The sequence below is a fragment of the Seriola dumerili genome, unplaced genomic scaffold (assembly GCF_002260705.1).
Source record: "Seriola dumerili isolate Sdu_G_001 unplaced genomic scaffold, Sdu_1.0 BDQW01005691.1, whole genome shotgun sequence".
NCBI lineage: Eukaryota > Metazoa > Chordata > Actinopteri > Carangiformes > Carangidae > Seriola > Seriola dumerili.
The window spans coordinates 361,767-422,185 of NW_019179946.1; the positions used below are offsets into that span (position 1 = coordinate 361,767).

Below are 60,419 nucleotides of genomic sequence, written 5' to 3' on the forward strand. Positions count from 1 at the left end.
TTTGCAAATGTCCTTATATGTGCATATAAAGTGTGTTATAAACTATTATATGTTTACATAGTGCTTATAAATGCTAAATGGGGAGGGGGATTAAACTAAAATGCCTTGAAAATCACAAGACATAACATACAGCACGTAAAAATATAATATGAAAGTACACACTAAGTTAGTACACATGCCCCAGTTGATATGATCAAAAGCGGATAAGCAAAATCAAAATGTATTGATCAGTTGATTAGTATTCAGTGACAACGTGACATAACTGAGTGATGTTAATGAATAAGAAACAAAAGGGGCGTTCTCATGTTTATTCTCCCTGCAGCAGACACACTGAGGTGTCCCTCACAGGACAGCCAGGCCCCTCAATAACACATGAGATACATCCATTGAAGAAGACGCCCTTGATGGATGGACCCAGCAACTGTCCCACCAGTCTGTCCTCACCTATGGACGGCCTGCACAGTGGAGCCCCTCACAGCTAGCATTGCAATACACCAAGGTACGTCATACAGTATACCATGTAGCTTTCTGTATGTGAACTTATTCTTGAGCGTCAGCTAAGAAAAATAACACCATAAAAAATTTTATATACATAGAAAATAATATACTGTCCTGAGAACAGTTAAATAGCTTGTGCCACGTTTGTCCTTGTGTGTGTGTTTGTGTGTGAGGTTCTTTCGGGCAGCTGTCCTTGTCACTCCTCAGTAGTTATTGTTAGAAACAAATGGTGTCTGTGGGATACCTTCCATGACACATGTTGTGCTGCTGGTTCTTTTTAAAGTAACCCAGCACCAAAAGCAACAGTGAAGCACAGTTTAAATGTCAATCACACTTCAGGAGATAATCTGTTGTAAATGTGCATTAGTATTATCAGCTGAATGTACTTGAAAAACCTGCAGAAAAATGGCCCCTTTGACTGATGCATTATTGTATATGAAATCATTAGCATCGATACTTAGTGGGTCAAGGTAGTTTTAACTGCCTTATACAGTTGGTGTTATTTTAGCCCAGTGGTTCCCAACCAGTCACAAACAGTCACAAGATAAAGTTCAGCTTCACAAATTTGTACTTATTCTTCTCCAATCTTTTCTGAAACATTAGATAATTTTACCTGTTCAAACAGTAAAGAAGAAACATTGTTTACAGTGTGTTTTATAGTCTTAATATGTTTTTAATATAAAATCTTAATCTGCAAAGTAACTAGGAGTGGGTGATACCAGGTAATACCATTACAGTATTACAGATACCAATACTGATAGCAATTTTTTCATCAATACAAGTGATTTGTATTATTATGTAGGGGAGAGCCTTGGGTCATGATTATTATGATTCATGTTAAAACAGAACAGGTTTTGCTGCCGCATTTGCCCCTCCACCTCATCCCTTCTTTTTTGTTGCAGCTCATGTTTTTTTTGTAATATACTTTTACATGTTGATACTTGAGGGATTGATCTGCCCACCTCTACTAGTAACTGAAGCTGTCAGATAAATATAGTAGAGGAAAAAGTGCAATATTTCCCTGTGAAATGAGGTGAAGTAAAAGTCAAAAGTAGGATAAAATGTAAATATTCAACCAACTCTCAGCAACAAGGCGAATAAGCAAATTTCCCAAAATGTCAAACGATCCCTTTAAGTCGTGTACATCCACAGTTGCTTCAAATTGCACTTCTAAACTTTGCGAATGGAGACGTAAAGAATCCTGAGGGCAGAAGACGTATTGTAAGACATACCACCTTTATTAAATGCACAGTATCACAAGGAACATTTCCATTAATTGTGGATAAGCTACTCACATGATGCACAAAGCATTGAATTGATTGATAGAACTGGCTGATTAAAGCAGGATTAAATCTGCCAGAAGAGCGACCACACACACGCGCTCACACACACACACACACACACACGCTCACAAACACACACACTCTTGCATACGGATGCACGTGCAAATGCACACACATCACCTCAGAGACATCAGTCACACACATAAACACTCTCTTTGTATTCACATAGTAAGTAAAATTTGTTATCTGCACAGGAATGAAAACTGTAATCTTTTTTTCTTTTACCATATATTTACAAAAAAAAATCATTAATCCTCCCCCGCCCCCCCAGGATAGATTACATTCAAAAAAGGTCCCGACCCTTCTAGATTACATTCAAAATAATATACTATTCATGATGCAAAGTCACAGTTATTCATCTGAAAGAGGATCAAAATAGGCTACAGTCAGTCAGAGGTTGAGTGGTGGGGTTGGCCAGGAGGCGACCTTTGACCTCCTCACCATCGGCCACACGTCTGCTTGGACGCCTGTCAGCTAGGAGAGATCCTGATGTTGAATCAGATCCAGAGTCTATGGTCCTCCTACAGACAGACACAATCTCAAACAGCCTCTGTGTAAGCTCCCCATCACAGTGGAGAGGAAAGAGGAGATCATTTTTCTTTTTCTTCTATTTTTTTTTTTCTTTTTTGTTCTTCTTCTTCAGAGAAAAACACATTGTTCAAAGAAAGTCCTCTGCAGATCAAAAGTTGCCAAAAAAGGATTGTATTCTCACTGGTATTATGAACGAGCACAAAGAAATTATACAATGTAGCACAAATAAAATTGTATTTACATATAGTATGTATTGCCAGTGGCCCATAACACGTTGTCTTCAATAGATGTCACACAGTTTTTGACATGATACCTGCTTAAAACAGATTATACTATTAAACATAGCCTACTATTCATATAGACAAATATCAGAACTGTACAGAATGGACAGCAATTTATGTACAGCAGACACGTGACTATTATACAGAACTGACAAACGCTGTAATAAAAACATAGAGGGACAGGAAAATCTTGTTTTCATTGAGGACAATATGTCAGAGTTACTTGCTTCAGTCATGGCCAGCACAGCAAGGGTGAAATGTTCTTCTTTTCTTTTTGTTAGTAAGAGCAGCTGAGGTCGAGGTGGAGAGTGGTCAGTGCTGAGCACAGCTGCTCAGGTTGTGCATTTAGGGGTTAAGTAACGCTACAAAGTGCACTTAACAAAACGTATTGTCTCAGCAAAGAGCCTTACTGCTTCATGCCTCCGTATGGAAATACATGACGGTCGTTATGAGGGAGTGAATGCTGCTGTTGTTGCAAAGATTAATGCAGGAGTTAGACACTTTGAACCACCACACTTGTTTTAATATTTTAGCCTTTTTTAATATAATATCTCAGGAAAACAGAACTATTGAAGATAATTTGAAAAAATGATGCATTTTCAAACTAGTTTCAAGCGTTAAGGTCCTCTGCCTACAAGTGTGCTTCACAGCTGCACGGGGTGAGGAGCTGTATCAGTCACCACCCGGCTGACTGGGGCCGCTCAGAGAGATGAAAGCACCCCTGGGACACTTTAAGGGCAATCAGACTCTTAATTAATCCTTTTACTGCTGTCTCTTAGCCCACTATGTGGAATTAAAGATTAGATCTTCAAAGTACTCTCTGTAATGGAAATAAATAACAAATAAACTGGTAGCGACTTCAATACATACAGAACCAAAGTGGTGAAAACAAAGAAATCCTCAGCGTAGTTAACCTACATCAATGCACACAGTAAACTGCATCGAAATGCGTCGTCAATCCCTCTTAGAAATTACACACACAAAAAAAAACAACAAACGAAGATGACACTCCATAAGCTCATCTTCTCTCGCCAAACCGTAAACACAATCTCATCAGCAACACCCACAACATTTGAAAACCCGCCTTTGAGGATGCATACAAAACCACATCACTTACAGATATGGGCCACCGAACAACAACGGTTTGCTAAATGGCATTGCTGGTGAATGAAAAACAAAAACAAAAGCAACCTGTGCTCCTCTTTTTTCTTTTTTTCTCCTGGATAGGCACAGCTCAACACCGCCGCCAAGTCCTCACTCTGTGCTTTAGATACATCAAACGAAAAGGCTGCGAACTGAGCGGAGCACAACGTTTAAAACACCACTTTGTAAATATAGATGACCTTGTGTAATTAGTGTGAAATATGAACAGATATATACAGAAAATATGACAAATGATTATGGCATTATTAAAAAAGAAAAAAAAAGAATGTAAACTGCTGTATGCCCTTGTGTTTTACAACCTCAACACTGGTTTTACATTGTGAAGTCCTTCAGTGGACTCGGTCACATATACCAGGCATCTATGAGAATCTATATGGGTTTCACACAAACTTTAAACATATGTTTAAAATTTTCCGAACGTGACTCAAAAAGCACAGATTTAAATCAAACAGCTCGATATGAGTCAACATTTATAAATTCTACAAATATGAAAATAGGTTTTGGACATATTAAAGAAAAAGCTTCAGCTGTAACTTAATGAATAATTTCATCTTCTGGCAGAATATGTTGCTCTGTGTGACATTGTGGAAAGAAGAGAAAGCTCTATCTACAATGAAGTTGAGTCCGAACACGGTCCGTTACGGAGAGACACGTTATTTTCCCTTTGTTCATTCGCAGCACATACTGTATGGATGTAGCAGAATCACCCAGTAATCAGTGGGTCTGATTATCGGGTTTCATTTATTTTGATGCCTTTTACATTTATGATTTGGATAAAGTGACATAATCCTGTATGCATTTTGGTTTCCACTTGTGAAACATGCCTCAGTAACGTCTGCGAATGGATAAGAACAGAAAAAGCAAAAAAAGAAAATCACTCGAAATTTAAGGCTTTTTCTCGATGTAATGAGGACGCGGACGATAGCATTTACAGTAACATTTACAGCCAGGTACTGTACACAGACACACTCACACACACACCCTTCATTTCCTCCTCCTCTCTGTCACATCACGTCAGACAGACAAACACACAAACACTTATGAAGCCCCACCTCTCACACACACACACACACACACACACACACACACACGCACACAAAGTACATACACAAACACCGGTGCATCAGCCCAGTATGTCCAGGTACACAGGTGAGGCCTTGGCGAGGCTCTGGAGCATGCTGTGGATCTCCTTGATGTTCAGCCTCATGTAGGGCTCCCTCTGCCAGCACCCCAGCATCAGATCATACACCTCTTTAGGGCAGGTGCGGGGTCGCTGCAGCACACGGCCCTGGGTGATGCACTCAATCACCTGCAGGATACAGGATGACAATACACTGTCACTGTTTGACTGAAGTGAATGTGTCCCACAAATATTACCAATGAAATGTGACATCTGATGGGGTGAGGGATATCAACCAAAAACAAAGACAACATTTTTGTTTGTTTTAATTCCAGTGGTTGCTTTTAGCATTTATCATCTGGGATGACGGGACCCTTCTGCAAAGTTGGCTGCACTTTTGTTCACTTTTATTCAGACGAAAGCTCATTTTTGTCGAAGTAAATCAAAACAAGTGGTGCCCTGGTGGTCTTGGGGTTTAAGCACCAACCATAAACAACATTATCCCTGTTTCACATCTAGCCAGAGACCTGTGTTGCACTTCATTCTCCGTCTCCCTCTTCTCTCATTTCCTGTCATTTCTTTCCTGTCACTATCTAATAAAGGGAAGAAAATGCCTCCCAAAATTATTTAAAAAAAAGAAATAAACAGAAGAAAATAGAGATCAAATTAAGGAAACTATTTCTTAAATAGTAATTATCAGGTAAACATATCTAAAAGAAGAATAAGAAAAAAGTCTATTTTAAAAATGTTGTGATATTTGAATCAATTCTCAATTACCTTTTAATTTCTATTATAAAAAACACAATTTAAAAAATGTACAGAAATATTAAAGTCATTTAGTATTGCTTTTTTATTAAAGTTTGGGGATTTGATAAGAATCTCAGCACCAGAGATCACGATGTCCCGACTTTTAGTCCCTAGTATTGGTCAGGATCCAAACACACTTGATACTACATTTCCCATAATGCAACTGGACATTATTGTTTTCTCAGACCTGACACAGCTTTTCCACAGCTCAGTAGGACCAAACATGACAAGTGAGTTTCAAACCAAATAGAAAAGTTACTTTTAAAAGGCCCCTTACAGAAGTTAAAAGTTTGCTGAATCTGCTTTTAGCAGTTACTGTTAGCAGCATCGCCGTGGTTGCACAGACAGCTATCAGCGGATTACTTTGATACTCAAGAAAACTTTAAAACCTGATGATTCTCAGGCAAGTTCTGGTGTTACAAGGAGAAACATTTTAATGTTTAATTATATCCTAGTGGATTTATGGGCACAATGGACATTTGAGACAATGATATGATGATGTCTTCTGGAAGTGTAAGTCACACATCGAAAAATAGGTGTAGCATGTGCGTGTGATTTTTAAGTGTTTAAGTGCCTTAACTTCCTTTTGTTTTTACAACACCGGCATTCACCTGTCCCGCCTCACACATCATCTTTACCTCCACAACCCCAACTCTCCCATTTTAAGTTTCTATTAGTCAGATTGTTGGAGTCTATCTATTCACTCTCCATCACCTATTGAGTCTGTTTTCATCTGTCATGTCCCGCAATTTTTAAAGAATTTTCCAGCTTGAAACTTTTGCTAATAGTAAGTAATGTTTAATTCAAAGTGTCTCTGAGCTCTGTAATCACTGTTTGACCAGGTGCCAGTGTTGACTCATGCAACTCAGAGTAGTGCAGACATCTCATGGAGTGAAGCCCTCGTGTGACTCTGACCTCATTGTTGGAGAGCTGGTACCAGGGCTGCTTGCCGTAGGTGAAGATCTCCCACAGCACCACTCCCAGGCTCCACACATCACTCTCTGTGGTGAATCGCCGGTACATAATGCTCTCTGGGGGCATCCAGCGGATCGGCAGCATCGTATGACCGCCCACACGCAGAGAGAGAGAGAGAGAGAGAGAGAGAGAGAGCAGTCCCCTTCAGAAACCAACACCACAAGGCCTGCTGAAGAGTGAGTGTTAAGCTTCTGTACTTTATTTGGATATTTTTAGACACGATAATGGCCGGACGTTAGACGGAGAGGTTTTTCTCATATTTCATCTACCGTCAATGGTATAAATGCGCTGGACAAAATATGAGAAACACCTGTTCATATAATGCAGCACAATTCAACAGCACCTCAAACTGCGGCCTCCAAAATGACCATACAGCTGAATCAACATCTCTCCAAAAGAGTTTCAACAAAAACTGAGCATTATAACCTTCATGAAGGTCGGGGTTTATGTACCAAATATGGAATTGTGCCATTTGAACGTGAATATGATCAGAAAAACAATCTCTCCAAATCAGTTTCTTTCTCCAGCTGGATTGTTTCTTTGTTAGAAAGCTTTATTAAACTGCTGTACAGGGAGAAGCTGCTCAAACAAATACACTGACTGTTTTATAGCCTAACAGCATAATTGTAGTCTGATCCGTAATTGTTACCTTTCCAAAAGAACAATACTTATCAAGAATCTGCTCACGTGAATGAAGAGCATCATTCTGTAAGCTGTGTTCATGCCTTTGCTTTCTATTTGATAAAAATGTGTGATATCAGGAGTTGGTGACCTCTTTATGTTGATCTTATCTGATGCAGGGAAATGTATCTTGGAGATGTGTTTTTTGTGTGTGTGCTTAGACTTCACTTTGGGCAGCAGAGGGCACTGTGGGATTCAAACTGGAATCTGAGACACAAAGGATGAGGGAATAAAATCCATCTCTTCCTCAACATGACAATCTTTTTTGATTATAGCCCTTTATTGTATCAACAGGTGTTTATAAGCAAGCGTAATCTTCTCACATGCATCAGTGGATCTCATATACCAACACCTCAGTGTCGTAATATGATTCTGTTCATGTAGAGGGGAGGAAGGCATTAACTCTTTGCCCAAGAAAAAAGAAAAAACTGCCCATGCATTTTTGCACTGTTGCCCTCATTACCATGGAAACAGTAATTTTATGCAGATTATAGAATTTGCATTTAAATGGTATTAAAAATAGATAAAATACCTCTGGTTAAAATTGTCATTTCTGCAGCTACACAGCTTTTTCAGACCAAAACTGGAATAAAATTCTAATTACATATTTGAGACTGTGCGTATGTGGGTATATTTCCATATTTCTGTGTATATATCTGAAATGTGAGCGTGTGTGCATGCGTGAGTAGGAGACTGGGGGCAGGGCGAGGACAGAAAAGGGTAAATTATCAAAAATACTCACTCTGTAGTAGTCTGTGCTGTAAACGTCTCTGGACATGCCAAAGTCTCCTATCTTGACCAGCAGGTTTTCTCCTACCAGGCAGTTCCTGGTTGCCAAGTCTCTGTGGACAAAGTGCTGGGAGGCCAGGTAGACCATGCCAGCAGCAATCTGTTGGGCAATGTGCAGCATCTGGGACTGGGTTAGCTCCACCAGGATGCTGTGTTGACCGTCTGCCATTAGCACTGCATCAGGACCGTGGGACCTGCACCCAGAAGCACTTAATCAGCGCTTCAATCATCGTACCACTGGATACTGAATTTTAAACTACCAAAAGTACGCTTCCACAGTCAACAGGAAAACAATCTGCCACTATTCCAACTGTGGATTAATCATTTTTGTAATTTTTAAGCACAAACGCCACATTCACTGGTTCCAGCTTCTCAGTTTCATGAGAATTTAACACTTTCCTTTGTCATGTATGATAGGAAACTGAATATCCTGGGGTTTTGGACTATTGGTCAAATAAAACAGGTAATTTGAGGATGTCACCTTGGAGTTCTGGGAAATTATAATGTGCATTTTTACTATTTTCTGATCATACATTGATCATACAGATATGAAAGAGGTATCAATCATCTCATCTAACTCATGACAAAAAAGCGAATAAGTCAAACTGTTCCTTTAAGACATGTCAGTAGAAGCCTCCTACCTGAGAAACTTGTTTAGGTCACCATGTTTCATATATTCAAACACCATGATGAGTGGGTCACTCTCTACACACACTCCATAGAAGGTGACAATGTGTTCATGTTGCAGGTTGGTGAGGAGCTCGGCCTCTCTGTAGAAGTCTGCTCGGCCGCTCTCGCTGGCCTCTTTCAGAGTCTGACCAAAGGCAGAGACACAAAGACACGGTGAGAAGCATTATCTACATGGAGTCAGTATAATTCACTAACTGAATGATAAGTGCATTGATTTTTTTTTTTTTTTTTTTTTTGAGTGAGCAGCTTCCTGATTCGTACCTTGACTGCCACATGGATCTTCTCGTGATCTGGTGTCAGGTTGTAGCACTCAGCGAGAAAGACCTTCCCAAAGGCTCCCTCTCCCAGCTCCCGCTTCAGTACGATGTTGTGTCTCTTAATGTGCTGGACAACTTCAATGCAGAATAAGACAAATCACTCTTAAGCTCATATGTGCATCTTACTATTTTAAATCCCACTCTTTAGTATTTATAAGCAGTTTTAAGTATAACTCCTCATGTGGACACACACAGTGGAGTAAAACTGATGAGATATGGTAAAAATATTAAAAATAATCTCTTCAGAGAAGTTATAATAACTAACAAACAATATACACTAATAGGCTCTTAAAATGTCCTTAAACCTGCATACAACTATATTAAAGTGTGTTGTAAACTATTTATTAAATGTTTGTATACTGCTTATAGATGCTAAATAGGGAGAGTGTTATCAAAAAAAGTTTATTTGCATTGAGATTACATTTAATGTCAGGAATATAGCAGCTTTAGTCAAATTTGATTTTAATTATTGATTTTTTTTATTAATCATTTAATCAGACTGTATACACTATGCTGTATGTTTGTTTTTTCTGATGGAACAATCTAAAACAAACATATATTAAGTGTAAATCTCACACATGAAAAGAATAGAACCAGCAAATGTTTGTATCTTTACTTTATAAGTGAATGAACCTGAATGTTTTTCTTTTTGTTTGACTGAAAAACAATCATCTGTAATTTTTATCACAGTTTGATTATTTTTCAGTCAATCAAAAAGAAGAACATTCAGGTTCTCTCTGCTGCATTGAGCCTTTTGTAAACAAGCTTGTGTTTCTGAACATTATCTGTAGGTTAACTGTCCTATTGCCCCCGCAGAGCAGGAGTCACTATCACAATGCAGCAGGATGCTGACAATAAATCTGGCGTCCAACAGTGATCCCTGCATGGATTTATCAGAAAAGGTCCGGGTTACCAGGCATTTGTCGAGCGAGGCGGTAACTCACACGTGTCAGATTTCAGCATGCTGCCGGAGTTACGGAAGTACTGTGGGTTCTCAATGACAGGAATCTTTGTCATCCCAATGATCACTGCGTCTGGACCCATCTCCGAGGACGACGGGGTGTTGTTGCCATTGGAGACGTGATGAAGAGGGCTGGCAGAGTCATCGTCATTACTGATGACTGAGGAGGAGCCTAGGGAGCCACAGAGGAGGAGGAGGATGTGGAGAGGTAATAGGAGGAGGAGAGTGAGGAGTGAGGAAAAGGCAGGGAGGGAGGAGTGGAGAAGAAGTACAGGGTGGTGGTCATAGAGGAAGAGGAGGAGGAGAAAAAAGATAGGAAGACTTGTAAATTCCTACAGTCATTTCTATTGGTACCGTGGAAGCTGCAATAAGCTAATGCTAACACTTTCTTTTAACCCTACATTTACCATTTATAAGTAGTATGCAGTTGCTTTAAGTGTTTGATTAATATATTTGCTCATGCTAAATGTGAAGCTACAGCTAGCAGCAGGCTAGCTAGCTTAGCTTACCACAAGGACTGGAAACAGGACGAAACAGCTAGCCTAGCTCTGCAGGCTGAGCTGGCCGGCTGCTGGCTGTAGAATCATATTTAACAGGCAGATATGAGTGTCGTATCAATCTTATCATTTAACTCCGGGCAAGAAATAAGAATAAGTGTTTTCCCTATAATGCCAAATTACTCCGTTAAGAAAATTGTTCACCTTTAATACCAAACTTGGAGTTTCTTCCGTATTTCAGAATGATCACCATTAGAACACAGCCGGTCAGGGCAACTCCTGCGATTCCCACAACTACATACACCTGGGAAGAAAGAAAAAACAAACGATTGTTTGAAACATAGCTTTCAACAAGAACGTCTTGAATCCTTTAGATCAGTGGTTCCCAACTAGTGAACAAAAGAAAAAAAACATAAACTCACCAAACAGTTAATTAGGAACACCTGTTCACCTGATAATTGATGCAATTAATCAATCCGCCAATCATGTGGCAGCAGTTCAATGCATGAAATCATGCAGATAGGTCAGGGGCTTCAGTTAATGTTCACATCAAACATCAGAATGGGGGAAAAAATGTGATCTCGGTGACTTTGACTGTGGCGTGATTGTTGGTGCCAGACAGGCTGGATTGAGAGTTTCTGAAACTGCTGATCTCCTGGGATTTTCATGCACGACAGTCTCTAGAGTTTTCACTCAGAATGGTGCGAAAACCATCTAGTGAGCAGCAGCTCTGTGGACTGAAACGCCCTGTTAATGAGAGAGGTCAGAGGAAAATGGCTGGAGTAAGCTCACACAAAGGCGACGGTAACTCAGATAACCACTTTTTACAACTGTGGTGAGCAGAAAAGTGGTGGTGGTGTTGTGAGGTGGATGGACTGCAACAGCATAAATCCACATCAGGTTTCACTCCTGTCAGCAAGAACAGAAATCTGAGGCTGCAGTGGGCACACGCTCATCACAACTGGGCAGTTGAAGACTGGGAAAAACATCTCGATTTCAGCTGAGGCACATAGATGGCAGAGTTATAATCTGGCGTCAACAGCATGAATCCATGGACCCAACCTGCCTGGTGTCAACAGTCCAGGCTGCTGCTGATGGTGCAATGGTGTGGGGAATGTTTTCGATGTGCAACCTTTATGGCCGCAATTTACCATCCTGTAATGGTTACTTCCAGCATGACGCCACATCATGTCACAAAGTAAAAGTTGTCTCAAATTGGTTTCATGAACATGACAGTGAGTTCAGTTCACCTCAATGGCCAGATCTAAATCCAGTAGAACACTTTTGGGACGTGGTAAAACGGGAGATTGACAAATCTGCAGAAATGATGTGATACAATCATGTCGACATGGAGCAGAATCTCTAAGCAATGTTTCCAACATCTTCCACGCCACGAAGAACCGAGGCTGTTTCTGAGAGCAGAGGGCGGCTCTACACCAGCTAATGGTGTTCCTATCAAAGTGCTCGGTGAAAACACGTCTGGGGGGGGGGGGAAAAACATTTGTTTTTCATTTGTGTGTCTCACACACCAAAGGGTTGGGAACCACTGCTTTAGATGGTAAGGACTGATCACTTACTGCAACACTGTCGTCCAGCGGAGGGAGAGGCGAGTCTGAAAAAAACACAGAAAAACGCTTGTCTGAGCATTTGAAAATGATCACAATTACTACGAGCATACAGCTGATTTTGTAATGATGACTGTGTTTAAACTTGAGCCCTGTAATAGTTCAAAGACCTACCAGTAGTGTCTGTGCAGAAGAGAGATGCAGGCACAGGCCATAGGAGGAGGAATAGATGCACATCAGAGTTAATTTGAACTTTGTATACAAATAATGTCAAGCTATTAACTATAACCATTATTGGTTTTATAAAGCTGATTCATTACTTACAGTAGTAGAAGGGGTCTTCTGCTAAAAAGAAAACAAATCCGTATTAGTGGTCAACTTCATAAACAGAAACTAGCTTCACAAATGAGCTGACGTCTTACTAAATGAACCCCTGTAAAAAGAGAGCGTATTCACACCTGTCTCAGGTGGGTCGATGAACTGGGCAGAGACCTTCTTCTCGTCCCGGCCGTACTCATTCTTTGCCACTAGCCTGTACACACCATTGTGAATGTGTGTGGGGTTGACCAGCTGCAGGCAGCCGTGATCTTCGCTCTCGGTGGACACGTGGATCATGGTGCGGATGTAGTCCTGCTCCTGGAGAGGCACGTTCTCGTGGTACCACTGCAGCTCAGGCTTGGGGTTTCCTGTCACGCTGAAGGGGATACACCAGTGGTGGTTCTGCTCTGGTCCCAGCAGCTGCTGGATGGTGGGGGCAACTGACACGGAGGCAACAATAGAGGAAGAGTAATCACGGGATGATAGGAAATAAACACCAGGAGGAAAAGCCAGTAGGAAAAGCAACATTCATGGGCTTAGAGAGGAGATGCAGTTTGGGATGAAAGGTTTGGGGAACGGAACAGAGACGGATCACACAACATTTGAACGCTGACATCAGGAAAACATGGAAAAGGTGAATGAGGAGAAATGTCACACTAAACAAGCAGAGGAGTATGGCAAGGCGTGAGGAGCTTCACAGGAGGAAGAGTTATGAACAAGAAACACGGAGAGTCAATAAGATTTGCTGAGAGACAGTAATGATAACAAATTGAGGAGCCTTCTGCTTACACTGGAAAAAAACACAGTCTGGTGGAAGGCATTTAAAAGATCATCTGAGAGGAAAGTAGACAAATGTATAAATGTAAATATATTTTCTAAAGATGTATGCTAAAGTTGGTCAACATTTACAGTCAATGATAACAGAAAAGCAACAGGCCTTACAGAGAATATTGAGTTGAAGAGTGGCCTCCGTCTGACCGACCATGTTCTCAGCGCTGCATATGATCACCCTGCCATTATCAACAGGAGACAGGCCTGACAGGGTGAGGCTGCTCTCTGTTTCGAAAGGTTCAATCTGTAAACACAGCAATATCATGTGCATTATACACTTTGTCCTGTTTATGTAAAATCAGTGTGATGCTGATCTTTAGTACATGGACATGCACATACAGTAGCTCGCATCAACATTAGTCAGTTGTAACACATTCACACCACAAATTACTGCATGAAAAATAATTTAAAAAGTAATGACTAAATTGTTTATATTGTTTACCAAAATTATAGGATAAACAGTTTAAATTACAGTCAAAAATAATTAGCCAAAAGAAACTGCTAAATGGTTGAAAATGTTAGCAAAAAGTATTGGAAACAACTGAAAAGGTTTGTTGAAATGTATGTTAGTAATTAAATGTTACCTATAAGCAATGAATAAATAGTAAAAATAGTTAGCTAAAAGTACAGTAATGGATAAACATGTAAAATGTTAGCTAAATAATGGATAAACAGTTAAAATAATTAACTTAAAGTATAAGATAAATGGTTGAAAGAGTTAACTAAATGTAATCGATTGAAACAGCTAATAGATAAAAGATCATGGATAAACAGCAAAAACAGTTAGCTAAAAGTGCTTAAGTGGATAAAATGGTTGAAATGTCCAAGCTCAGTAGTACAAATGCAAACTTGACCAACCAACCAACCAAAAATTCACAATTCAGCTGTATGAAAAAATGTCCTTTTTATGTAGATTATAAAAAGAGAATATATTTAATCTATATTAGATTATTAATATAATTGTTTGTCATGTAATTAAATATATTCACATCCAGCTATTTAACACAACCAGTGTAAAATCCTTTTGACACTACAGAAACATTTATACTTTCTGAACCTTCACAACCCAGAGCTGCTTTTAAATCTTGTCAAAGTCAGTTGAGGAAAGTCCAGTTAAGTCTCCAGTCAAGCATCAAGTCTTGACCATTCAATTTTCAAGCCCTCGAGGTTAAATCGAGTCACAAGCCTTAAATTACAAGTAAACTGCAAGTGTTTCAGGTCTCCAAATCCTTTTTGATCATTTAAATGACATGGCATTTGAACCTTTTTAAAACTGTGTTAATATTTTAGCACAGATGACACCAAGAACTTTGCAAAGGCCTAATTATTATATTATATTCAAGCTGTCTGACTTGGACTTGGATACTTTTGCCTTAGAGTCTCAAGTCAAGTCACGTCTTTAAGGAACATTAAGTCCCAAGCTTGTCTCACAGCAGTCAAGTCCAACTGAAGTCTCAACTTAAGTCTTCCTTTGTGTCACTTAAAGGATGAGGCCAGTCATATTCTATATTATTCTTAATATCAACAGAAAAGACCAAGACCAACAAAGTCTTAGTCCGTCTAATGTCTACTCCTCGACTTCCCTGCCCTGCTGTGGCCCTCAGCCCAAAGTTCACTGGTTCCTTTTGAAGATGTAAATATTTGAAAACAGAGTACAGGTTTCATTTTAAAATAGGCTAAGTAATTTCGTATTTTTAACAGCTGGGCACCATATTTTTTAGCACACAAACTCAAACAGGAGTCAACTGTGTATTTGGTGCTCCGGCAGTGGGATGCTCAGTTCACTGATTTTTTTTAATTAATGCTACCAGAGCTATGCAAGAAGATGAATAAGTTATATCAGGGTTTGGATACACAAAATTTGGGATTTAGTTTTGTGTCTTTTGGTCATTACCAAGGTTTAACATTATCATTTCCACTTCACTCAAACAGCAAAACCTTAAGAAGTCAAGAGCCCAAAGTAGTAGACCTGTACCAAAAAGGTTCAAATGGGGGGCGGCGAGGTAGACTGGCTCACCTCGTGCTGGGTCGAGAGCATATCAAGGTTCCACAGGATCTCAGGAAGAGGGGAGCCTGAGGCGTTGCACACAGCTTTGACATTACTCCCCTGCATCTTGGTCACAATTTTGGGGATGACCTCCACTTTGGGAACCACTGTGAGACACAAACAGACAGTAAAATTAAACTTGACATAGTTTGATTTGTTTCCAGATTTCTCTCTGTCTTCGTTTCAATCTCTCTTTTCTGTCTTCATGAGGCGATCACCTTTCTAAAGGTTCAATATCAGATACCCAGCGTTGCTTTTTATAACAGGGTTTCACATTACCACAGTCGGGTGGAGTGAGTGTGGCAAAGGCCTTCGTCTCTCCTCTGTCGTCTATGCATTTCAGCTCTTGACCGTCGCTTTCCTCTTGTAGTCTCAGTTTGATCCACAAGTTCTCACAAACACAGTCCAGAGGATTTCCAGACAGGAGGAGCCTAGAAAATAAAAACACAACACATGAGAAGCTCATTGTCTTGCACAAAAAGAGAGAAAGGTACTGACAAGTTCATGTGGGCTAATGTACATGTGATACTTACGGGAATGTTGTGTTAAAGTTCTGAAATGTTCTCCATGACAGCGTCGATAGATTATTGTCTCTGAGATTTCTAAAAGAGGAAAAAAATTAAAATAAAACACCAAGCACGGCAACTCCAGTACATCAATGAAATATCTAAAGAGGGTCTTTAAAATCCTTCTTACACATATTGAAGTCTTGTATTGTTGAAAAATGCGTCTGATGATATAGATGCCAATCTTGTCTTTGTCACTGTTCTGTTAGAAGTTCAAATGTAGAGTCATCAGGTCATCTATAACTTTTTTGGATTAGAGAAAACATCATTTAATTCTGTGTAAAACACACAAAAAAAAACTGTATAATACTCACAGGTTTCTGAGGTTTATGTAGTGCCTCAAACTGTTGTCGTTGATGTCAAACAGTCTGTTTTGATTGGCAACGAATCTGTGAAAAAATATAAAAGACAGATCTGTTAGACGCACTAATGGTCAGCTAAATAACTTGTTCTGAAACGACACTATATCTGTGTGTATTATAAACTTTATCCTTCCACACATTATAGTCACAATCTCAGAGAGTCAGTTGTTTTGTGTATTTTATGAAACTCATTTTGTTGACATTCATTTTTACAGTACCTTATATTCCTTCACTGAGGGAATTTGATTTGATTGGTAATATAATGTGAACCAATACAACAGTATGTGTTTTCACACTGTCAGCATGTTGAGTGACAGAGATGGTGTCTTCGATTGCTTTTGTTTATGTTCATTTTACTTGTATTTATTGCGGGACATATAAAAAGATCATGTAGATTTTTTCATAAAGATCAAAATATAACAGCTTTTTTTGGCCTAATAAAGTCAAAACTGCCAAGGTTTTTTCCTTGTTTTTTAATAAAAATAACACTACTAAAGTAATATTATATGATATCTAATAAGTGTCTTGGTGTGAGACAATAATCAATGCACCTTCATGTACTTTTGAAATCACAAATCAAAACTTGAAATCCTTTTTTATGAGCACAAACTAAATATTCCAAGGCATGATGATGCAAAACAACAATGAAATGTGAAATATTTTAAGGTGAAATCATTTCTTACTATATTAATTAGTTACATTGTGGAGGGTTTGAGTTAAAATAACATTTAAATAAACATTTCGCAGCATCAGAAAATATGAACAACTTCACTTTAGTTGTTGTCTGGTGTTATCTTCTGTTTAAAAACTTGAGTCAATTTGACTGCAGGTTGTTTTACATCTTTTTAGTGGGGAGACACTTTTGTTTACGTGTGGATTATACCTTTAACAAAACCAAGCTGGAAATGTTTTATAGGTTGAAGTATCTTTAGCAAGTCTAAAGTTTTCTATTATGCTTCAAATGTGATAACTGCTGGGTTTATTAGTCAAAACTACACTTTACTCACAAATAAGATGTTTCTTTAGACAAACTGGGGGGAATGTACCGGGTGTAAGCTGCTGAAAGACTTCTTTGATTGCAGGATGAAGAATAATCATTTTTTGATCCAGCGACAGTGGACGCCCAGTAAACTACATCTGGTTCCAGTCTGTCTGCCTGAGAAAACTCACCCAGTCTCCCCTCCGCTCTCCAGTGGGTGCCATGCAGTTGTACACTTGTGCAGGGTTGTAGCAGGTACACTCCGACAAAGGGGCCTACACGCTGACGCAGATAAGGCTACATAACTGTGGGTAGCCTATCGCCGGCTGTATACAACTGATGTGGTTTCATGTGTAAATCTGGCAACAATGTGGTCATTTCAGAAATGTTGAGGCTCTTTTCACACCGCCGCCCAAAAAGCCGAATTAACACCTCGGAGGCTGCGTTGGGCCTAAACATTTACTCCATCACTACCTCTGGAGCTGTTTTGTAAAGGAAACACCGACTAATCCAAATAAGCCTGACGCACACTCTTACCACCATTACGCACCCACACACGCACGCACACACACACACACACACACACACATATATACACACAAACACACACACACACACACACACACACACACACACACACACACACTATCGTCGTTAGTGGCACGCGCAGCCCCCATCTCCGCCACACATACACACGCACACATATACTTGGCTACATGATCTGACAAACCCAGTGGTTATACGAATAAAATCACGATTTTTTGTGTTTGACATTAAGCGCAGAAGACAAATCTCTATTGATCTTTAATCCACAAGGGGGAATAATATCAGACCATCTGCTGATGTTCTTATTACCTTTGTTATTAGTATAATAATCCTAGCCCTTGGGTATTATTGCGACCTACGATCGAAGGTAGTTCTTTACGCATTGCATCCTAATAAGTTCATAAGCTGTCTGCACGATTCACGTTCATACACTTACATCTCGGTGATGTTTTCCATGTCATCTAACGTGAGGACAGGGAAATCCTCGATCCCTGGTACAGAATCAATACAAACAATCCTTGAGATGCTGCAAGTGCAGGATGCGGGGCAAGCATCACTAAATCTCCACAGCCCCATCAAAACCAAAAACAATCCAAGACGAGCCATGCCATATTCCCCCGCGCTGGAGTCCATCGCAGGTCCAATGATATCCCACGAATCCCCCAAACAGAATCTGGTCAAATTGAAATATTGGTAAGATTTCCTCCCTCGCCGCCTTTATCTGGCCAAGTTAATCCTTTCGACTCCGCAGAAAAAAGACTACGCCGTCGGTGAGGAATGCGCAGAGCCCACGGTTTTAATATCAAGATGCCATGGACTGGCCTTCCCGTCTCCGCAGAGCTGGTATCACACTACTGCATATCGATGCCGTGAAGCAAGGTGTCAAGTGGTCCCACCTGGTGCTGCTGCTGCTGCTGCTGCTGCTGCTGTCTCACTCCTCTATCTCGGGCACAGACTGTTCGCCTCTGCCTTGTAAAACAAATATGAGGTGTTCCAGATGTTTAGAGATCAATAGGCAGGGCCCCCACGAGCGTTTTCTCATATGTGTGGTGATGGGGAGGAAAATAAGAGAGACTGCACAGTGGAGTACGGATGCGTGGTGATGCTGCGTGTGTAGGGAGGAAGGCTACCTGCATCCGTCTATCGATTATCGACGAGGACGAGCGCATCTCCCCCAGCCATCACTGGGATTGGGTTTATGGGGGGGTGGGGGGGTGGGGGGTGGTCGCGATGTTTAGGCTACCCCGGACATGTATTCGTGACAAGTTGTATTTATAGGAATTTGTTTGTGAGATTGTTATTTTTGATTCATGCAACAAAACCGTTTAAACAATCAGCTGCTGCACTGTTATTACAGGCTGCACAAGTGGCCAGCTGTGGGTCAAATGCCCTGTTCGTGGCGGGCACAACAACAATATGGATGTAAACTCTCGTGCTGTAGTTACCCCTGCAGCCATGCACTGGATGAAAGCAGCGCTTCTTCCACACCAACACTGTTGTACGGTTGGCCATTAGGCCTATAGTGTGACGTACGGTTGACGCACAAGACGGGGTGCATCTATGAAAAATAATTACCTATACTATGTCTGCAAGCTTCAAATGGGTTTCACTCAAATCACTGATCAGGTTACGATATGGAGCATGAATTGGGGTAAAAAAAAATGCTGCATATATATATTTTTTCATCCTGACAAATAGAATTTTGACAAAAATAATTCTATTTTTTCTATTCATTTTACAGAAATAAACTACATGACAACCCACTGTAGTCATGTGTAAACATGTGTGTGTACTCTGAGAGGGACAGACTATGCCAGCCCATATTTTCATTCAAGTTTGAGAAATCCTGACCTAATTAATAGATTTATTTTTCCATTTTAAATTATCAACTATATTTAGACTTGTAAGTCTGTTGCACTGATGTTAGTGTCCACTCACAAATGTGTACATTAATTTCTCATAATTTTAACATGTTGGGGTTTTTTTTTTTTTACCTTAAATGTCCCAAACTGTGCAAATTAAATGTCACATAAGTCCTGTGTTTTTCATTAACTGTGCACTGCTAAACATCAAGGTGATAATATGTTTGAAAATGATGAAATAAATCCTGTTTACTGGTGGATTCCTAAATTTCACTCATAATGAGGAGGCATACTCAGCTAGGACACATGATCTATGACACAGCCTGGATGGTTAGTGTCGCTATGGTGACTTGCTTTTTACAAATAGCGCGGACAATGTCAAGTGTCGCTATGGTTGCAGATGAAAATATGTACGCAGGCTCTTTTTTTTATGAGAAACATCAAGAACTGAATTATATCTGTCTCCATGGTAACCTCAGAGTATAGGAGAGGGAAGAGAGCTCTTTATTTTGCAATAGATCCTTGCCTATATCTGTAGGAGCATGACAACACTACGAGAGGAAAAAAAAGGATGTTTAAAATAGATCAAGTATGGACATAATTCAGGCTCCTGATTTGCAATAAATGGGCAGTGGGGTGGTGGCTGTGGATTAGCAAGTCTGATCTCATGGCCTTATCTTTTTTTATCACTGCAGAAAAACTAGAAAATCTAGTTGCACTGCACATTGGTTCAATTTCAGGCAATCAAAAGCAATATGATATATAATAAAGATCATGGGCTCTCTGTGAATTGTGCTTTCTTTTGAAGATGAGGAAATTACTTGTGAATTCAAAGCATATCTTTTTATTTCATTTTTCATCTGTTTTTATAATTTATCTTTGTAATTTTCCCACTGCTTGGAGACTGATGATGTTTTTAGCTGGAATCACCCCTACTTTCAGGTGTAGTAGAAAGAGTTAAGGGTGAGGAGTTTTATGCTTAGCACGCTGAGACTTGTGATTCTGACACACCAAGAGATCTTCCTCCTTTTGTACATTTAGTTTGGTGCCACTTCTGCATCATCCAACTCTGCAACTCCTCCGTCTGTGCTCCTACCGCTTCCTGAACCAGCTGGTGGCAGACTTGTCTTGAACCTTGCGTGGAGTGATGCAGCTGTGACACAGCCCACTGATATACATCCTGTACTATCCACTGCCTCTGTTGTGTAGTGTTGTGGATTACGCGCACTGTAACAGCCAAACAATAGCTCTGTTCCAGACACAACAAATCTTACTTATGTCAGAACAAACACTGACAATCCCTGTGCAATAACCCTGTAACACCAAAACATCGACTGTACCTACAAATAATAAATGATAGTTATAGTTTAAAATACACACTTTTCTTTAACATGTATCACAATCATCGTCAATTAAAATCCAAACACGCTGCAAAACATTACTCATTTAATATTTATTCCAGCACTCTTTGCACTCTGCACCCTTGCATTATTGTATTCTTGTTTTGAATTGTATATAGACAGTGTATGATATTGTTAATTGCTGCCTTTTATAAATATCTATATACACATCTGTTGTATGTGCTTATCAGTTATTTCCTTTATGTTTCATTCAGTTTTTATCTTTGTTTTTAGCTGTATGTACATTTTTGTCTCTGAATCTCCCTGAAATGGTTTTTGAAACTGTAAGTACACTGAGAGCAGCCAAAACTGCTATGGCCAGGCAGTGTTTCTAAAACTGTAGTCATTACACAGGATTCATGTGTTACATTTGGTTGTGAAATCAACACAACAGTTTTTTGTTCCATCTCGACGTGAACATGACTGATCTTGCCTTCATCAACGTCTGGCCCAAATAATGTTAGGATGAAATGAGCCTGGTGGTAGAACAGGTTGGTGTAGCTGGTTCAGATTAATGACTTCCAAGTATTGTTGATGATTGTTTTACGTTTTGTATTGTTGCTGCTCTGTTGCTCGTCAACTTGTCATGCAACTTCTAAAAGGCTTTCAACAGGGTTGTCTTGACCTGGTGGATCAGTTTCCCATGTGCACATTCAAAAGATATAAAAATCTACATTTTCTGAAGAACATGTTCTTTTTTGTCAAGAACCCACTATGAGTTGTGATAAACCTGCAGACAGAGGTTATCAAAATAGTTTAAGTGGAGTCGATTAATTTTCTATTGATCGATTAATAGATTAATCAACTGCTCAGTTCAGCTTTAATTAGGTATTTTTTGTACCCACTACTAAATACAATTGGGAAAAGTGACCCACACTTAAAAATATAATTGGATCAGTACTTTCAAACTAAAAATTTTCACTTTTCTAAGCTAATACACTTCAAGTTTTAGGACTAGGCAAGATATACCACCATAGTAGAAGTATGGTAAGATGTAATTAAATCAATTAAATCAATAATTAATTGATTGTTCAGTGTATAAAATGATCATCTAAAAATTGTGAAAATGTCCATCATTCTCTGAAACTCAAGCTAACAAATTCAAATTTCTTTTGTTTTTGTCTCACCAACTATCAAAAACCCAAAGATTATGAGTTTACAGTCATAGAAAACAGCGAAAATTGGCAAATATTTACAAATGAGAAGCTGGTATTTGTGATTTGCTGACATGCCTGCTCAAAAAATGATGTAAACGATTAATGGGGTATCCAATTTGTTGCCAATTAATTTTGATCATCAACAGCTCTTGTTTAGTGGTTGATTTCTTGGGTGCCTGGGGAAATAATAAACCTCCCATGTGCAGTGGTGGTCCATAGAGGCCCAACAATGAATTTTGCCCGGGTTGTTAACCTGTTAGAGTTAATATTTGCTGTGTGGCCCCCAAATACCCCCCTCTGAATATATACACTGCCACCCGCAAGTTTCCATTAAGTCCTGCAATCAGATCTAGTGTGCACTATCTACTTGTCTCTGTTTGAGATTTAACACAACTTTAATTAAGGATATTGTAGGCCTACTTTAGTGGTTCAAATAACTTAACTACCCGAATTTCTAAAACCAGTGGAACCAGTGGATGTCCCAGTGGCTTTTTGGATCTGGGGCAATATATTGGTAGAATGTTAAACTGTGAACCAGCTGTGAAATCCAAAGGAAACCTAGCTTTAACAAGCTAAAAACGAACCTGACAGTCGTTGTTTAGGACATGAAAACCCTCACTTTGTCACGGAGTGGTTGTTGGAGGTAGACGGGGGTGTCTGCCGGAGGAGTCTGCCGGAGGAGGCGGGATAGTAGGCAGAGGAGCTGCCTGTGAGCATTCACCCCGGACAAGATCTCCACCGATGCGGGGAGAGCTTTTATAAATTCTTCTCGCGCTGCTATACGGGTACATCGATTCATTTCGGTGACTTTAATGTGTCTTAGCCCCGCCCGCTTGTGCTGACCTGCGAAGCAAAAGAAACAAACCACTGGGTGAGTGTCAACGAATCGAGCTCACCCACAGAGTCTTCTCTCCATGCTGAAAACGTGCAAACGTTTCAGGGCGAGGAGACCGCGGTGGACCGCAGTGAACGTGGTTTTACTGCAGGTTTGTTTTCCCAACTGTTATATTTCGGTAGTTCGGTAATATAGCGTCGCGTCATTAACCCTGTTTGCTAGCTATGGTTGACATATTAAGATTTCGCCGCTGACATTAGGAGCATAGCTCGGTTGTTCCGTTGTGTTCATGTTATTTCTCGGTAGTGAGTGTTGTACAGTCGCAACGTGTACAGTGAAACTGGCAGACACGCCTCGCGAATCGCACAGAAAGCAACTGGCTAGCTTAGCAGAGCTGTTAGCATAGCAAAGTAACCTAATGTCAACTTAGCAACACCCGCAGACAGGCTAGCTAACTTCTGTTTGCAGGCAGACACATCAGGTGACAAACACGTTTTCCTTTTACGTGTAAGGAATTGCGCAGTTTCCTTTCTGCTGATAGCTGTATTGGATTTAGTTGGACATAAAAAGGACAGAAAGGGTTGATATAGTAAGTTACAGTGCGTGATGAGCTTCGCTAATGCGCCTATGAATATGTGTTTTCTGGAGAGCCTTATCCAAACATTGTGGTGGCCGTGGCTGCTCTTGAAAACCCCGTAGTAGTTAAAATGGGTGCTGCTTATTCCCAAGCTATGTAGGCGTTGACCAGTCCAGACCATGTCTATAAGTTTGGCAAGGCCTCGGTACAAGGGTGATGTTTGCAGAAGTGCAGACTGCTTTTACAGTGTTCAACTAGCAGCAGCGGGATGTGCATGTAGGAGGACTGCTTGTGCATACTAGCGTTCAGAGTGAGACCTAATTGTCACTTCCATAATATACACTTTGCACACATTGGAGTGAGATATCATTCTCTACCGGTCACGGGTGGGGGTGGGGGGGTGACAGAAACACATTAAAACTCATAGATATATTCAAAACAAGACTCATTAAAAAGACAAGATGCATATTAAAAATAGAGCTCCATATTTAAAACAGAAACATATATTTATGTGTCTGTCATTTGTCAATTTTGTGCAATCTATAATACAGTAGCTTGGGCACTGGTATAGTTCATGTAGGAGTGAACTGTTGAATCCTATATTCTGAGCGTTTAATCAATCAGACAGCATGAATGCTGCTTCATGTATACTTCACTCATGATTTCATATGATCTTGTCTTTCTTAGCCGCACTTGTCAGCTATCAAAATTAGACCTGAAATTATGAATTCAGTAGAAGATGCAATGAAAATTTATCTTCAGCTAGTTTGATGATTGATCAGTAGTTTCAGTCATTTATCAAACAAAATTACCAAGCGATTGCCGGGTCCAAGTCCTCTAATTTGAAAGGATTTGCTGGTTTTCCTCATCATATGTGGCAGTAAGCTGAATATCGTTGGGTTTTAGACTGTTGGTTGGTCAAAACAAGACACTTGATGCAGTCTGGGAAATTGTGATGGACTATATTCTGACCTATTCTAGGCCAAACAATGAATCGATTTCTCAAGAAAATTATTGGCAGATAAAATGATAGTAAGATAATTATCCTAATCAAAATATTTGATCAGATTGGTCTTTGCAACGTGCAATATGTGGCTTAGCTGATTGTATTACTGCCTCGTCTTTTAGCAGATCCAGGGAGAGGAGCCTGTTTGTATTCCTCGGCAGGTGCAAGACAATGGAGGTGAAAATCGAACAGCAGGACGAAGACATCACATTCAGCAACACTGACACTAATAGTAAGATCATACACATTGTCATCGTGACAAAGAGAAAACTCAGCCATTCATGACCATAATGTAAACTGTATGAATGAGCTCATGCACTAAGTAGAAAACGAACCGAGCCTGTCTAGTGTTACATCCATCTTGAAAATAGAGTGTGTAGATAAATCAGCTAATTAGACCACTCAAGGGAGAAAAAAGGGAAAAAATGAAATTTTTCTGGCTTCCTCTATGTAGCATGTGGACATGTCAGATGGTTGAGGGAATCTCCTGTCCAAGATACTGCTGTTCTGTGGGCCCTGAGCAGATCTGCCTGTGTTTTAATCCAGGAAGGGTACATGGTGGTGCTGGACATATTCCAGGATACAGTTGGCTGCTGAATGAAACCCATTCTTGGGGTGGAACATACTGTAGATCTCGCAGTCGCCGTTTATTTATATTTTTGTCACTTCTATTAACCCTTCAGTGGCCGTAGCCCTTTGCTTTGCCATTTTATTCTAAGCATTCCAAAACCATAGTGCCGCATTTTTTATACTGCCATACTGGGGTGCCAAATTTGGAAATGATCCAATTCTGAACAGTGGCCTTAAAGTTATTACCCAAGAAGTCTGCTGTAAACCATGAATTACAGAAAAACTGCCTGGCTCAGATTTGATCTGAATTGTCTTCCCCTTCAGGTAAACGCCCAGCTGAGGACATGGATGAGGAGCAGGCCTTCAAACGTTCGCGGAACACAGACGAGATGGTGGAGCTGCGTGTACTGCTTCAGAGCAAAGTAAAAACCCATTCAGTTCACATTGGGCCATTATGCTGTTTTTTTTTCATATTGATCAAAAGAGATTTTTTTTGTCTAAGGAAAACGTCTCTCTCTTCACAGAACGCTGGTGCTGTTATTGGAAAGGGTGGAAAAAACATAAAAGCCCTACGCACGGACGTGAGTAACAGATAAAATGCTGCTAACATTTCTGCAGCTGCGGAGAAAGTTTAGTTGGCTAATGCCCCTTCTGTTGCAGAGTCTGCATAGGTCTTTTTGGACCTAACAACTGTGCTACATTTAAGTGCTGTCGAGAGATATTTAAAAAAAATCCAAACCTAAATTCCAAATTATTCCAACCCCCAATTCATTGAATTCCCACAGAAACAGTCCCAGATTTCTTGCCAGCAGGTTTTTAATCGTTTGATATCAAGAATTGACATGCACTGTTAGGCGATTAAACCAAGTTGGCTCTTGTAGACTGACAAGGGAGACCTTGTTAGACAGATCTGTTGGGTTTTGTTTCCAGTCCTCGTGTGAGTTTCAGCCTGATTCCAGTTCCCTTCACAGTGTTGAAGCTATGTTTGACCTTGAAGTGACAACAGGTTCCTGAAAACCTGAGTGGACATAACCTTTTTTGCAGGGACGTAAATCTCTGTAGTGCTCCAGACTGTTTATTAAACTTATCTTTGTCCAGGTCACACCTCCTGTTCTTCTTCACTCACCACAGTTTCAAGTCTCTCACTTTCTCTTCACTTTTGGGACAAAGTATAGCGTGTATTCAATTAAAAATGTATTCCTTCTCCCCCTCTTCCCTTCTCCTTTACTTTTTTTGTTTTTATTTTTGGCCACCTTCCTCCGTTGCCCATGTACTGGATCGACATGCCCCTCCTGCGTTGCCCACCTTGACGTTGGCCCAACCTCCGCCCGCCCCTGAACGCCCGCCCGCCCACCTGACACTCCCGGTTGGCCCCGCCCATAAACCGTGCCCCTCCTTAAACGGGCGCCTTACTTGACATCTTGTGATTGAATGCCCCCGCCCAATGCCAACCTCCTCCACCACAACCACCACCACAACCACCACCACCACCACCTCGGCCCATGCAGTACAATGCCAGTGTATCAGTCCCAGACAGCAGTGGCCCAGAGCGGTATGTCCCACCAGTTATTGCCTCACTGCCTGATTAGAACAGTGAAACACATGTCTTTGATAACCTGCCTTCTGTTTCATTTTAACATTTTTATATACATGACAGTATACTCCCCATCCCCCAAACACCCCCCTCCTCCACTTGTAAGAGACATGTATTGTTCCTTTTGATTTTTCTGTCCATTTTAAGCATCTCCATTCAGTTGGACTTTTTGTCATTACAGTTTATTGTCCATGCAGAGAATCACTGACAACCCACTACCAAGTAGTTGGTATTTTATGGTTAGCAACACAGCTGTTGGATGTTGTTTTTCCTTGCTGTGATGTTTAATTTTACCATGAAACTTGTAGAAAGCAGACATCTTTTTCTCGCTCTGTCCTCTGCGGCCCACCTGGCCCCCTCACCTCCGACTCCACCCCCCACCCCTACCCCCTCCTCCTCCTCCACCCCTCCCCCTCCACTTTTTTCAGCATCACTGTCCATTATCTCTGAGAGAGCACTGGCTCTTGTCTGGAGGCTCCGTCCCCCACTCTGTCAGTCATTAATGTCGTCTCTTTATTTCATTGTGCTGCATCCCTTCTGTTAAATTTCTCTCAGGCCACATCAGATCAGAGCTGCCTGCCAAACCTTTCATAACCCCCAACCCCCCACCCCAACCCTGCTCTTGTCCTGTGCCACAGAGTAGTTGGTAATCACTCATATTTCCTTCCCCACCTCAACTCCTCTGCTCTGTTACTCTTTTTCTACTGCCCACCTCGTCTCCTCCTCACCTCAGCCCCAAGCCCTCTCCTCCCCACCTCTCCCTTCTCCCCCAACCCCCCCTGGTCACAATGAAGGTGTGCTGGAGGCGCAGTTGTCATGGCAAGTTATTCTTTCAGTTTGTTACGTTCCTTTTCCTCAACTTGCTGGTGGTGGGATGGTTATAGAAGATCTCTTTCTCTCTCTCTCACACCCCCTTCCCCAAATCTGTGTGGCCAGTCTCACGTTAATTTGAGCCGTTCTGAAGCTGCCCATCCTCCCAACGCTTCTCTTACTTTGAGAATAATATTAGATTGAGTGCATGTCAGCTTCTTATTTAATCAGTTTAGTGTTTGGGAAAAGTTATAATTGTGCGTAGTCTTAATTTTTCCTGTTTAGTTGGAAATCTTTTGTAAGTCTCTCCGTAACTTTTTGCTGGACTGCTTCTCGCGTGTTTTTTTAAATTTTATTTATTTATTTATTTTTCTTTATCAGGTTTTGTTTTGTGTTCTAGTTTTTGTCCCCCTTGTAATGCCTTGCTTCCTTTTGGGACAAAATGGTTCCTGACAGGATCCTGAGTGTGAATGCCAGCATCGACACTATTGGAGAGATTCTGCTGAAAATCATACCGACTCTAGAGGAGGTGAGCCACCATGTTAATTAGCATTATTTGGATGAAATGACAAAACCTGAGCTGAACTTTACACAACGAAACTGCCGTGACCTGAATAACAACCCTTTACTTTGTTGGGACTCATTGGATCAAATGGCAGAGCTCTACTTCAGAAACACTCATTGATTGGCCATAAGTCACCCTTACAGTTTTACTGCAGTGGTCTTTTTAAACTGCTCAGGTCAATGTGAGAGCCTGGATCTGTTATTTGACTGTGCAGACCAATCACTGCAGTGACTCCCATGCAATGGCAGCTCATACTAATGTTGATCTATTACAATATTTTGCTAATGGTGCACATTGCTTCAGATGTGTCTGAACAACAAAGTGAACAATTACACATTTATACTGCTCCAGGTTTTGTGCACCCCATAACACATGCATCTTACTTTGTTGTTCTTGGATACATTTTCCAAATGGCACCTTTGTTGTTATATTGTTGATTTTTCTACTCAGATGAATCTTAGCTTTTTAATGAGTTCAATCTTTTCCACCACTGTTCTTCTAAAACAGTACTGTTTTCTGTGTTTGAAAAATGCTGCAATGAAATATTGAGAGTCCCTTTTTATCATCTAATAAATTTTGTGACTGCAGCAGCAGCAATTTTAGTGCCAATTATTTGGGGTCTTTGTAGGTCTGTCAGTTACCCCATGCTGCTTTAAAAAATATCCTCTAAAGTTGACACATACTGCTTATTTTACAGCTATTTAGTATAAAAGTGTGAGTGTGAAAATTCGCAAATTTAGTCAAATAGAGAGGAAAAAATTTATACTCTGCTCACCTGGTATCAGACTTAGTTGCTGTGCTGGAGCTAAAAAAAAAAAAGTATCAAATTCAAGGAGAGGAGCATCAGTACACTCAAATCTCTACAAAAGTCTTTTTTAATAATCAAATCAAATTTTAATTAGATTAAAAAAGATAAAAGTATGCGGTTGCTCCTTTCATTGAGAATTCACTAATCTGAAATGATATACAGTACCTGACCTGAGGCCTGTGTGTGCTTTGGTTCTTAAGTTCCATCATTTCGGGGAAGTAAAATAGTAATTCCTATTGTTTTTATGAACAAAAGTGATATTTTCAAGAGTTTTTACAGCACATGTCCTTTAACAGCTTGCAGTGGATTTCCAAATTGCTTCTGTGATTCTGACTCTCCTGTACAGAATTTACATTTCTCTGTGTGGACTGAACTTAAATCCGACTAGATGTTGGGTTTACATAAAGTAGGATGGCCATCTTTTTTTTTTCTCCACTCATTGGCAACATAGATTATTTAATTGCAGAAATGCTTTGTTTCTGCAACTATAGGATGAGTTTCAGGCCCCACTGACATTACTGATCTTGTGCTGTTTCTTTAGTACCAGCATTACAGTGGGATTGATTTTGACTGTGAGCTTCGCCTGCTGATCCATCAGAGCTTGGCAGGGGGCATCATTGGGGTGAAAGGTGCCAAGATAAAGGAGCTGAGAGAGGTAGGACAGAGTCCAGATTAGCAGGAGCCTTGCCATGGTGCTTTGCACGAACTGATGGCCTGTAGATGACTTATTAGAGACATAATTGTTTTATAGTTAATGATGACTGTATGGGAACATATGTATGTATTGAACTATTAAAATGTGTTTGATTTGATTGACTATTAAGATAAGGCTAGTTCAGTAGCGAAGCGCTCAAAAGTGAATTTTGATGGTCTGGTCTCATATTTTTGTTTCTACGTGCCAGAACACTCAGACCACCATCAAGTTGTTCCAGGAGTGCTGCCCACACTCCACCGACAGAGTCGTCTTGGTGGGAGGAAAGCCAGAACGTGTCATTGAATGTATAAAAGTGATCCTGGAGCTGGTGTCAGAGGTGAGTTTACAGCACTGAGAACATATGCACACATGCAGATGTAATAATAGTTACTTGAAGCTGAAATCCATCACTGAGAAGTGAAATGTTAAGAAGATTATCGTTTTGTGTGCTTTAAACAAAACAACTATTTCAACAATTATTTCCGTGCAGGAGAGTCTATTACGATCTCTTCTTTTTAATTTCCTTTGTTTTCATTTTGCAGGCGCCAATCAAAGGTCGTGCCCAGCCTTATGACCCAAATTTCTACGATGAGACATACGACTATGGAGGTTTCACCATGTTATTTGAGGAGAGAGGCAGACGACCCATTGGGGGTTTCCCCATTCGTGTGCGTGGGGGCTTTGAGCGAATGCCCCCAATTCGTGGCAACAGACCCATGCCTCCCTCCAGAAGGGACTACGATGACATGAGCCCCCGCCGGGGTCCTCCACCACCGCTGAGCAGAGGTGGACGAGGCGGCAGTCGTGCACGTAACCTGCCTCTTCCCCCGCCTCCGCCACCAAGAGGAGGGTGAGGAGGTTAAAATGAACTCCAGTGTGTTTGGGTTGGTTCGTTTGGGCTGCTTTGAAAACTGTCGGCTGAACTCTGACCGAGTTCTCCTGAAGAGAAGGGTCTTGGTCTGTCTCTAACCAGACTCTGGAGCAGTTCAGTTGTGGTCTCAAACTAATAGTAGATATGTGATTTTAACATGAATACGAAAGCTTATCTTCTGTTAAATCCACCAACTGATCATGAACTGCTGATGGATTTGCTGTATAAGTACAGGCTTGAGGACAAGATTGTTTTGTAACCACGTTAACGTGTATGCACACCACTCCATGAAAAGGAAACTGTCCATATGACCTATTAGCTCTGTGGTAGTTTATAAAAAGCAGGTGTGAACTAAAAGGTAAAAAAAGGTAACAATGTGATGTCTTATTTTTCCTTGTTCCAGATCATATAAACCAAACCACAGGTGTGAACAAACCCTCAGACACCCAATTGCTTAGATACTTTTGAACATTTACGTTTTATTTTTCCAATACCTTCCTTTGTCTGTCAATGTTTGCAGGGGAGACAGGTTCTCACATGGCAGCTACCACGGCAGCATGGACGACAGACCAAGGTGAGTAGGATTGTCAATACTGCAAATTATCATATAAAAGCTGGTTTTGAAATAATGGCCAAAAGCCTGTGTATAAAGGGACATTTTAATGTGAAAATTCAGAAGGAAGTGTTGAGTTTTAGGCATGGTAGCTTAACATAATTTGGGAGAAGTAGAATGCCTGACATGACTCTTTCTGTACTGATACTTAGATCTGTGGAAATATTATATATTATGGTTAAGTTAATACAACAGGTACATTTTGAGTTTGTATCAACAAGCTAACAGGGGAAATTAGAAATAATGGCCTCACACTGACATAAGCTTGCCTCAAATAAGGGCCACTCTCTGCCACCTGGCTAAATTATAGGATTTATGTTAATATGATTCCTCCCAAAGTACAGCGACATATATCAGTGAAAGTTGCTCAGCGGCAGACTGTCAACCCACCAGCCCTGATTCAGAGTATGATCACAGGTCATCTGTAGAGTCTGCATGTCCTTTCACACTCACAGCTTTCTAAATACCAATCTAACAGCCGTGACCTGCTTGATGCTGTGGTGTTAAGTGTCCTCTACAGAAGATAAACTATATTAACTTTACTATATTAATGCATACCTTTTTTGTGTGTAGTGACAGAAGAGGAAGAGGAGACCGTTATGACAGCATGGTGAGTGCCGTCTGTGTTTACAGGTGCTAAGCTTAGCCGGGCTGTGTGGTTGTAGCTTCCTAGTTGTGTAGTGTTTGTGAATTGTGTTTCAGATGAGATGATTGGAATTCCTCTTTCTGAGTGTAGTACAAGCACAGAGGCATGGACACAGTGCTGCTTTTTCACTGTGTATGCACACTGATCTTGGCCTGTTGTTGCCTGGCAACACTTGTCTCCTTGGTTACCGCAGAGCAGCTGAGTACGTAGTCCAGAGATCCACCAGGCTAGCAAATCAACTTGAGCTGAAACCAAAGCAATTCCTGAACAGGTTCCCTTCAGGTCTTAGCTGCAAATTGTTCCAACAGGATAAAAGAATATATTTAATCAGATGAATACCAATAGAAGTCACTGAATTCCTGAGATTTAAGGGTAAACATGGTGTGCTTGCATAAATACAGCTTCACTTATAAAGACCACTCTGATTTTGCTTATCAAAATGCAAATTAACTTCAGCAGTGAGAGCCTCAAGAGATGAAGAATTACTTTAACTGGATAAGAAGATAGCCTTAGATAATAAAAGAAATGTATCACTTTACTTTTACTCATCTGAAGGCTTCATAAATACAACTGTTTAATGCATATAGTTGCAAAGTGTTTGCATGCTCAGATAACTAAAAAGTGTTTTTATTTATTTAGAATATTTAGGTGATGAACTAATTCTCACTGTTACATTAATGCATTACCATTTGAATAGCCAGAGGATGGATTTATTGGGTTAAGGCAAATTATTACTGTGCATTTAAATGTCCTAAATATGGGCAATTAATTCTTTGGTATAATTAGCACTATGACATGACATGTCTATAAAAAATGTAATATCCCAGATTGTTGAAAGCTCAAGCACAATAAGTTGAATATTTTGACCCAGTTTCAAAGTTCTTGAAGTGCTTATGTCCGAGTTGCAGCCTGCGACAATTTTCGTATATAACGAAGCAATGACATAGTTCTTAAAATGTCAAATATTTTTGTAATGTTCCTTTTCTACCTTTTATTTTTACATAGTATGTACTTTGCTTTTTTTTTTATCCCACCTCATGTTGTCTACTAAGGGCCGTCTTCAAAGTAACCAGATGTCTGAGGGCAGTGTGAACTCCCTAGTCTTCTCAGTATTCAGCAGAAATATTTTGCAGGATGAAACTGTAAAATAGAAAACATAGACACACAGCAGCTATCAAAAGAAAAATGCAGTTCTAACACTCATTGCCTGGAGGCGGCACAAGTGTCAAAATTGCTGGAAGAATTTGTTTCCTTGCCTTTAGATGGCAACATGTCTGCAACTGCTGCAGCTGTTACTTTTCTTTCTTATAGATTGTGCATGTTGAACTGCAAGTCAAACTGATGATGCTGTCAAGTTGTTCACACTGACAGTGTACATCACTGTGGGAATCTAGAAGACTAAGGTGGTGTGTCCACATATTGCGTCTTTAAGCTGTTATCTCAGGATGGCCACAAAATTACATGAGTTTGTTTCAGTGGCCTGCAGGCCTCAGATTTCAAACCAATAATGCACTTTTCAAATAAAGTGGAACGGGATATTTGAAGCATGAATGATGCTGAAAAATGTGCAGTGACTGCTTAACGCTGTGGAATTGGTCCTGACTCAGATCCTCGTGGAACATTTCCAGCACCTTGCTGAATCTGTGCCTCAGATAATTCAGGCTGTTCTTGATGCAAGAAAGAATCTTACCCATATTGGCCAGGTTGTTTGTGATATTGTTGAATGGGTACAGAGTTTGTGGCTTATTATTGAGCAGACAACTTAAAAAGGCGCTCAGAGCATGCTGTCATTATTGTGACATTACAGTTTTATGTTTTATCTTTGTTTTGTTTTGTTTTTGTCCCATTGATCCTGAAATGCAGAGTGGAGGCGGATATGGTGAGTGTTGATATTTGTATAAATCCTGCACAGATCTACATTTAATTCATCAAAGGAAAATCCTGTTTTTTGTTAACTGAGGTTTTATTTTCATGGTTTTAGCCATCATCCTTTTCACATATGTCATGTGGGGACACAATAAACTCTGCTAAACAGCAGACTGCACTGGGGAACAAGTCAAATCATAGAACCACTTGACCACTACTTTTTAAATCTACAAAAAGTAGATGCTAAAGTCAATGCAGCAGATTCCTGGTTTATCGTTTGTCTACTGTACTTATCATAATACATAGTGCACTCAGTTATAAAGTGCAATGGATGATTACAACAGACAGTTTAATGTATGTTATCCTTCTTTTCTGACCATGTTCTGGATAATTTGATTAAATTGAGATTTAAATTTTTATTCAAGAATTAACTGTAATGCTCATTTGTTTAAAACCTGTCGGGTGGCCTGACCACTCATATTACTTTCCCCATTAAACCATGTTGTTGCAGCTGTGGCTGCAAGTTTTGACATGTCCCCACATCCTCAGAATTACATCATTGAATAATCATTTCCCTTAAAAAAACGTACTTGCCCTCTAACACACTGTAAGAGCACATAAAGGGGAAACTTGTCTTGGGTGTTCTGTCAGGCTGTATTGCTTCTTTACTAACACTCTATCTGTCACGATGGTGGATTTTCATTTTTCACTTTCTTGTTTCCTTTTCAATGTTTTCAAAGACAACAATTCTTCCTGGGATCACTTTCAATCTGGTGAGTGGAGCTGAATCATTATTGTCCCAGTGTCTTGTTTCCTAACATAAAGGGATTGTTTCATATTGTTGCACATTTTATTTAAAGACAAAATCACTTTAAATATACTTTCTCACCATCTAGGTGGCAGAGGGTCATACAGTGACATAGGAGGCCCTGTCATCACAACACAAGTCACCATCCCTAAAGATGTGAGTAAAGCATCTATTGACACTCAAAAACACATGACTCTGACAGTAAAGAAAGACAGACAAGACATTTCACTTCTGCTTGGTTGTTGTGCAGCTGGCTGGTTCTATCATTGGTAAGGGCGGCCAGAGGATCAAGCAGATCCGCCACGAGTCTGGGGCATCCATCAAGATTGATGAACCACTAGAGGGCTCTGAGGACCGCATCATCACCATCACAGGAACACAGGACCAGATCCAGAACGCCCAGTACCTGCTGCAGAACAGGCATGTGCTTCTGTGAATCCACCCCCCAAAAAGGTCTTCATCATCACACTGCAGCAGCCTGGTCTCTTCTGATGGCCTGTTTACCATCCACTGCTGGGTGGAAGTAAACAGTTTAGTAGTTGCTGTCTTAAATAGTTCACTTCCACTTTACTTCCTGTAGAAATGCCAGTGGAAAGTTATAACACACACAGACTTAAAAGCTGATAAAACATGTTGTTCCTATAGTGAACATAGTTGCTGCAATATTAATTGTACTATATCACTATATACTGACACCACTGTTACTACTGCTTCTTTAGTCTGTACCCCCGACGCTGATCATAAGCAGTGAGAAAACCTGAACACCAGAAAGCTCCTGATTTTGTCTAGAGCTGAAACAACTGGTCGATTAATTGATTGGTTGATTGACACAAAATTAATCTGCCACTTTTTGATAATCAATTATTTATTTTAATCATCTTTGAAGGAGAACAGGCCCTTTGCTTTATGATTTCAGTTTCTCAAATGTGAGGTTCTGCTTCTTTCTGCTCTTGTCACTTGAAACTGTAAAGTGAACATCTCTTGGAGTTTTACTGTTGGTCTGAGAAAACAAACACTTTGAGGATGTCGCCTTGGGAAATTATATAGAGCGTTTTCCAGTGTTCTGTGACATTTTATGGAAAAAAACAATTGACAAAGTAATTAGCAGATTAATTGAAAATGAAAACAATCATTAGTTGCAGCCCTAATCTGCTCAACTTGAACCTGATATTTCTTAACTCAACATTTTACTGCCTTGGATAAATGTTAAAATTTTGTATATTATGCCAGAAAAAGAAGGCGTTAAAGCCTCTTTTTTTTTTACACTAGTATCTCATCTTGAAGAGTTTTCAGTTCACACATTTATTTTCCCCACTCACTAAATGGCTAAGCTGGTCTCAACAGTCATATTGCGTCTTGCAGACAGAATTTATTTTCAGCCTTGACCTTGGCATACTTTTTATAACTTACAGTTCTGCTCCACATGAGAAATGTCTTTCAGTTTGCAGCATCCAGCATTAACAACTCCTGACCCATGTTATGCTCCTGTTAAAATAAATATCCTTAATGTTTTCATGAAATGCCCTTACTTATATCTGTCTCTTATTTCAGCGTGAGGCAGTACTCTGGTCGGTTCTTCTAAGAAGAAGGAATTGAAGAAGAAGAGTGAAGCCATGCTGCCATACTGTTTGCTCCGTCTATTCAGAGCCTACATTCCTCTGCTTTGGGTAGATGTGCCCACTCCCCTCACTGTCACACACTACACCACCTATCTATACATTGCTAATTTTATTTAGAGGAGTTTTGAAAAATCTTAAGCTGTCAAACAGCAAACAAGGAGTCAACAACATATTCCGTGCAGGTGTAATTATTTTCTGGGAGATTCTTGTGCCGTCATTGGAGTAAACTCATCTGTGTGATAACTTTCTGTGTTGTGAGCCACCCCTGGCCCTTATCTCCCTCATTTCAGTACAGCATGCAGAATGTAATCTTTTTTTTAAGGAACATGATGTGATTTTTAGTTTTTTTTTTTTTTTTTTTTTTTTTTTTTTTTTCTTCCCTCAACTGATGAAGGACCCACTCCAAATGAAGATGCATGGTGTCAAGAATGGTTAAAGAGCCATTTAAATAAACTTTTAATTTTTACACAAGATTCAACATCCTTTTCCACTTTCAAATAAAGTGCTTTTTGTAAAATGGGAGTTAAAGAAATAGTTTGACATTTTAGGAAAAGTGCTCTCTGGCTCTGAGTTTTAGATGAGAAAAGTTCTTGGCTATCCTAAGTAGGACTAATTTGCCATGAATTCTTAATTAGGTTAAATTAAGACTGAAACCGCACAGGGGCCCCAAAAGCTCATATCATTTGTTGCTGCTGCCAACAGTTATTCACATATATCTGATGATTATTTTATTTAATCAATCAATTGTTAAATAGTGAAAAATACCTGTCATTATTCCTCGAAGCCCAAATAAACCAACAGTCAAAACCTCCTAAAATGTTGAGGTTACTGGAAATATAAACTAGCAAAAATTACATAAGTGTTTCTTGTACAAGTTTACATCTGTTCATATAAATGAAGACTTTTAATGTTCTAATCATTTAATTATACTGAAGTTGAAGCTCATAGGCTGGATAAAAGGCCCCTCTCTTAAATGACAATAAAAACTCGGCCACTGTTAAGACGATTGGACGGGTTCCAGACTCTGATTGAGATGTTGGTACTGTAGGTGGACTTTGTTACCCTTGGGCAGAGCTAGGCTAGCAGTTTCCTCCCACTCTCCAGTCTTGATGAGACCTAGACCTCGATGAGAGTAGTGTCTCAACTAGATTAACTCAGCCACAACACAAACAAACATATTTCCCAAAATGTCAAAGTTTTTGCTTTAAGTTGGGATAAATGTGCCAGTGTGATATATCAAAAAGAAAATTTTAAAAACTTTTGTTTTTCACTGAAAGACAAGAAGCTGTATAAAGTGTGTGTGTGTGTGTGTGTGTGTGTGTGTGTGTGTGTGTGTGTGTGTGTGTGTGTGGGGGGGGGGTTAGAATGGCCCAGACTACTTTCTACTTTCTTGGAAGGAGGTGGAGCTAAAAGACAGGTTTGTTAATCTTCTTTTTTTCTCTATTTGATTCATTTTCTGCCGCTCGCCTGGATGGACTCGCTGTAATGCAACTTTAACATCTGACCTGTTAGATCCAATTATTCTTACATAAGTGTTTTTAATTTGTAAGCACTTTTAAAAGTTTTTTTTATTTTTTTTTTATTATTTTTTTTTTTTTTAAATCTCTTAAAATGCAGTTGGATGTGAGCAGCGTGCAGCCTTGTGAGTCCAGAGTGGTGTTTTCTGTCAGGTCATATCTGTATTTCTGTGTCTGATAATCTGTAGTACCTGCAGGTGTTGAGTAAATAAAGTCTGTGTTACAATTCTCCAAACGTACGTGCTCGTCTTTATTTCAACAGAGGAATGAGAAATATCTGTTCAGTGCATGTATTGGTTGTGATTGGTTCCCAGAGAAGGTGATGTGTCAGCCTGTTGCTCTAACTGTCACATGCATCCGTAGTTTACTAGTTAACATCGGAAATTTGCTCCCATAATGTAATAGTGAAAGCCCACACGGTTTCCCATCAGAGCACAGCCTTCCGTCACATGGTTCACTGTTGGTTTTTCACCCAGGACAAACAAAACCGGACGCTGAGGAGGATAACACCGAGCTTCACCTACAGCGGAGACAGAAACGGTGGCAGAACAAGCCTTTTTTTTTTTTTTTTTTTTAAAGGGGAATGACTTTTGCCGTTTTTCTATCATTCTGTAGCACTATCATGTAAAACTCCGCCATATTCCGCCCACCACGCCCGGAGCTCAGCCACCAGGGGTAAAAGACTCGCTACTTCAGTCTTCTTAAGTTGTTGCACAAAGTTAATTTCCTCTTCTCAAGAGAGGATAAAGGTAATACAAACAGCCTTGAGAATAACTGCTTTACTTCCTCAAATTTACATTTGTTAAACCTTTTTTCCAGCTCAGGGGAACAGTTTTAGCGCATGCAGTGGGGATTGTGGAGGGGTTCATCAAAGTATACACTGACTTCAGGATATCGGGGCTTTTTTTTATTTTCCTGTAAAACTAACATTATGTATGTGTCTGTGCCCTTTAAGGTGAAGTGCTATCCAGGAGTTATGATTCTGAGCTCCGTGGGAGCTTGCTGCCTCAGCCCGGAGGCCAAAGAGGCTCGCAGGATCAACGATGAGATTGAGAGGCAGCTCCGCCGGGACAAGAAGGACGCCCGCCGGGAATTCAAGCTCCTACTGCTCGGTAAGAGACGAAAAATAACTTCTCTCTGTATCACTTCTGGGGTCTGCTATAAACAATACTGGAACAAGTATTTACATCTTGTACTTCCGTAAAAGCAGCAGTATCCCACTGTAAAAATACTCCTTTACAATTTTATTCAAAATTTAAAGTAAAAATACATTGTTTTATATGTGAAATCCCAATGAGTTAATTTATCCCAATATATAAATTTTCCTCTGCAAAGTAGTGGAGTAGAAGTATAAAGTAGCACAAAATTTAACTACTTGATTATCTAAAGTACTCAAAAACTGTACTGAAGTAGTGTATTACCACTGGCTTCAAATTAAAGTAACTCAAAAAACATTAAAACATTAACTATAAGAACTACAAAACAGAAATATTATAAGCAGAATTTAATAAAAAAGTAAAAGTTATCATTCAAAATCAAAACATCCTCTGTGACGACTTCGCTGTGTAGTACAGTATCAGATTGTTTATACTGATGTATCAGCGTGTAAGCAGCATTTTGTTGTTGTAGCTGCTTGAGGTGGAGCCAGTTTTAACTACTTTATATACAATTAGCACAAAGGGTCTCAAGATAAATCTGAGGGGTTGCAAGATGATTATTGGGAGAGGAAACAAACATCTGTTGTTTTTTTTCATGTAAAATCTTGATCTGAAAAGTACACTGTTAAAAATGTAGTGGAGTAAATGCACAATATTTCCCTCTGAAATGTAGTGAAGTATAATGTAGCATAAAATGGAAATACTCAAGTAAAATACAAGTACCTCCAAACTGGTCTTAAGTACAGTAGTTTAGTACATGTACTTAGTTGTTAGGTTAAATTTAGTTTTAGCTTGACAAAAGCAAAATGCTGCTTACATATTAATGCATAAACATATAATTAATAATGCTAATAATCAAACTGCTGCTCAAAACTGTACTCAGCTACAGTAAATGTGCTTGCACCACTGATTATAACAAACTAATGAGAAGACACACATTAGTCCCATCTGGCAGATGAATGAATGATTGCTGCGTCATCTTGGGAGGCCACATGTTACATTTATGTTACTTGACAAATGATGCATCAACAATGCTGTGAGTAAGTCTAAGGTGTGAGGCAGTCACGCTGTTTGTGGTTATCCTGCTTTCAAAAATGACTGACTCTCTGATGAATGTATAACCAACCTTTCAGGTTCAAAAGTCAGATGTGTTGCTACAGCACTGACAAAACAATGACTGCGTATTTTAAAGAAATCTTACACTAATACATTTGTGTATTTTTTGTATCATGCTGAATGATCCTACCTAGCATTTAATATAATATATATTTTAGTGAGGCTGAGATTAGAGTAGTGCAGGCTACTATCAAAACTCATCTATAGTCAATGCTGAAGTGTCATTGTTTCATTTTAACTGGCTGAAGCTTTGTAACGTTGTCATCTGCAGGGGGAAATGCTGCAACTTCTTCTTGTTCAGCTTTTTCAGACATACACACAGTCAGTTGTGAGACGACAAAAAACTGTTCGTAAAAACTGACTGAGAATAAACACAAGACCCATAAGGCCCCAAAACAAGATACAACCCAGACAATGGTAATTAATTTAAGTTCAAGATTGCATAAGAGTGAGACATGGAAGTGCTTCAAACACCATATAATCAAAACCTGTTGCCTCTGCTTTTGTTTGTCTGACAACACACAGAGTTAAGGGATAAGGCTGGTGACATGCTATATTTTATATTGTGAACAAATTCCATGAAGAAATCAAAACTAACAATAAATTGATCCTGATAACAAGTATTGTCTGTGTAGTGAAAGCTTTATATAGCTTATTCATGTGAGACAGAGTCTACGGCCATGCAGGTGGCTATACTCAGGTGTAGTTGTGTTTAGAGCTACATGCTAACATCAACATGCTAACATGCTTGCAGTGGTGATGCTAAGATGCTGATGTTTAGCAGCTACAATGTGTTGTACTTGTCAGTTTGCACTAAACACTAAGTACAGCTGAAGTAGATGTGAATGTCATTTTATTGAATGTCGTTTTGCAGGTTTTTGGTCATAAAGCAAAGTATTGGTCAAAGTGACAGTTTTACCTGATGAAAAGTCAATGGATCACCAAAGTGATTAAACTTCATCCCAAAGGGAACATGACTGTCTGTACAAACTTTCTCCCAATAGTTGTAGTGGTATTTCAGTCTGGACCAAAGTGGTGGACTGACAGACTGACATTGCCATCCACAGAAACACTAGGTAGGTAGGTAGGGCTTCTGCCCTAAATGCTGACTAACACACCAAATCCAAATGAATCCATGGCGAAAATAGTCCACAACAAATATACAACTACTGATGATTGAGTAACTTCTCTTTTGAAAAGGAAGCTATACATTTGTGAGCTGTTTGTGAAGATTTATGTCCTCAGTAGCAACCAATGAGCCTGGGGCTGAGAGGCTCAGACAGCGTAGGGAAGTTTTGACAGATGGGTTTTATTGATAATAAAAAAAATAGCATAATGCCAGCCTTATTGTTTAAGTGTATGCATGTGTGTTGTTATGCATGTTGTTATGCATGTTATGTATCTGTTGATGGCCAGGAACTGGTGAAAGTGGGAAGAGCACTTTCATTAAGCAGATGAGGATCATCCATGGCCGCGGATACTCTGAGGAGGACAAGAGAGGCTTCACAAGGCTGGTCTACCAGAACATCTTCACCGCCATGCAGGCCATGATCCAGGCCATGAACACATTACAGATCCCCTACAAGTATGAATGCAACAAGGTAGACCAGACTATTGTTTCTTTCTCCTTTTGTTTTTTATGCTTTACACAGACAGATTGAGGAAGAGGTTTTTACCACACACACTCCCACAGAAGCGTGTGCAAGGTTTTTGCTCTGGCACCGACAGAGTCTGCAGTGTGTATTACTGTGTGTTCAGGGTAAAGTACTTCTGGTAATTTGCAACAGTGTTTAGATTCGCAATCCAGCTGCCAGAAAGTTTTGCCTACTTACAGAGCAGGCTGTCGTTTTGGAAAGTACACATGATGTTACACTGCAGGCATGTACAGACAGGTACTCCTGAGCCAAAAAGAAACAAAAGGGGGAAGGAGACAGAGAATTCCCTGTTAATCATACAGGAGTCTGTCCCTGTCAAACCAACAGCAGGAGCTTATTAATCACACAAATTTGCAGTCTCAAACAAATATGCTACATTAGTAATAGTTCTAAGTAAGGATGAGACCCAGATGAGAAGAGGGCTGCATTAGCCAAGTCTGAGTCAGGAAGTGGGTTACTTTTTTTTCCTTCTTGCCACCAGTGAGGATGAAGTTGTGTGGAACCTCAGAAAATAACAGCATGTCACTGAGCATGCAGATATTAGTGCAGAGCGTTTGCGGGCCGGAGGGTGACCATTCACTAAACCCCTCTCCTGAACAGCAACAGCGCTCTCATCCTAAAAGCTGTCTCTTTTATAATGTCACAAGTGCCACATGTTTGAAAATACAAATAATAAACCATAAACATGACCAATGTCTGGCTTGTTCAAGAATGAAAGCTCAGCAGCCAAATGATAATATTAAACAAAAGAACAGTTGGATATTTTCCCTATAATAATTGTATGGCTCTGCACTAATACAAGAAAAATACTGCTTCTTTATTTACATGTCTTCTATGTGGATGATGAGGATACTAAATGTTTGCCTAGGACCTGTTAGCTATAGGCTCAGACTTTAAGCATAATATTGAGTGTTTGGCCATCAGTTTCATATTAGGAGCCTTTTTACACCGTTCTCATATCAAAACGAAATCAGCTGGAAACATAACAAAAATCAGCTGGAAACAAAAATCAGTGGAGACGATGTTTTCAGCCCACACGTGGAGTTAAATAAGCTTAATTAGGCGGTTAGCGACAGCTGATCGACCTGCTTTTTCCTACCTCTGTCTGAACACAAGGTCCCACTGTTTTGAAAATGATGAAGAAAAAACGGGCAGGTGTGACAACAATAACTGATGGAGGTGGGGCTCAGCAAACAGTCAGTTGGTTGGATGTAAGAGTGAGCTTTTAGTGAATTGTTAATTTTTTTCGGATTGATTTTGAGGAGTGAACAGATTGGAGAGAAAAGGGGTAAGAAAAAAAAAAAGAAAGAACAACAGATGCTGGCACAGCAGTTTCCTTCAAATTTCTCCCATCGTTTCTCCAAAGAGTGGGAACATGAAAGCAGTGAAGCGGGAGCCATGAAATCAGTCTTAAAATGTGCAAGAAAAAAGAAGGCAAAGGCTTCAGAGAGTATGGCTTTCCCCAGAAATATAAAAAAGTAACTAAAAATAAACTCCCGTGGCATTTTGAACACATACAATCTCTGTTAGAAATTTTAGTCAGACAGACATAACAGGAAAATTACTTACTATTCCTACAATATGTGTAGAGATGTGACTCAGCAAACAGCTCGTCAGATGTTATTGGTTACTTTGGAGTTAACAGTGATGTAATAAACTGGTTATGCCCATTTACAGTGTGTACAGATGTATTTCATAACACTGGAATTTACCTTAGTAAGGAAGCTGCTAGACATTCGTATCATGGTCATAATATCCCCTTTATCTCTGTAGCAGTGGAAGAAACCATCAGATCATCAAACACAGCTGCCCATCAACAAAATTACAGTTTCAGTATGTCTGCAATAGCTCTGTGTACAATAAGGCTGTTTATTGGAGGCAATGATACTCCTCCCATGTGATTATCCCAGAGTCCCAAGCAGCAGCAGATGAGAGCAAACAGACTTGAGTGTTTTCTGGATGAACTGCTGCACTGTGGGACCCCAAGGGATATGCAGTCAGGGAAATATTTATTATTAATCAGACACAAATTAGGGCAGTAAGGGTGTGATAGAGATTAAGAGTTCTGAGAAGACAGAGGACATCAATCCACAAACCAAAATCCAGGATGACCCGGGACACATAGAAGCCTTTGTGCTTTAAGTCTTTGTGTCAGTGAATGCATATGAAAGGGAAAACGACTATCTACACTGAGGGTGAACAGCAGTGCTCTCGTTGCTACATCCGCTATCAGCTTACTGTGGAGGTTACAGTCGGTAATTACTGCAGGACACAAAGGCAGCTTGAGTAAAATCTCTTGGTTTGAGATACTCTGACCATGGTTTTTGTAACAGAGTGAGGGGTCCAACATCATTTCGTGGTGTAATTATTTTACGTTGAGTAAGCCAGCAAGAGTTTTCATTAGGGCTGCAACTGATTATTGTCATAATTGATGGATCTCTCGATTTATCATTTGGTCAATAAAAGTCAAAAATCAAAAACCATCATGATTTCCTACAACCCAAGGTGATAACTTGTTTGTCTGACTAACTGTCCTAAAGCCACAGAAAAGGACTTCAATAATTACCTGTCGATGGACTAATTGATTAATCATTTAATCATTGCAGCTTTAGTCTAAAAATGATCTCTCATCATAGGCACAACAATGGCTCAAGCCGGACAATTCTACTGATCACGTGTAGACAACCTAACTTCAGGCTGTTGGCCAGTCTCCTAAATATCAAATTGCCACATTAGCTTACTTTTTACGGAGGCAGACTTTCCTACTTTCTAATCACACAGTATTTAAATCAGGTATTGGACTCCGCTTGATCATGTAATCTAAGATTAGTAGTACCAATCAGGTTCTCTATTCTGTTTTAAGCTTTACCACTTATGACTCGTCCAATTGAAAAGATGTGGCTGTGGATGTAAGTGATTTTTGCACACTGTAAGCGTATGTGTGAGCATACAGGTTTCATAATGCTACAAAAACAATGCACAAGACCACAAACATTAGATCATATTCCTGTAAAGCACTCTGTAGTTATTTAATTATTAATTTCAGTGTGTCATTTGGTTGTTGTTGTTCAGGCCAGCGCCGGTATTGTAAGTGGGGTTGATGTGGAGAAAGTAACAACATTAACAAACCCATATGCGGATGCCATCAAGAGCCTGTGGAGTGATCCAGGGATTCAGGAATGTTACAATCGGAAGAGGGAATACCAGCTCTCGGACTCAACCAAATAGTGAGTGTAAACAGAGACGAATAACTCCTCCTCTGCCAAATAGTTTCCACTGTATCATCTGCCAATTGTCTGTTTAATACACTCCAGAAGGGTTGAGTTCAGTGGTTATTCCATTTAAGGTTGTTGACAAAAGGCTTAAAAGGACTAAATAACTGATTATAGTGGCGAAGTGGCTGAAACAGAAACATCTATGACTTCAATATTTTACTATAAATGTGTCCTGTGCTGCTTCCATATCTATCTGTCTGGTTTTGTTTTCATTTACTCCACTGTGCATTGTCATCCTGTGTTTACAGCTATCTGAATGACTTGGATCGAATCGCAGATACGGCTTATCTGCCAACCCAGCAGGATGTCTTGAGGGTCAGGGTGCCCACAACAGGTATTATAGAATACCCCTTTGACCTGGAGAATGTGGTGTTCAGGTGAGTGTTCATGCTGTTGTTTATTTTCTTATATTTTATGTTGTAGTGGTTTTATTGCAGGCGAGGCATAAAGAGTGAAAAAGTACTTGGGAGTAGGACAGGCAAATATACAGTTGACAATGGTACTGTTATGTGTAGTTTAGTATCACAATTGGATCAGTTTAGTTTCTCTCATGATATATTTTCTGGAAGTTCACTGCACTAATTGTTTATAAATGAAATTACCAGATGGGAGTGTCTGATCTTAGCCAATCCAGTGAACTACACAAATAAGTACAATAACTCAAACTGTCCTTCTCAGTGATTCAGCAACATTGCCCACAATTACCTAATACCCCCAGAGATAATAAGAGGATATGCTGTATATGTTGGTATATCTAATATAGTTAAATCTCTCCCCTATGTACTGTCATATCGCCCAACCTAAAATGAGAGTTTTAACAGCGTAGTTTACAATAACACCCACATGTGTTTATAGTAGTATGGTTCTATGGATGGCAACGTCGGTCTACCACTTTGGTCCAGACTGGAATATGTCAACAGCCAACAGTCATGCATGCTCCTTTCAGTTTAATGACCTGCAAAAAAAAACAAAACATACTGAACTAAGAAAGTGCACATTGTAAAGATTATACCTACATCAGCATGTTAGCATTGTCATTGTGACCATGTTAGCATGTAGATGTTAGCATTTCACTTAAAGCACCACTCTGCCCAGGTACAGGAACACAGAGCAGCTAGCTTGGCTGTAGACTCTCTTCTTTCTTCCTGTGTCCTCTGACAAGACTAAACTGCATTGTTGTGGAACCAGTCACAAGTTGGAAGCCATTATGTCTTGTTAGTCTTAGTCTTGTTTGAGCACAGCTGGACCTCATTTAACTATTAAATCCATGGTCTTATTCTGCCCATTTATAAAGTAGTTTCATATCACTCATCAGCGACGTCAATTTAGGCTGGTTCTGGAAGTGAAATGTGTCCATCTGAAACCAGCAGATATTTTGGGGAAGTGAAAGTTTCTGTTCCCTGAATTTAATCCTCACGCCATAAAGACAAATGCTGACGGTTCTGGTTGTCATGGGGATGTAATAAAAGCATTAAAGCCCCTCAACACTTAGCACACATGAATTTTAGGGCAATGTTGGGATATAGTGATATTAAGACAGATATCATTTAAATTTTATTTTTACTGTAATATTGAGATTGAGCCTAAATGTTGTCTTTACTTTTTCTTCAAATGCTGCAGTACACTTAACTTAGCAGATACAACCTTTTGAACTTATTACACTGTCCTGTTTAGTCATCATGTCTAAATTACTTATAATCAACTCTCAAACATTTCCTGTTATATTATCCTTATTATTAAATTAGCGCAGCCTCACAATTTGTAGAATAAAACTGTCTGTGAGTGGGTAATATGATTTTTTCTTTTTAATGATGGCATAATCCTGTGGCTGTAGGATGGTGGATGTGGGTGGCCAGCGATCAGAGAGGAGGAAGTGGATTCACTGTTTTGAGAACGTAACCTCCATCATGTTCCTGGTGGCGCTCAGCGAGTATGATCAGGTCCTTGTTGAGTCTGCCAATGAGGTAAAATGAGGGCTGCTACCTACAAAATAATCTGCTACACGTACAAGATAAGCTCTTGCTATATGTGTCGTTAGTCTGTACATGGGAAAGAAATGGGCTCACTTTGGGATAAGCAAAAATAAATCACTGGGAGAAATACAAAGGGACATTGTTTCTTTTGTTTAAAGCCAAACCTTTGAGGTGGAGATGACCCAGATCTCCACAGAGTCCAACACTAGTCTAGTTTCTCCCTCTCTCTCTCTGTCTGTGTTTCTATTTCTTTCTCGCTCGCTCTCTCGCTCTCTCTCTCTCTCTCTCTCTCTCTCTCTCTCTCTCTCTCTCTCTCTCTCTCTCTTTCTGGTAGCAATGACAAACCTCATCATAACCCTGTTTTCTGGCAGTGCATGCAGTTCACCTGCAGGGGGAGCTCTTTAGTCGCTCTGTTCAGCAAAAGTGCAGCTCTCAGCAAGGCTTGTTCACTTGATGAGATTACAGCCAATTGAATTTGCTCACACAGGCAATCACCGCTGAAGTACTGCTTTCAAACACTATGTCTGATTTCATATTTCTGCTCCCGCTGAGATGTCTGTGTCTTGTGATTTTTCCATAGAATCGAATGGAGGAAAGCATGGCCTTATTCCGGACGATCATCACCTACAAGTGGTTCAAAGACTCCTCAGTCATCTTGTTCCTCAACAAGATCGATTTACTGGAGGAGAAAATCATGTATTCACATTTGGTCGACTACTTCCCTGAATATGATGGTAAGAGGAACCAGTTAATTCTGGGCAAAAATGATTAAAAAAAATGCAGCTGAGCATGATGATGTTTCTGTTGTTTGCTTAATTCAACACACCACGTGGTTTTGCTGCTACAGCCTCTCTTGATCTAGTATGCCCAGTAGTTTACAGTGGCTCATGTTGGCACGACTACATGCACACTCGAATCAACAAGGGTCTGCGAATGGAGAATCATTCACCAGAAAACAAGATGCCAAACTCCTGACAGCAGGAAGAGGGGTGTATTTGATGTATTTGGCTACACAACAACAAAGAATCACAAAAAGAAAATTGTGTGTGCGACTGCTTAACAAGAACAGGACCAAGTAACACAGTACATACATCCATACAGTACATGAAACAATGTCCTGTTTTTTTTGTTTGTTTTTTTATTCCAAAGCCATGAATTGGCTTTGAAACTGTAGCAGCATGTCTTAAATTGATGAAGAGTGAGTTTTATTGCTTATGAATTCAACTTTTCATTTATAAGAGGAAGATTATGTTATGTCTATTTTTAAGAGTTACATAGTATCCCTTAAGTGCTTTGCAACCATTATATATTACAGTTATTTTATTCTTGAGCTTTTATGTAACTGCTGAAATGCTCTGGTGACTTTCATGTGCTGTTTTTGCCCTCTGTCTCTTTCTACCAGGTCCCCAGCGGGATGTCAAAGCAGGAAAAGAATTCATCTTAGACATGTTTGTGAGTCTCAATCCAAACGAAAAAAAAATCATCTACTCCCACTTCACCTGTGCCACAGACACAGACAACATTCGATTTGTCTTCCGCGCGGTGAAGGACCACATCTTGCATGAGAACCTGGAAGTCTACAACTTAGTTTAAAATGGTGGGCTCTGCGTCATAATTCAATCAGCTTTGTACAGCTGGCAGTCAGGAGAGCTCTGCAGTGATTCGGTTTGCCTCACACTGCTTCTGAACACTATAATCCAAAACAGGAAATTGAGAAGCTATAGCGCTTGTCGCCAAATGACTGTACTACTGATGTATTTCAAATTTTCCTGTTAGGCTCTTTGAAAATGGATGTCTCCAGCTATAATGAAGTGTGTCCCGACAATTAAAGTGCCTCTTTAGTGAGGGGTCTATTATAGTATGCACTCTGAAATTTATGGAGCTCTTTGTGAACGTTGTTGAGCAGAAACAGTATAAATGCACATTGATGGATTGAGAGGGAAAAAAGTATTTCAGTGGCCTCAAAAGCCTTTGAGGACTAGTAATGTACTAGGTCTGTCCTTCAGGGAATCTGTGGAAGTGGATGTAGACTAACTGCAATGCAGGACCTCACATCACTAACCCAAGTTGGTCAGAGTTTTTTTTTTTTTCTAAGTTAAGAACTGTTTGGAATACTCTAAATGCTTAGTTTGTGTGGTGACTTAATGGCAAACGAGTCAAAATTAACACTAATGACAATTATTTTATTACAGATATTGATTTGCACACTTCCTTTTTGTAGCATTAGTTGTGTCGATCGTCTGTATGTGTGTACCTCACTTAGTTGGGCATGATCATTCCCACATTGTTTCGAATTTCACTTGACTTTGTACACTTTGCATTTGTCTGTGAGGGCATTGTTCAGTGTTAAACCACTTCTTTGTGAGCACAGCATTAGTAAAATTTCTTGTAATTTAACATATTTCAAAGAGACATTCGCATTCCTGTTTTTTTAAAGTCTCATATCAAAACTGTAGAATAAAGTGTTCACTTGGTTCAGGGACTATTTGGAGTTTTAAGTAGTTTTCTTGCCTTAAAATAATTTGCTAAAATGCCTTTAGATCTTGCCCTGTTGTTTATCTCAATGTGTTGTGTAAATATCGTATGGTACAGTATTTTCCTAGTTTTTTTTTCACCTTTGTTTGCTTCAAGGTCAGTGTTGAAATGCTAACTGCTGAGGAGATAACTGTTATGTTAAATAACCTCTGAGGCATTAAACTACAGCATTCTTGATATTAATTCATATGCTGTTCAAGGTATCAAATGCATGAATAAAAAGCTTATGAGAGCATATCCACAGCACTAATGTTTACACGACCCTTTCCTTCATGTTAAAAATAATTACAGTCTAATTTGTACTGTTTAATTTATGGTTTTGTTTCTCTGTCACTGCGATATCTTAAAGCAGTCATAGTGTTTTTTTAATCTGATTGTATAAATAAACAGTTTGCTGCTCATTTGTTGCTGAGGTTTTCTTTCTTTTTCTTTTTTTTTTTTTGTTAGTGTTTATTTACAAATCAGCTCCAGCACACTCTTTGCTTTGCAATTTAAATGTTTGTCTTCTTGGCTGCTCTGTCAGCTCATCTGGAGCGGTCCCGAAATCCTCCTCTGTGATACATCCATCTGGCCAGAACCTGCGGCAGCACTTCTGTTATAGAGGTCCATATTTTTTAGTGTTGTACACAGAGTTTATATCATGTGGCAAAGCACCTTTATTTCTGGAGGAAAGACACTGAATGTAAATTGGCAGCATTACGCAGGATTAGTGATGTTACAAGGATAGAGGAAGAAGTGAGGAGGCTGCTGGGCCAAACACATTATCCAGCGAATATAATAACCAATAGGGCTGAAACAATTATTTTCATTATTGATTAATCTAACATTTATTTTCCTGACTAATCAAGTAAATTGAGAGTAAATCCTCACATTTAAGAATATTGAAAAAATGGCTCTAATGACAATTAATCAATTATCAAAATACATAACTGGCCCATTAGTTTTACTTATAGTTTGAAGCTCTAATAAATGTTGAATGACAAATGAGGCTTTTTAAAAACACATTTGTGTTTTCTTTGTGAAAACTACAGCAGTTTGAAGAGCATAGGGTTGGTCACAACATTGGTAGGGACGCAACAACCACACCACCCCTCCAAAACAGAGATTGGCTGTTTAATGCCATCAACCAAACGGTTTATTGACATAAAAGATCTGAATTTACATTCAGGAATGCCCATACGGAAATGTGATATATGTGCATGTGTATAGTAAGGCATAAAAACATCATAGTATAAAAAGGCATAAAACTTCATATATAGAGAGGCATAAAAAGGAAAAAAAAAGTCATACTATTGAAGGGCATAAAAATGTCAAAAAATGTTGCTTGCGTCAGCTGATGTTGGTGTAATTGTTCTACCTATCATGTTTCACCACATCCTAAGTCAGCCAATCATGTCGTTGCTGTCAAACTTTAAATCCATTCTCTCTACTGCTTTCAGCTGTCATTTCAGGCAGATTGCTGCGACCCTCCTCCTCCCCTTTGAACTCCTGGCCTCATGTCCAGCACCTAGGTGAAGCTCATTAGAAGCCATTCCGCTTCATCCAGATCCTCACTTTATCACTAGGACTGTAGTTGAAAATGTATATCTTGTTATGTATGCCGGTGCTATTATATCTTGTAACGTATGTTTATACCATATACCTTCTTACATATGCTTGCGCTATAATGTGTTCACTTGAATGAAAACCACTGTGATGTGAACTCTTGATTTTGTGATTTACTCTGTGGCACATCCTTTGGGTTGTTAGTGTCTGCCTTGTACCAGGCCATGAGAACAGAGGGTGATAAAAGAAGATGCTGTGCAGAGACAACCTTGCATAGCTGAACTGTTCCAAAACAGTTCATAATTGTTATCACTGTGATCCTTACCACCTTTTGCTTGCTGTCTTTGTGAAGACTGTGACTGTTTTGGTTTTTAGGTGGATTTCCTACATGACGCACAGGATCTTTCCCCTCATTCCAATATGATGACATCACGACAGGGTCTAACCACCAAAGACTCGCTTCTCATTCTCGCTGTTTACACATGGCAATAAAGTGTTTTGGCTTCTTTAATATCTGAGTCTCTCCTGATTGAACTATTGTAAGGCATACAAAAATATAAAAAACATCATAAGATAGTAAGGAATAAAAATTTGAAAAAAAGTCATAGTATATAATAAGGCATAAAACGTCTTAGTATAGTGAGGCATAAAACTACATAGCATTGTAAGGCATAAAAATGTGAAAAAACATCAAAGTCTAGTAAGGCATAAAAAATAACAGTATAGTAAGGCATAAAATTGTGGCAAAGTACGAAGACGTCATGGTATAATAAGGCCCCAAAAGTGAAAAAAACAACATAGTATAGTATAGCAAAAAACGTGAAAAAACGACATAGTATACTATGGCAAAAAAATTGAAAAAATGACAATGTGTAATAAAGCATAAAACCATCAGAAAACATCATAGTATGGCAAAGTACGAAGACGTCATGGTATATTAAGGCCCTAAAAGTGAAAAAAACAACATAGTATAGTATAGCAAAAAACGTGAAAAAACGACATAGTATACTATGGCAAAAAAATTGAAAAAATGACAATGTGTAATAAAGCATAAAACCATCAGAAAACATCATAGTATGGCAAAGTACGAAGACGTCATGGTATATTAAGGCCCTAAAAGTGAAAAAAACAACATAGTATAGTATAGCAAAAAACGTGAAAAAACGACATAGTATACTATGGCAAAAAAATTGAAAAAATGACAATGTGTAATAAAGCATAAAACCATCAGAAAACATCATAGTATGGCAAAGTACGAAGACGTCATGGTATATTAAGGCCCTAAAAGTGAAAAAAACAACATAGTATAGTATAGCAAAAAACGTGAAAAAACGACATAGTATACTATGGCAAAAAAATTGAAAAAATGACAATGTGTAATAAAGCATAAAACCATCAGAAAACATCATAGTATGGCAAAGTACGAAGACGTCATGGTATATTAAGGCCCTAAAAGTGAAAAAAACAACATAGTATAGTATAGCAAAAAACGTGAAAAAACGACATAGTATACTATGGCAAAAAAATTGAAAAAATGACAATGTGTAATAAAGCATAAAACCATCAGAAAACATCATAGTATGGCAAAGTACGAAGACGTCATGGTATATTAAGGCCCTAAAAGTGAAAAAAACAACATAGTATAGTATAGCAAAAAACGTGAAAAAACGACATAGTATACTATGGCAAAAAAATTGAAAAAATGACAATGTGTAATAAAGCATAAAACCATCAGAAAACATCATAGTATGGCAAAGTACGAAGACGTCATGGTATATTAAGGCCCTAAAAGTGAAAAAAACAACATAGTATAGTATAGCAAAAAACGTGAAAAAACGACATAGTATACTATGGCAAAAAAATTGAAAAAATGACAATGTGTAATAAAGCATAAAACCATCAGAAAACATCATAGTATGGCAAAGTACGAAGACGTCATGGTATATTAAGGCCCTAAAAGTGAAAAAAACAACATAGTATAGTATAGCAAAAAACGTGAAAAAACGACATAGTATACTATGGCAAAAAAATTGAAAAAATGACAATGTGTAATAAAGCATAAAACCATCAGAAAACATCATAGTATGGCAAAGTACGAAGACGTCATGGTATATTAAGGCCCTAAAAGTGAAAAAAACAACATAGTATAGTATAGCAAAAAACGTGAAAAAACGACATAGTATACTATGGCAAAAAAATTGAAAAAATGACAATGTGTAATAAAGCATAAAACCATCAGAAAACGTCATAGTATGGCAAAGTACGAAGACATCATAATACATTAAGGCCCCAAAAGTGAAAAAAACAACATAGTATAGTATAGCAAAAAACGTGAAAAAACGACATAGTATACTATGGCAAAAAAATTGAAAAAATGACAATGTGTAATAAAGCATAAAACCATCAGAAAACATCATAGTATGGCAAAGTACGAAGACGTCATGGTATATTAAGGCCCTAAAAGTGAAAAAAACAACATAGTATAGTATAGCAAAAAACGTGAAAAAACGACATAGTATACTATGGCAAAAAAATTGAAAAAATGACAATGTGTAATAAAGCATAAAACCATCAGAAAACATCATAGTATGGCAAAGTACGAAGACGTCATGGTATATTAAGGCCCTAAAAGTGAAAAAAACAACATAGTATAGTATAGCAAAAAACGTGAAAAAACGACATAGTATACTATGGCAAAAAAATTGAAAAAATGACAATGTGTAATAAAGCATAAAACCATCAGAAAACATCATAGTATGGCAAAGTACGAAGGCGTCATGGTATATTAAGGCCCTAAAAGTGAAAAAAACAACATAGTATAGTATAGCAAAAAACGTGAAAAAACGACATAGTATACTATGGCAAAAAAATTGAAAAAATGACAATGTGTAATAAAGCATAAAACCATCAGAAAACGTCATAGTATGGCAAAGTACGAAGACATCATAGTACATTAAGGCCTCAAAAGTGAAAAAAACAACATAGTATAGTATAGCAAAAAACGTGAAAAAACGACATAGTATACTATGGCAAAAAAATTGAAAAAATGACAATGTGTAATAAAGCATAAAACCATCAGAAAACGTCATAGTATGGCAAAGTACGAAGACATCATAGTACATTAAGGCCTCAAAAGTGAAAAAAACAACATAGTATAGTATAGCAAAAAACGTGAAAAAACGACATAGTATACTATGGCAAAAAAATTGAAAAAATGACAATGTGTAATAAAGCATAAAACCATCAGAAAACATCATAGTATGGCAAAGTACGAAGACGTCATGGTATATTAAGGCCCTAAAAGTGAAAAAAACAACATAGTATAGTATAGCAAAAAACGTGAAAAAACGACATAGTATACTATGGCAAAAAAATTGAAAAAATGACAATGTGTAATAAAGCATAAAACCATCAGAAAACATCATAGTATGGCAAAGTACGAAGACGTCATGGTATATTAAGGCCCTAAAAGTGAAAAAAACAACATAGTATAGTATAGCAAAAAACGTGAAAAAACGACATAGTATACTATGGCAAAAAAATTGAAAAAATGACAATGTGTAATAAAGCATAAAACCATCAGAAAACATCATAGTATGGCAAAGTACGAAGACGTCATGGTATATTAAGGCCCTAAAAGTGAAAAAAACAACATAGTATAGTATAGCAAAAAACGTGAAAAAACGACATAGTATACTATGGCAAAAAAATTGAAAAAATGACAATGTGTAATAAAGCATAAAACCATCAGAAAACATCATAGTATGGCAAAGTACGAAGACGTCATGGTATATTAAGGCCCTAAAAGTGAAAAAAACAACATAGTATAGTATAGCAAAAAACGTGAAAAAACGACATAGTATACTATGGCAAAAAAATTGAAAAAATGACAATGTGTAATAAAGCATAAAACCATCAGAAAACATCATAGTATGGCAAAGTACGAAGACGTCATGGTATATTAAGGCCCTAAAAGTGAAAAAAACAACATAGTATAGTATAGCAAAAAACGTGAAAAAACGACATAGTATACTATGGCAAAAAAATTGAAAAAATGACAATGTGTAATAAAGCATAAAACCATCAGAAAACGTCATAGTATGGCAAAGTACGAAGACATCATAGTACATTAAGGCCTCAAAAGTGAAAAAAACAACATAGTATAGTATAGCAAAAAACGTGAAAAAACGACATAGTATACTATGGCAAAAAAATTGAAAAAATGACAATGTGTAATAAAGCATAAAACCATCAGAAAACGTCATAGTATGGCAAAGTACGAAGACATCATAATACATTAAGGCCTCAAAAGTGAAAAAAACAACATAGTATAGTATAGCAAAAAACGTGAAAAACGACATAGTATACTATGGCAAAAAAATTGAAAAAATGACAATGTGTAATAAAGCATAAAACCATCAGAAAACATCATAGTATGGCAAAGTACGAAGACGTCATGGTATATTAAGGCCCTAAAAGTGAAAAAAACAACATAGTATAGTATAGCAAAAAACGTGAAAAAACGACATAGTATACTATGGCAAAAAAATTGAAAAAATGACAATGTGTAATAAAGCATAAAACCATCAGAAAACATCATAGTATGGCAAAGTACGAAGGCGTCATGGTATATTAAGGCCCTAAAAGTGAAAAAAACAACATAGTATAGTATAGCAAAAAACGTGAAAAAACGACATAGTATACTATGGCAAAAAAATTGAAAAAATGACAATGTGTAATAAAGCATAAAACCATCAGAAAACATCATAGTATGGCAAAGTACGAAGGCGTCATGGTATATTAAGGCCCTAAAAGTGAAAAAAACAACATAGTATAGTATAGCAAAAAACGTGAAAAAACGACATAGTATACTATGGCAAAAAAATTGAAAAAATGACAATGTGTAATAAAGCATAAAACCATCAGAAAACATCATAGTATGGCAAAGTACGAAGACGTCATGGTATATTAAGGCCCTAAAAGTGAAAAAAACAACATAGTATAGTATAGCAAAAAACGTGAAAAAACGACATAGTATACTATGGCAAAAAAATTGAAAAAATGACAATGTGTAATAAAGCATAAAACCATCAGAAAACATCATAGTATGGCAAAGTACGAAGACGTCATGGTATATTAAGGCCCTAAAAGTGAAAAAAACAACATAGTATAGTATAGCAAAAAACGTGAAAAAACGACATAGTATACTATGGCAAAAAAATTGAAAAAATGACAATGTGTAATAAAGCATAAAACCATCAGAAAACATCATAGTATGGCAAAGTACGAAGACGTCATGGTATATTAAGGCCCTAAAAGTGAAAAAAACAACATAGTATAGTATAGCAAAAAACGTGAAAAAACGACATAGTATACTATGGCAAAAAAATTGAAAAAATGACAATGTGTAATAAAGCATAAAACCATCAGAAAACGTCATAGTATGGCAAAGTACGAAGACATCATAGTACATTAAGGCCTCAAAAGTGAAAAAAACAACATAGTCGAAAACGTCATAGTATGGCAAGGTATGAAGATGTCATGGTATAATAAGGCCCTTAAAGCAAAAAAAACAACAACATAGAATAGAAAGGCATGGAAACATCAAAAAACATCATAGTGCAATAAGACATAAAAACAGCAAAAAACATCATAATATAATAAGATATGAAAACGTCATAGTACATTAAGGCCTCAAAAGTGAAAAAAACAACATAGTATAGTGTAGCAAAAAACGTGAAAAAACGACATAATATACTATGGCAAAAAAATGAAAAAATGACAATGTGTAATAAAGCATAAAACCATCAGAAAACGTGATAGTATGGCAAAGTACGAAGACATCATAGTACATTAAGGCCTCAAAAGTGAAAAAAACAACATAGTATAGTATAGCAAAAAATGTGAAAAAACGACATAGTAGAGTATGGCAAAAAAATTGAAAAAATGACAAAGTATAATAAAGCATAAAACCATCAGAAAACATCATAGTATGGCAAAGTACGAAGACGTCATGGTATAATAAGGCCCTAAAAGTGAAAAAAACAACATAGTATAGTATAGCAAAAAACGTGAAAAAACGACATAGTATACTATGGCAAAAAAAATGAAAAAATGACAATGTGTAATAAAGCATAAAACCATCAGAAAACGTCATAGTATGGCAAAGTACGAAGACATCATAGTACATTAAGGCCTCAAAAGTGAAAAAAACAACATAGTATAGTATAGCAAAAAATGTGAAAAAACGACATAGTAGAGTATGGCAAAAAAATTGAAAAAATGACAAAGTATAATAAAGCATAAAACCATCAGAAAACGTCATAGTATGGCAAAGTACGAAGACATCATAGTACATTAAGGCCTCAAAAGTGAAAAAAACAACATAGTATAGTATAGCAAAAAATGTGAAAAAACGACATAGTAGAGTATGGCAAAAAAATTGAAAAAATGACAAAGTATAATAAAGCATAAAACCATCAGAAAACATCATAGTATGGCAAAGTACGAAGACGTGATGGTATAATAAGGCCCTCAAAGCAAAATAAAAAACATAGTATAGTATAGCATAAAACGTGAAAAAACGACATAGTATACTATGGCAAAAAAATGAAAAAATGACAATGATTAATAAAGCATAAAACCATCAGAAAACATCATAGTATGGCAACGTACGAAGACGTCATGGTATAATAAAGCCCTAAAAGCAAAAAAAACAACATAGTATATTATAGTAAAAAACGTGAAAAGAACGCCATACTATACTATGGCAAAAATTTTTTAAAAATGACAAAGTATAATAAAGCATAAAACCATCGGAAAACATCATAGTATGGCAATGTACGAAGACGTCATGGGATAATAAAGCCCTAAAAGCAAAAAAAACAACATAGTATATTATAGTAAAAAACGTGAAAAGAACGCCATACTATACTATGGCAAAAATTTTTTAAAAATGACAAAGTATAATAAAGCATAAAACCATCGGAAAACATCATAGTATGGCAATGTACGAAGACGTCATGGGATAATAAAGCCCTAAAAGCAAAAAAAACAACATAGTATATTATAGTAAAAAACGTGAAAAGAACGCCATACTATACTATGGCAAAAATTTTTTAAAAATGACAAAGTATAATAAAGCATAAAACCATCGGAAAACATCATAGTATGGCAATGTACGAAGACGTCATGGGATAATAAAGCCCTAAAAGCAAAAAAAACAACATAGTATATTATAGTAAAAAACGTGAAAAAAACGCCATACTATACTATGGCAAAAAAAATGAAAAAATGACAATGTGTAATAAAGCATAAACCATCAGAAAACGTCATAGTATGGCAAAGTACGAAGACATCATAATACATTAAGGCCTCAAAAGTGAAAAAAACAACATAGTATAGGCAAAGTACGAAGACGTCATGGTATAATAAGGCCCTAAAAGCAAAAAAAAACAATATAGTATAGAAAGGCATACAAACATCAACAAACATCATAGTGTAATAAGGCATAAAAACATCAAAAAACCTAATAATATAATGAGATATGACTCCGTCAAAGTACATTAAGGCCTCAAAAGTGAAAAAAAACGACATAGTATAGTGTAGACAAAAACGTGACAAAACGACATAGTATAGAATGGCAAAATATGGAAAAAATGACAAGACATAATAAAGCATAAAACCATCAGAAAACGTCATAGTATGGCAAAGTACGAAGACATCATAGTACATTAAGGCCTCAAAAGTGAAAAAAACAACACAGTGTAGTATAGCAAAAAACGTGAAAAAACGACATAGTATAGTATGGCAAAAAAATTGAAAAAATGACAAAGTATAATAAAGCATAAAACCACCAGAAAACGTCATAGTATGGCAAAGTACGAAGACATCATAGTACATTAAGGCCTCAAAAGTGAAAAAAACAACACAGTGTAGTATAGCAAAAAACGTGAAAAAACGACATAGTATAGTATGGCAAAAAAATTGAAAAAATGACAAAGTATAATAAAGCATAAAACCACCAGAAAACGTCATAGTATGGCAAAGTACGAAGACATCATAGTACATTAAGGCCTCAAAAGTGAAAAAAACAACACAGTGTAGTATAGCAAAAAACGTGAAAAAACGACATAGTATAGTATGGCAAAAAAATTGAAAAAATGACAAAGTATAATAAAGCATAAAACCACCAGAAAACGTCATAGTATGGCAAAGTACGAAGACATCATAGTACATTAAGGCCTCAAAAGTGAAAAAAACAACACAGTGTAGTATAGCAAAAAACGTGAAAAAACGACATAGTATAGTATGGCAAAAAAATTGAAAAAATGACAAAGTATAATAAAGCATAAAACCACCAGAAAACGTCATAGTATGGCAAAGTACGAAGACATCATAGTACATTAAGGCCTCAAAAGTGAAAAAAACAACACAGTGTAGTATAGCAAAAAACGTGAAAAAACGACATAGTATAGTATGGCAAAAAAATTGAAAAAATGACAAAGTATAATAAAGCATAAAACCACCAGAAAACGTCATAGTATGGCAAAGTACGAAGACATCATAGTACATTAAGGCCTCAAAAGTGAAAAAAACAACACAGTGTAGTATAGCAAAAAACGTGAAAAAACGACATAGTATAGTATGGCAAAAAAATTGAAAAAATGACAAAGTATAATAAAGCATAAAACCACCAGAAAACGTCATAGTATGGCAAAGTACGAAGACATCATAGTACATTAAGGCCTCAAAAGTGAAAAAAACAACACAGTGTAGTATAGCAAAAAACGTGAAAAAACGACATAGTATAGTATGGCAAAAAAATTGAAAAAATGACAAAGTATAATAAAGCATAAAACCACCAGAAAACGTCATAGTATGGCAAAGTACGAAGACATCATAGTACATTAAGGCCTCAAAAGTGAAAAAAACAACACAGTGTAGTATAGCAAAAAACGTGAAAAAACGACATAGTATAGTATGGCAAAAAAATTGAAAAAATGACAAAGTATAATAAAGCATAAAACCACCAGAAAACGTCATAGTATGGCAAAGTACGAAGACATCATAGTACATTAAGGCCTCAAAAGTGAAAAAAACAACACAGTGTAGTATAGCAAAAAACGTGAAAAAACGACATAGTATAGTATGGCAAAAAAATTGAAAAAATGACAAAGTATAATAAAGCATAAAACCACCAGAAAACGTCATAGTATGGCAAAGTACGAAGACATCATAGTACATTAAGGCCTCAAAAGTGAAAAAAACAACACAGTGTAGTATAGCAAAAAACGTGAAAAAACGACATAGTATAGTATGGCAAAAAAATTGAAAAAATGACAAAGTATAATAAAGCATAAAACCACCAGAAAACGTCATAGTATGGCAAAGTACGAAGACATCATAGTACATTAAGGCCTCAAAAGTGAAAAAAACAACACAGTGTAGTATAGCAAAAAACGTGAAAAAACGACA

General features: G+C 38.3%; 3 protein-coding genes across 6 annotated transcripts; 2 read left to right on the forward strand and 1 right to left on the reverse strand.

Annotated features, from left to right (window-relative positions):
- Nucleotides 1-4,879: 4,879 nt before the first annotated feature.
- Nucleotides 4,880-18,776, reverse strand: LOC111239875 (BDNF/NT-3 growth factors receptor-like). Its single transcript, XM_022769799.1, has 18 exons — nucleotides 18,305-18,776; nucleotides 16,296-16,370; nucleotides 16,112-16,183; nucleotides 15,949-16,017; nucleotides 15,695-15,846; nucleotides 15,386-15,522; nucleotides 13,480-13,612; nucleotides 12,678-12,977; nucleotides 12,544-12,564; nucleotides 12,394-12,402; nucleotides 12,232-12,266; nucleotides 10,859-10,958; nucleotides 10,141-10,329; nucleotides 9,141-9,271; nucleotides 8,831-9,003; nucleotides 8,140-8,383; nucleotides 6,660-6,815; nucleotides 4,880-5,126 (listed from the first exon to the last, which is right to left on the reverse strand). The coding sequence occupies exons 1-18, from the start codon at nucleotides 18,499-18,501 to the stop codon at nucleotides 4,941-4,943; spliced, it is 2,379 nt and encodes a 792-aa protein (XP_022625520.1). The 5' UTR covers nucleotides 18,502-18,776; the 3' UTR covers nucleotides 4,880-4,940.
- A 4,329-nt stretch (nucleotides 18,777-23,105) lies between these two features.
- On the forward strand, nucleotides 23,106-36,506 carry LOC111239905 (heterogeneous nuclear ribonucleoprotein K-like). 3 transcript variants are annotated; one of them, XM_022769849.1, is made up of 17 exons: nucleotides 23,106-23,158; nucleotides 24,831-24,937; nucleotides 25,600-25,697; nucleotides 25,800-25,856; nucleotides 26,784-26,827; nucleotides 28,136-28,208; nucleotides 29,594-29,707; nucleotides 29,955-30,083; nucleotides 30,289-30,596; nucleotides 31,021-31,041; nucleotides 31,138-31,191; nucleotides 31,804-31,840; nucleotides 33,740-33,755; nucleotides 34,483-34,515; nucleotides 34,639-34,706; nucleotides 34,801-34,970; nucleotides 36,102-36,506. In XM_022769849.1, exons 2-17 carry the CDS (start codon nucleotides 24,877-24,879, stop codon nucleotides 36,130-36,132), a joined length of 1,314 nt encoding a protein of 437 aa, XP_022625570.1. In that variant the 5' UTR covers nucleotides 23,106-23,158; nucleotides 24,831-24,876; the 3' UTR covers nucleotides 36,133-36,506. The 3 variants fall into 3 exon arrangements, with proteins under 3 accessions (XP_022625570.1, XP_022625568.1, XP_022625571.1); XM_022769847.1 differs by lacking the exon at nucleotides 23,106-23,158 and adding an exon at nucleotides 23,205-23,273 and having other exon boundaries at nucleotides 24,828-24,937; XM_022769850.1 differs by lacking the exons at nucleotides 23,106-23,158; nucleotides 31,021-31,041 and adding an exon at nucleotides 23,205-23,273 and having other exon boundaries at nucleotides 24,828-24,937.
- Nucleotides 36,507-38,096: 1,590 nt separating this feature from the next.
- On the forward strand, nucleotides 38,097-49,798 carry LOC111239870 (guanine nucleotide-binding protein G(q) subunit alpha-like). 2 transcript variants are annotated; one of them, XM_022769791.1, is made up of 8 exons: nucleotides 38,097-38,435; nucleotides 38,642-38,798; nucleotides 41,376-41,560; nucleotides 44,687-44,841; nucleotides 45,138-45,266; nucleotides 46,724-46,853; nucleotides 47,443-47,596; nucleotides 48,265-49,798. In XM_022769791.1, the coding sequence occupies exons 2-8, from the start codon at nucleotides 38,663-38,665 to the stop codon at nucleotides 48,453-48,455; spliced, it is 1,080 nt and encodes a 359-aa protein (XP_022625512.1). In that variant the 5' UTR covers nucleotides 38,097-38,435; nucleotides 38,642-38,662; the 3' UTR covers nucleotides 48,456-49,798. The 2 variants fall into 2 exon arrangements, with proteins under 2 accessions (XP_022625512.1, XP_022625513.1); XM_022769792.1 differs by having other exon boundaries at nucleotides 38,097-38,361.
- Nucleotides 49,799-60,419: the final 10,621 nt, after the last annotated feature.

Coding starts and splice junctions, on each gene's coding strand:
- LOC111239875 (XM_022769799.1), bottom strand. CDS start 18,501: ATGGACTCCAGCGCGGGGGAATATGGCATGGCTCGTCTTGGATTGTTT. Junction 9,004..9,140: donor AGATCCATGTGGCAGTCAAG/GTACGAATCAGG, acceptor GCCTTTGGTCAG/ACTCTGAAAGAGGCCAGCGA. Junction 5,127..6,659: donor ACCAGCTCTCCAACAATGAG/GTCAGAGTCACA, acceptor TGTATCCTGCAG/GTGATTGAGTGCATCACCCA.
- LOC111239905 (XM_022769849.1), top strand. CDS start 24,877: ATGGAGGTGAAAATCGAACAGCAGGACGAAGACATCACATTCAGCAAC. Junction 25,698..25,799: donor GTGTACTGCTTCAGAGCAAA/GTAAAAACCCAT, acceptor CTCTCTTCACAG/AACGCTGGTGCTGTTATTGG. Junction 34,707..34,800: donor AAGTCACCATCCCTAAAGAT/GTGAGTAAAGCA, acceptor GTTGTTGTGCAG/CTGGCTGGTTCTATCATTGG.
- LOC111239870 (XM_022769791.1), top strand. CDS start 38,663: ATGATTCTGAGCTCCGTGGGAGCTTGCTGCCTCAGCCCGGAGGCCAAA. Junction 44,842..45,137: donor CTCTCGGACTCAACCAAATA/GTGAGTGTAAAC, acceptor CTGTGTTTACAG/CTATCTGAATGACTTGGATC. Junction 45,267..46,723: donor CTGGAGAATGTGGTGTTCAG/GTGAGTGTTCAT, acceptor CTGTGGCTGTAG/GATGGTGGATGTGGGTGGCC.